The 72,089-nt window shown below is 36.2% G+C and overlaps 1 protein-coding gene across 1 annotated transcript; it reads left to right on the top strand.

Annotated features, from left to right (window-relative positions):
* Positions 1–19,050: 19,050 nt before the first annotated feature.
* Positions 19,051–65,890, top strand: Galnt1 (polypeptide N-acetylgalactosaminyltransferase 1). Its single transcript, XM_013014890.1, has 11 exons — positions 19,051–19,301; positions 26,125–26,299; positions 37,834–38,000; positions 43,755–43,962; positions 46,976–47,146; positions 49,247–49,364; positions 51,898–52,078; positions 53,039–53,178; positions 61,077–61,175; positions 61,653–61,787; positions 63,382–65,890. The coding sequence occupies exons 1-11, from the start codon at positions 19,163–19,165 to the stop codon at positions 63,526–63,528; spliced, it is 1,680 nt and encodes a 559-aa protein (XP_012870344.1). The 5' UTR covers positions 19,051–19,162; the 3' UTR covers positions 63,529–65,890.
* The last annotated feature ends 6,199 nt before the right edge of the window (positions 65,891–72,089 follow it).

The following is a 72,089-nucleotide window of genomic DNA, read 5'->3' as shown; positions in this document are numbered from 1 at the left end:
TTAGAAATCCTTTAGATTTTCTCTCTGCATTATAACAATGACACCTCAAATAGTGTTTTTTTATATTTAAAAATAGAATTGTTCCCTGGCATTTGATTTATTACTATTATTATTATATGCTGATAATCCTAGCTACTCAGGAGGCTGAAATCTGAGGCTAGTAGTTCAAAGCCATCTTGGGCAGGAAATGTCCATGAACTCTTGTTTCCAGTTAACCACAAAATACTGGAAGTGGAGCAGTGGCTCAAGTTCTAGTCTTGAGAAGTCAGGAATAGTGTCCAGGCCCCAAGTTCAAGCCCCAGTACTAGCTTACATCTTTCTAAACTAAGGAATATAGAAATTATTTGCTGTTTTACCTGCTGTATGCAGTTGTCAACTGAAATGGCAAATAAAGCTTTTGGACTGTCTTTAGTATATTTAGTATCTTTCAAGGAGCCTTACCATCCTTAAATACTGGCCTGGGGAAATGAGACTTGTGGATACCAAACACCTCTTGATAGTAAGGTAGAATCTGAACCTGGTTACATTGATTGCCCTATACAAAATGGCTTTGAATGTTAAAAGTTTTTTGAAGACTAAATACAGCTAAATAAACAACCATTTTTGGAGTATATGTGATGTATGAAGCCCAGTGTTAGATTCACCAGGTGCTAGAAAGATGAATAAAACATAAATACTACCTATAAATGATTGCATATAATAGCTACAATTAGAATAAAAATATGTTTCAGATGGTTTAGTCATTTGTTAAGTACTACTTTAAAACTGATGCTATGATTACCACTGAAAACTCAAATATACCTTCCTAAATATAAATAAATACATATACATACCTTCCTAGATACACACACACACACACACACACACACACACACACACACACACACACACACACACACACACACACACACACACACACACACACACACGTCAAATGGATACATTTGTCTTTAATGAAGGTAAAGAGAAGGAAGTATTGAGGTGATCCCCACAGATTTTCCCAATCATTAGTATTCATCCTGCAAATGTAATTAGACTTCACAAGCCCAAAGTTTAGCTTCCTTACCTCCTTGTTTTTATATACTCTCAGTAGTTCAACAAGAGCACTTTGGCTTTTAAAATTCTAAGTTAAATTTTAAATGATAAAATATTTCTATAAGGTTGTTGCAAATAACAGTACTGTTTTTGTACTGACTTACATAAAACTAGGAAAGTTAATCTCAGAAACAATGTATTTAGTTACAGTATTTTTTTCTATGAAAGCAAATCAATGATAACTTACTTAAAAAAGAATAGCTTTGATGAAATTCTACTATTTCAATGCTTAAAAAGTTAATGGTAACCTATGATATAAAAAGTCCATCAGGGCTGGGAAGGTGGCTCAGTGGTAGAGTGCTTGCCTTGCATGCCTGAGGCCCTGGGTTCGATTCCTCAGCAACACATAAGCAAAAAGAAAAGGCCGGAAGTGGCGCTGTGGCTCAAGTGGTAGAGTGCTAGCCTTGAGCTGAAGAGTTGAGGGACAGCGCCCAGGCCCAGAGTTCAGGCCCCACGACTGGACCCCCCCCCAAAAAAAAAAAAGCCATCACATAAAATACTGTTAAGTTGAATACAGTAGCTCTCCAGAAGTATCCGTCAATCCCTTGGGCCAATTTAGTAGCTTTGGCAAGGAATGAGAAAAAGAAAGGCATGTTTGCAGGGATCTCCCCCTTTCCTTTACTACTCAGCATATCCACAATAGAACACACAACGTTCTAGTCTCATAAAACTGCTGCAGCTAAACTCTGGGAAATAGTTAAAAGTGGCAGTCAGTAAGAAGCGCTTCATAAATAAATTTTAAAAGGTACCATGTTAGCAAGTGACTAGGTACTTATTTACACTGGGTTCTCAAGAAAAGCTTTTCTGAGGTAGTGTACTGAGAAAATGGGGGAAATTAAGGGGCCTAACATACAAAAACCCTGCATATAAGCCTTCTAGGCAAAGACCTCTGGGATTCTGCATATCATATTTTCTACCACATTCAAGCATCTACTCTCTGTCAAGTGCCCTGCTCTTCAGGCATATCCTACCACTCCTAGATGTCAAAGATGCCATGGTTCCTCTAGCTTCCACGTCTCCATATTTGTTTTTCCACTGTCTGACTGACAGCTTAGTTTCATCACTATTATTGATTTCTTTGTACCACTAAAAATAAAAGATAATTCATTGTGTATCATAAGTGTGTATATAAAATATGTAAAATATGAATTCTAGTTTTATTATGTACCTTTTAAAAGAAACAAAATTTAAGAGAGAGAGAACAGCAGCAAAGAACTTCTGGTTTTGGAGTTGTTCTTTAAAGTAACTTTATATATGATGTCTATACAGAAAGAAATCCTTATTTTAAATAGTTAATGAGGCATATTTGTGTAAAAGATAGAATGGGATGATTGAACAAGTTGCCTTCTAAAATTAGGCCTAACCTTCAAAAGGTATTTCTGTACATTTAACTATTTTGTATCAATCATTAAGTATCGACTTTGATTATGTTACGTTTATTTTTTCTATCATTTACTTTTAAACTTCATTTATTTTAACCTTTTGAATGGTGAGCATTGTAATTTTTGAGCAGCATCTCCAAATATTAACATTAGAGTGAGCCCTGATTTGACAGAATTATGTAGTATTATCATATGTGTAGGCTGACCTCCTACCTTAAACTAAAAGAGCTGAAAATAATCATACTTCCTCGTAATTTTGTGCTTAATAAAAAATGGTGATACATTATAGGAAAGATAATGTGTTTTAATAATAGCTACTTTGTTTAGAATTGTGATGTGCTTCAACTCAGGTGCATAATGTACAGAAATTAAAATTTTTGTTCTTAAGACTTGTTTTGATTAAAAAATCTTTTTACTGTGCTTAGTCAAAACTGAGTATAATAACCTTTGAAAAAGGCAGCTTTACTTGATATTTCTATACACATGTGAATATAAAAAAAAGATCAAAGAAAAGAACCATTTTATAGAAGAAAAATGAAGACAAAATTCTAAACCCTGGGTAACATTAGGTATACCACCATCTGTGTATAGCAAGTGTCTAAACTTTTAGTAAAGGGCAAATAGTAAATATTTTGTGCTTTTGAGAACCCTTTCTGTTTTATTGTGCAAAAGCAGTCATAAATGTACATGAGTGAATAGGTATATCTGTGCTCTCTCAAAAACTTAGTTACAAAATAAAACTTTGATATTAATGCCAATTAAATTTTAAAATGAAATTAAAAATTAAAATTTAGAATCAGACAGACACACAACTCTTGCTCTATGACACCAAGGCTGCATTGAAAAAACAATAGCAGATGGGGCTGGGAAGGTGGCTCAGTGGTAGAGTGCTTGCCTTGCATGCAGGAGGCCCTGGGTTCGATTCCTCAGCACCACATAAGCAGAAAAAGCCAGAAGTGGCACTAGCCTTGAGCTGAAGAGCTGAGGGACAACATCCAGGCCCAGAGTTCAGGACCAACCAAAACAAAACAAAACAAAAGATAGCAGAAGAATGAGCTGTGGTATGATTTCACATATGTAAACTCCACAGGTGGACAATTTAAAAAGATACAATTCTGAGTTTTACCATGGTTACTGACACTTGACTAATTTTGAATTCTAGCTTGGCGTTTATAGTCTGACTTTGACCAAATTACGCAACTTTAAAGTTTTTTTTTCTTTAACACAAATTCTCTTTGAAATAGTTGCTATAAAATATTTTTTGATAAATATAATTGAATGTAAATAAACTAATATGGAGATTTGCTCATTGAGCTGAACTTGTTCATTCTTGAACAGCTAATACCTATCCCAAGTGATAATGGAATTTTTATTCTATTTTCTCAAAGAACTGAGTGCTGGTGACATTGTTCATGAAGTGATTGGTTAACCAGCAATTTTGGGTTTCTTTCCCTTTTTTCTTTCTTTTTTAAACTGGTACACAGGTTTGAAGTCAGGGCCTTGCATTCTCACTTGGCTATTTTACTCAAGGCTGGTACTCTACCACTTGATCTATACCTCCACTTCCATCTTTTTGCTGTTCCATTGGAGATAAGAATCTCATAGACTTTCTACCAGGGCTGGCTTCACACTGCAATCTCAGCTCTCAGCCTCCTGAGTAGCTAGGATTACAGGTGTGAGCCACCAGTGCCTGGTTCAGTTCTCTTGTTATTGTCCTTTACCTCCCATTCCAGTCCAGATATTGAACCCAATACACCATCTATAATATTTTACACACTGAGTTTTTCTGCTGTCAGCTGTAGTTTCCTCAAGCTTCTCTTCTAGCGGTTAAGAATATTGTTTTCCAAGTGTTCTTAGTTTTTATGGTGAAGTTTTGCTATTACAAGTGATGATTCAGTCTATTTTAGCCATCCTACCTGTTTTCACTGTGTTAGTCTCTCTCCTACTTGATGTATTTCTCAGAGTTTTGGCTAATTACCAGATACCATCTTCCTTCCAGCTGCTGAACGGTAGTGGGTATGAATGGGAGTACACAGTCAGCAGTACCCAAAAGTGTCAGGTTAAGGTAGTGAGCATACTAGTGCCTACCTCATTGGGTTATTGGAAGAATTTTATGATACAGTGCTAGTAAAAGTACCTAAGAATTACTCAGTAAGTTTTGGTTTCATTCTGTTTAACTTATATCCCTCGTTTTAAAGATCGCTTTTATTACTTTAGGAGTTGCAAATACTTTTTATTCAGTGTTATGTTAACATAAGGCTAAAATGAGTCTAATATTAAGGTCTCAAATAGCTTCACCCTGAAGACTTGAGTTATGCTTCATTTCTTTTTTATGTTTTTTATTGCAAAAATACTGTACAGAGGGGTTAGAGTTACATGAGTAAAGTAATGAGTACATTTCATATCAAGCATTGTTCCCTCTTCCTTTGTTTTTCCCCTACCATCCTGCTTAATTTCTTTTCCCTATTTATTTATTTATTTTTTTGGCCAGTTGTGGGGCTTGAACTCTGGGCCTGGGCACTGCCCCTCAGCTCTTCAGCTCAAGGCTAGTGGTCTACCACTTGAGCCACAGCACTACTTCCGGTTTTCTGAGTGGTTTATTGGAGATAAGAGTCTCATGGACTTTTCCTGCCCTGGCTGGCTTTGAACCGTGATCTCAGATCTCAGCCTCCTGGGTAGCTAGGATTACAGGCATGAGCCACCAGCATCCAGCTTTACCTAAAATGTTTTAATCCCAAACTACATGTTGCTTACTGAATTTAACCTTTCTCTGTATACTTTGTCCTCACATCACTCTAGAACCTGAACAGTTAGTTGCCCTTCTACAGAACAGGAGGAAATCTTTGTCAGATATTCAATGGATAAAGGATTAACTATTTAGAATATATGAAGAGCTAAAAAAATTAAACAGCAAAGTAAATTAATTAGTAATAAATTGGTAAATGAAGTATAGGTGGCTAGTAAGTATGTGAAGAATATATAACTTCCTTAGCCAAAAAGGAAATGAAGATCAAAACTATATTGAAATTCCATCTCAACCCAGTCAGAACGACTACCAACAAGAAAACAACAAATGTTGGGGATGTGAAGTGAGGGTGAGGAAGGAAGAAATCTTCAACTCCTGGTGAAAATGTAAACTAGTAACCACTATGGAAATCTGTATGGAGGTTCATCTAAAGTAGACCTCCATATGACCCTTCTATACCATTCTTGGGCATATACCCTATGGAATTAAATCATTATACATATTTTTCACAATTTTAATTTGTTTGACAAGAATTTTCCAGTGATTTCTTGAACACACCTATGACACTTTATAGTTCTTGCCAACTAGTTCAACATCTAGGTCCCTTTGTGTTCATTAACTGCTTTGGGGGTGTGGGGGCTTGTTTGTTTTTTGGTGCTGGTCTTGGGGATTGAATTCAGCCTGGGCACTGCCCCTGAACTTTTTTGCTCCAGGCTAATGCTCTACCATTTGAACCACAACTTCACTTCCAGCTTTTCTTGCTGATTAATTGGAGATAATAGTTTTGAACCACAACTCCACTTCCAGCTTTTCTTGCTGATTAATTGGAGATAATAGTTTTACAGACTTTCCAGCCTGGAATGGCTTCAAACTGCAATCCTTAGTAGCTAGGATTACAGGCATGAGCCAGCAGTGTCTAATAACTTTTTTGACTGTGTGTGTGTGTGTGTGTGTGTGTGTGTGTGAACTGCAATCCTTAGTAGCTAGGAATTGGGAATTGAACCCAGGGCCCATTCATGTGACTAGTATTGCTACCATTGAGCTATATCCCCAGACTTTTTATTAACTTACTGCACACTGGAGATTGTGAATAGCACATTTTGGGGACCTTCCATTCTGTTTTCTCATAAAGAATGTTGGCTCTTTTATTGTTCTAGCAAGCAGTTAGTTCATTGGCTACTTAACCTCGAAAACTGTGCACCCTGTGTTGAGCAGGCAGCTATATCCTGCCATCCAGCTGTAATTTTTCTTTAGGGTGGTATTATATGATTCTAAATTCAGCTAAGGATAGTGGTAGAGTTTAATATATACTATGTATTTTGGGGTTTCTACTGTGGTAGAGTTTTCCTTTTACTTTATATTTACTCTGATAGCTGGAAAACCCACCCCTTCATGCCATAAGCTAATATGATAATGACTTCTTGAATTGCAGCATCTCTTCTGTGTGGTACCTGCTCTCACATGTACATTGTGTAAAAACACCTATCACCTAATAAAATTCCCCTCTTTAAAGAATTGACTTCTCTTCAGTTTCTACATTCTGGTTGCTCTCCAGTGCTTACAAATAGGGTGTTTTGGTTTTGTTTTGTACTTTTTCTAGAGAACATGATTGTTTTATGTGAGTTTGACACGTTTATCCCATTCCATTTTCTATGTATAAGTTTATCATACTTTTTACTTTTACCTTTTGGAATTGCTATACTTTTGTATATTGTCATTAGTGGCATACAGCTGTGAGTCTTTTATTTTTTAATCCAGTCTGCTAATTTATCTTTTTTTAATGCTAGGATTAAATCCTTAACTTTGAGTGCTAAAACGTGTATTGTACCAATGAATTTCACTAGCAGCCTGTCATTTTTATCTGATTTTCTTTCCTTTTTTTTCTTTGATTTTGTGTGTATGTGCACACATGTAGTATACATTTTGTTAGGGATTGACCATAGGGCCTATTGATCCCAGTGCCTTGTACATGGTAGGTAAATACTTTGCCATTGAACTAAATCCTCATCCTAATTTTATCTTTTAATGGACACATTTGTTGTTATTTTAAATTTAGTAACTGCTGTATTTGGATCTATTTCAGTCATTTCATTTAATGCTTTCTATATTTGCAGATGTTTCAGTTCAAAATTCCTTATGTTATTTTGAATTAATTGATTTTTTATTATTTTTCAACTTTGATGTTTAAATCTAGCATTGTTTTGAATTGTCACTTTAAAAAATTAGCTTTATATTTGAATAAAAAGCCTAATATTTAACCAGATATCTCTGTCCTATACTTAAACTCAGTAGCTGTGTTTCAATTTCAGTTATCTTCTCATATGATAATGCTAATAAATTATGTAGTAATTACTGGACTTCTGTCATTTGCTAAGTTCTATTCTAAGTGATATAGAACAGTAGTGTTAAAATATAGTACTTGTATTTATGGATACAGGATAATTATCTATTTAGCTATGTAAACTAGTGTTGGGTACTATGATAGAAAGGAGCTAAGAAGGGAAAATATAACAGTGGGGAAGAAATAGTGTCCGATGTCTGCAGACATTACACATTTTTAGGGCTCAAGAATGTAAGGCACAATTCTCATGCTGGAGAAGATTTAAATCTGAACAGAATTCCAGGAAGGTGATAAAGATAGAGGAGCCATCAGCACATGATAAATAAAGTTGAACAACTGATAGACTATCCCAAGGATGGTGTGGTGTATAATGTAAAGAGGCCTGAATGAGTCTAAAACAGAAGAGAGCAAGAGAGTAAAGAAGATTGAAAAGCCAGGTGCCAGTGGCTCATGCCTAGAATCCTAGCTACTCAGGAGGCTGAGATCTGAGTATCAAGGTTTGAAGCCAGCCAGGGCAGGAAAAGCCCATGAGACTTACCTCCAATTAATCACCAAGCCAGAAATAGAGCTGTGGCTCAAGAGTTAGAGTGGAAAAAGCCCAGAGACAGTGTCCAGGCCCTGAGTTCAAGCCCCAGGAAGGGTGTATGCATGTTATGTGTGCACATGCTTGCTAGCAAACACACACGCAAAGTAGGAAGAGGAACGAGGAGGAGGAAGAGGTGGAAGAAAAAGGAGGAAGAAAAGGAAGGAGAGGAAGGGAGTGAGAAGAAGAAGAAGGGAGGAGGAGGAGGAAAAGGAGGGATTGAAAAATAGAAAAGTAGTCAAACAGGTAATGACCCTGAAAGCAAGGAAAAGAGGCTTAATGACCACTTGGACATGAAATAGAAAAGAAGGAGAGTAAGGTAGTTTGAAGGAAATAAGGCAGAATTATGGAACCTATGGTCAAGATTGGTGTTATGGCAGTAATAACAGAGTAAAAATAGCATGATCATGTAACCTAGAGTAGTTTCTGCTGGATCTTTTATTTCCCAGAAATTGCTGTCTGCCATTGGGGTCTGCCATTGTTAGTGATGGTTGATAATATATTCCTGGTGTTTTAAGTCCATTGTTAGGGGTTTTTTTTTGTTTTGTAAATCCTGTTTTCTTATTTGTCATTGGTGTTCAAGTGTTAAAAATATAGTAAGGCATTAGTGATTTACCTTGGCTCTTGTCCTACAAATTCCTTAGTATTATAGCCAAGAATTATTCTGTTTTCTGCACACCTTTTCTTTCAGCTACTCTAATTTGCTGTTCCTCAGACATTATCTGCATTTTCCTCCTTCCTTATTTAAGCTCATAATTTTCTTCTGAAATAACCCTTTTGAATTTTCCCTTCTCACACCAATTATTTAATATTTCTCAATACTATTTTCTCTCCTCTTTTTACACCATACTTCCCCACACATATTTTTGGGATTTTTTTGTAAAGATAAAAGAGCACAAACTTAGCTGTCTCATTATCAAACTCATTGACAGTAGAAGCTGTCTGTTTTGTGTTGCTACATCAGAATCCCTGCCAATGGGTAATTTTTACAAGTATATTTCTCACAGTTCTGGAGGCTGGAAGTCTATTACCCAGGCGTCAGTATCTTACTGTGTCATCATGGTGGAGGGAGCATCACTTGATCAGAGCAAGGGAGCATTTGGGTCAGGGCTTCTTTAAAGCTCTAATTCTGTCACAAGGCTCCCACCCTCATGACCTTATCTAACCTAACTTACCTCCCCCAAACCCATCTCCATATGTCATAAGGATAGGTTTTCTTTCTTTCTTTCTTTTCTTTTTTGGTTGGTCACAGGGCCTGAACTCTGGGCCTAGGCTCTGTCCCTCTGCTCTTCAGTTCAAGGCTAGCTCTCTACCACTTGAGCCATGGTGCCACTTCCACCTTTTTCTGGAATCAAACCAGGGTCTCGTGCATGCAAGGCAAGCACTCTACCACTGAGCCACCTTCCCAGCCCCAAGAATAGGTTTCTAACACATGAACTTTTGGGGATCTTATTTAAACCCTACCTACCTGAACTGCACTTTTTTTTAAACGTTTATATATACCAGACAACATAGTGTAGTATCTTGTATATAATTGAAAACGTTTGAGCAAATTACGGAACCTAGGTAACCTAGGTGTGTAGTGGGCTATATTTATGGGTTTGTGTAATCATATTTTATGATGCTTTCTCAGTAATGAACTCACCTGACACATTTCTGAGAACACATTCCTCCTGTCTTTAAGTAGAGCATAACTGCAATGTTATGTCTAAGATAGGTATGTCATTCTAATTTGTAGTTAAGTTACTGAAATTCTATGTACCTGTAAAAGTAGACTTAGTAATTTAGATCCTCTACTGTTTTCACCTTTTTTTTTTCCTTCACAAGATGTATATCTATCTGAACCAATAATTATAGGTTGCCAGAATGGTATTTCAGGAAGTTTTCAACTATAGGGATAGAATACCCAGTTAATCATAGAAAGGCTTTATCATCTCACATAACAAGTTTCTACATAAGAGGTTTTTCAGGCTCCATGATACCATCAAGGCTCATGTGCTTTCCACAGTTTCACTTTTGTCATTCTCAATATGTTGCTAGCTTCCTTGTTGGCCTCAGTATAGCTAAAACTTTGGAATGTGCCATACAGACTTTATGTGGAAAAGTATAGCTTCTTCATTATACCTTTTCCTAGAGAGATGTAACTTTTTCTAAATGTTTCCCAACATTATTCTTAGACCTAGGTGGTCAGGAATTGATAGGATTTTTATTATTGCTGTTGATGTTTTGGCAGTACTTGGGTTTGAATCCAGGACTTTGCCTTTGTTTTGGATATTCTGAACCATTTGAGCCACATCCCAAGTCCAGAATTTGGTTATGTGCATTGGCCAAAGGAATATAACAGCCTGTGGTTTATATGCACCAATTAGGAATAGGTGGCCTAACAGAGCCTTTTTTTTTTTTAACTATAAAGGCGATGTACAAAGGGGTTACAGTTACATGTCAGGTATTAAGTACATTTCTTTTGAACAGTATCATCCCTCCCCCTCATTTTCTCCCAGTTTTTTCCTGTCTCCCTCCATCCCCAAGTTGTATAATTCATTTCCAACATAGTGTCTAGTATCACTGCTGAATTACTTCACTCTTTGACCCACCATTTCTGTAGTTCCCCTTCCCCTCTCCAAATCAGATAAACAAATGTAGAAGACAAAAGGTACACAAAGGAAATACAGCGACAAAAGGGGGGAAAATAGAAAAAAAAAGAAAGAAAAAGAAAAAGAACTTAAAACAGTAACATAAAGAGACTCTTGTTTCCGCTCTTGAGTTCATTTTGGTAAGCATCATTTTATATGATATGCACATAGCTATTGAACCCTTGTGATCCTTTCCTAAGTATATCCTCCTTTGGCCTCACTGTGTGAGACCTGTTTATCATGTCCAAGTGTAAGTTTTTGTCTTTTACTATGCCTTGGATTTACCTATAGGCACATCCTAATTATTACAAATGAAGGAAGCCATACAACCTATGTCTGACTAACTTCGCTCAGTATCATTCTTTCCAGGTCTTTCCATTTCTTTATGAATGGGGCAATGCCATTCATTTTGATGGAAGCATAGAATTCCTCTGTGTGTGTGTGTGTGTTTCTTGATCCTTTGTTCACTAAGGGACATCTGGGTTGATCCCATGTCTTAATTATGGTAAACAATACTGCAGTGAACATGGTTGTGCTGGTGGCTTTAGTGTGGCGTGATTTGTGGTCAGTTGCATACATGTCCAGGAGTGGGGTCATAAGGAAGTCTATGTTTAGTCTTTTGAGGAACCTCCATATTAGTTTCCAGAGTGGTTGAAGTAGTTTACATTCCTACCAACAATGTAGTAGCATTCCCTTTTGGACATATCCCTAGAGTCATCTGTTAATTGTTTTCTTGATAATGGCCGTTCTAAGTGGGGTGAGGTGAAATCTCAATGCTATTTTGATTTGTATTTTTGGTGGGTCATGCAGCTTGAACTCTGGGCCTGGACCCTGTCCCTGAGCTTCTTTTGCTAAAGATGAGTGCTCTACCACTTGAGCCACAGCACCACTTTTGGCTTTTTTGAGTATTTTATTGGAAGTAAGAGTCTCACCGATTGTCCTGCCAGGCTGGCTTTGAACCACAATCCACAGATCTCAGGCTCTTGAGTAGTTAGGATTAGTAGGCATGTGTTGCAAGCACCTGGTAAGCATGCATTCTTTTTCCCCAAGCAAGGCAAAATTTACTTTTGCAGAAGGGTGTGCCATCAGCCAAAACTATATCATTTTTAAAAATCATTTTTACAATGTTTTTAGTTTAACTCTTTCCATAAACCATTTTTATGATCTCTATAATTTTTTGAATTTATTTTCTCTTTCCATCAACCATTTTTATGATCTTTATAATTTTTGAATTTGTTTTCTCAGAACAGTAGAATTGTTTATTGTTTAATCATGCCCACTTAAACACTCTTTTTTTTAAATGGTACTAGAGTTTGAATTCAAGGTCTTAACTCTTGATAGGCAGGCAGGTACCCTACTACTTGAACCATGATCCCAACCCTTAAAGTAATTACAAACTACTAGGTTGCTTTTGAAGTAAATGGAATATCATTTTAAGTGAGTAAAACGATCGTAAGGACATCTCTTACATAAGGTTTATTGAAAGTATTAACAGGCATAAATAAATTGATGGAACTTTTTTAAATTTGAATACTTGGTATTGTAATGATAGTAATTCCTCCAGTTACTTATAAATTTATTTCAACGTATTTAGAATTACAGTAGCATTCTCTTTGAGTGGAGCTTAGAAAGTTAAAACTTTTAAGAAAGACCAATGAAATAAGAGTAATCAATAACTGAAGAATATAAGGTGAAAAGACTTTTTATGAGGAATTAGTAAAACCTGTAACAACAGCAGTATGATTTAGAGAGAGGCAAGCAAATTAGAGTACAGAAACAAACATGAGTTCTTACAGAATTGGCTTTGTACAACCTTTAGGGATAGGATTAATTTTTTATAAGAAACAATGATACCAACCTTCCTTAAACAGGAACGATCTAAAAAATTCCATTGAAACATTTTTATTATTATTTTGTGTCGGTCCTGGGGTTTGACCTCAGGATCTGGGTGCTGTACCTGAGCTGCTTTTGCTCAAGGCTGGCACTCTGACACTTAGGCAACAGCTCCACTTCTGGCTTTTTGGTAGTTTATTGGATTGGAGATAAGAGTCTCATGGACTTTACTAATGGGGCTGGCTTTGAACTGTGATCCTCAGATCTCAGCTTCCTGAGTCACTAAAAATATAGACCACACTAAACATTTTTAATAATTTCTAGGCATATTAAGTTTTGTTTTGTTTTTTTTAATTTTCAGAGCCAAGGACCAAACTCATGGCCTTGCACTTGCCGGACAAGTGCTCTTCCACTGGGCTACATTCCCAGCCCCATATAAACAGTTTTTTAAACATGGGAAATTTGATACACCTTATTTAAAAAGATTAGCTATAAATTGAGAAAAGATAACTTGTAGGACATGTAACTGAAACAACACTGTATAAAGGTTTTCACAAACTAATAGGAAAAAGACAAACCAAACTCTGGGGTAGGCTTTGATAGGTATAGTAGAGAATAGGAATAGAATGACCAAGAATGGCAGAGATGGTGGAGAAAACGAAGTATAACTAGATTAGGCTATCAAAGACAAAGCTGGACATTGTGGTACACATCTGTAATCCCAGCACTCAGGAGATTGGGGTAGAAGTAGTATGGGGAGTTCCAGGATAACCTGGTCTATATAGTAAATTTTAGGCCAGCCCAGGCTCTTTAGTGACCCCCTGTCTGAAAAACAATAACAATAAAGAAGTTTTTAAAAAAATATGCCAATTATGTACTCATCAGTATTGCTGAAAACAGGAAAGCTTGACTAGTTTATGTTGCAAACACTGTAATGCATTCACCAGAGTTTTTGGATGGTTTGCTTCAACCACTTGAGACAACAGTGAAAACAGTAGGTGCTATCTAATTACAGTGAAAATATGCAGAACTTTGACTTAGAATTCCCAAGCATCTATTTTAGATTAGGGTAGGTGTGATGACTCATGAGAGAATTTTTTAAAATATTTTTATATGTGGTTGAAAAAATGTTTTAAAATTTCTTATGTAAAATTTGCATTTCAATGCTCATAAATTATTAGAAAGTTGTCATATATGGCTCCTTTTATTGTAAAAGACCACAGTTGAACAGTTGCAACAGAGTTTGGCTCACAAAGCCTAGAAATCTTCACCATCTGGCCTTTGCCAAGAATGTCAGCCTCTGCTCTAAATACTGTTATGCATGTATACTAGGAAATATGTTCATGTGTTGTTATCCTATACTACTTGTATACATACTTAGAAAGGATCTCAATGTGCCTTTAAAAAGTGGAAGAAGTGTGGGTAACTAATCTCATAAATATTCAGTACTGAAAAGGAATTGACTATAGCTATATGCAACAGATGGATGAATCTCAGGAACACAGTTTCAGAAAAGAGCAAGTCTCAATTTTCCATTAGTAAACAATTCAGAAACTAGAGAAACAATACATTGTTAAGAATATCAGTAAGGTTAAATAATCAGAACAAGGACATGTTAATAAGTTTAGTTGTTGCCTTTGAGGATCCAGGGAAGAGATGGAATTAGGGAACTTTAAAGGTCATGTTTTCTTCTTAAATGAGTGGTTGTTACATGTATGTAAACATTTGACATTTCATGTTTTATACTCTTGGTATTTTATATGTATTTGTGATTTGATACATTAAAAAGTATATTTTAATAATGTTGCTTCAAAATGTATATATAAATTGACCAATACAGGGGAAGCTCATTGAGCAGTCCTGATTTTACTTTCAGAATACTCTCCACCATCTCTGCTTCCCTCTCCATCCTAAGCATTCTTGTTATATCAGAAACTCAGTTCAAACTCTTTAGCGGCAAAGAGAATTAATAAGATTCCTGGTGGTCACAAAAGGTTAGTGCTTGATTACCAGTAGAACCCCTCATTCCTCTGCCTTTGCTTGGTTTTCTCCAGATGAGAAGTATAACCATAACCTTCCAGGTCTGTGGCAAAAGAGACCAAGAAGTCAGATTCTGTGGTTGGCCTAGGCCAATTGTTTATCCTATGGCCAAAGGCCCTACTGTGTTACCAAAAGAAAAAAGAGATGGGGAAGAGACAAGGAGCAGACTCAGGAAGGCTCTTTGGTTTTATCTGTGATACAGTCTTTTAACTATAACAATGTGAATGGCATTTTGACATGGTTTTGTAGATATTAGTGCTGTATTAAACTTAGTATGAAGACACTCTGGTACTGCCTAAGACACAATGCTCAGTGCTTGTGGTGGGGAGGTAGGGAGAGGGATTAGAAATGTCTACTGAGCAAATGTATGTTTTTTAATTGTGAAAATACTGTACAGAGGGGTTACAATTACACGGACAAGATAATGAGTACATTTCTTACCAAGCATTATTGCCGCTTCCTTTGTTTCGCCTTCCCATCCTATCACCACCCCCCCACCCCCTACCCCCGCCTCCACCAAAGTTGTAAAGTTCGTTTTTCGACATAATGATTTGTACATCTCATTGTTGGTATAATTTGTGGAGGGGAAGGGAAAAAACAAATCGTTTAAATAAGGATACAGGTGGACCCATTGCAAATGTATTTTTTATTGTTTTATTTTTAAAAACTTAATGTATTACCATGAAGATCTTTCATGGTACCACTTTATATAACACTTATCTTCTCTCTATAATAAGCACATTTGAGGTAGTATTTGAGGTTAAAAATGGGTGTTACAAACTTTCTTTAATAACTAAATTTCTTTAGTTTTCCTAAAGAAATTGCTTTTTTAAATAACTGAATGGACTGGACACTTAACACACTGATAATAGAGTATCTGAGATGTGATTTTAAAGGCAGTTTTGTATTTTACTTTTCTGTGTTAGCCAGGTTCTTTGTATTCTCTTTATAAGGAAAATAAACTTAAAAGATAGTGCTAGAAGTTAAATCACTGCTAAATCATCAAATATTGCAAACCCTAAATGGGAATAATTGTGCCAGTAAACTTTGTAGAAATCCACTGTGAGCACCTCAGATGATAATTTTGTTCTCTTTGTTCAGCTTAGGGTAGTAATTAGTAATAATAAATAATAGTTTGTTGGATTGTCAAGTTTCATTGTCTAGACTTACAATTGCACATTTTAATCTGAAACTTAAAATACTTAAAATATAAAACGTTTGAGTACAAGTTGTTTAAGGATACAGGTGGACCTGTTGCAACAATGAGAAGTACAAGTTGTCATGTCGAAAACGAGCTTTACAATGTTGGTGTGGGGGGGGGGAGATTGGGTTGGTGGGGGGGGGGGGAGGCTGGGAAGGGATGTGAAGGATAAACAAAGGAGGAGGCTGAATGCTTGGTAAGAAATGTACGCATTATCCTGCCCATGTAATTGTAACCCCTCTGTACAGTATGTTCACAAATAAAATAAATTTTAAAAAAAACGTTTGAGTACAGGTCCAATGCTTAAAAAGTTGTAAACTTTGGGGCATTTCTGATTTCAGGTTAAGGATGCTCAGCTGGTAAAGTTTTTGCAAATATTATAGAATCTGAAACACTCTGAAATGTGAAACAGTTCTGATCCTAAACATTTCAAATAATGGATGCTCAGTACCACAGTTTATTTATCTGTTTATCAGGTGGTAGATAATTATTCATGCATTTTGGTAATTATGATTCAACTGCTGTAACAATTTTCTTGCTAAGTCTTTGTGTAGACAAACGTTTACCTTTCTCTGGAAGGGTCTGATAAGAGAAGGTAAATTTTTAGGTATATATAAACTAACTAGATACTAGCAAAACTGACATTTTAGTAATCAGATACACTTTTTTCTTTTTTTTCTTTTTGGTCAGTCATACGGCTTGAACTTGAACTCCAGGTCTGGACACTGCCCTTGAACTCTTTTTGCTCAAGGCTAGCTAGCGTTCTACCACTGAGTCACAGTTGCACTTCTAGTTTTCTGGTGATTAATTGGAGATAACAATCTCATGGACCTTCTGCCTAGACTGCCTAGACTGAGATCCTCTGATCTCAGCCTCCTGAGTAGCTAGTATTACAGGTGTGAGCCACCAACACCCAGTTTTAAGTCCATTATATTAGCAGTAAGTAGGTTGGCCAGTGATCAAAAGAGGTAGGTGAAGGGTCCCACACATCCATCCCAGGGGACCATGCAGAGGCAGGCAGGCACAGGAGAAAGCTTATTATGAGGTTTATTAGAGAAACTATATTTCCCCCAAGAGGGAGCACATAGCACCTGTCCCTAACCAGGTAGCAAGAGACTCTGAGGGTTGCAAAGTGAGGTAGATTGAAGCCCAGGTGGATCGGGAGGAGAGAGGGAGGAGCTAGCTGTATGGAGGGAACTCCAGGGATGGGAGGGGCTCAGGTCTGGATGGAGCTGATGACCAAAGGTGAGCATAATACTAACAGTAGGTAGCTTTTCATGTCAAATATATTTCAAAATGGGGCTGGGAATGTGGTTTAGTGGTAGAATGTTTGCCTAGTATGCATGAAGCCCTGGGTTTGATTCCTCAGCACCACATAAAGAGAGAAGACCAGAAGAGGCACTGTGGCTCAAATGGTAGAGTGATAGCCTTGAGCAAAAGAAGGGCAGGGAGTGCTCAGGCCCTGTGTTCAAGCTCCAGGACTGGAGATATATACATATCTATATAGATAGATATAGATATAAATATATAATCTATATCTATAACTATCTATCTATATAAAACTGTTGTTCCATGATGTAATTCTCTTAGTTGCCATAGTTGTTAGTAGCTGCTACTACATGTGATACAGTATCAAGTTTCACATTGAATAGCATGCTTTTAAGGCAGGAATATGACAGGAGCATCCTTGTTCTTACCTTGAAGTCAGAGAACGTTGGTCTGATAGAAGGAAAAATATAGCAAGACACTGAAGTTCCCAAAGAGATGAGCAGACGTAATAATTCTTTATATTTAAAAGTATAGCCCAGGGGCTGGGAAGGTGGCTCAGTGGTAGAGTGCTTGCCTTGCATGCATGAGGCCCTGGGTTCGATTCCTCAGCACCACATAAGCAAAAAGAAAAAAAAAGCCAGAAGTGGCGCTGTGGCTCAAGAGGAAGAGCGCTAGCCCAGGCCCAGAGTTCAGGCCCCACGACTGGACCCCCCCCAAAAAAGTGTAGCCCAAGTGGTCGCCAGTAACTCACAATATAATCTATACTCAGGAGGCTGAGATCTGAGGATAGTTGTTCAAAGCCAGCCAGGGCAGCAAAATCAGTGGCACTCTTACCTCCAGTAAATCACCAGAAAACCGGAAGTAGTGCTGTCGCTCAAGAGGTAGCCTTAAGCTGGAGAGCTCAGGGACAGTACCCAGGCCCAGAGTTCAAGTCCCACGGCTGACAACAACAAAAAATACCACCTAATTTCTTTCCATGTGATTTTCAGGTTGCTGTCTAGTAACCTTGTAAAAAGTCGTAAGTTCATAATGAACTCAGCTCTCTCAAATTGTCCACGTATATCCATTTTTGCTGGCCATTCTTGTAAAGAAGCTCTTCGGTTGCCTATCAACCCATTCTTTCAGAGTATCTGCTTACATGGCTTTCAGTGTGGGGCACATATATAAAGTGTGTTTCCTCTGTTACCATATTAGAATACATTTGGTTTGTTTCTTTTAGCTTTAGTGTCAGCAATTCCCTGACATAATTTCTTTGTTCTCTGAGGCTCCAGAGCTCCTCAAGATAATATCTTATGTGCCAGAAACATTTCTAGACAGAGTATCCCAAATTGCTTTACAAATTTTCTTATGGTATTTTAGCAGTGGTTACAAGAGCAATTGGGAGAAGGACAAATACAAAATAAAAATTAGGGACGTCAGAGCCAAGACTAGGTCTCAGATCTTACAATATTTTTTTTCATGATGCTTTTTGTGAGTGTTTCCTGAGTTACTGGTAATTGGAGGTTTTTTTGGATGGTACTGAGTAGGGAAGAGGGACAGGACTTAGCATATAAGCTAATGACTAGGGTCATTGATTGCTTAGACTCCTGTAGCAGTTAGTAGATTGGCTTTTGTCTTAGTATTTAATATAGCAGTTGAATTGAAAGGGTGTTAAAATCCATGTGTTTAATGGGTGGGAAATAGCTCACTTGTTTTAATTTACATGTCTAATTTAGGGAAGTGAGCATATTTCTACACATTTATTGTAAAGTGCATGCTTATAACATTTAACCTAATTTCCTATTGCATATTATATTGCTTTGTTCAAGTTTCTTATATAATCATAAAATTTCATTGTTAATGTAATTGTATTAATAGTCAAATTAATTATGAAATTGATTTTCTAAGTCTTGAGTTTTTAAATTAGTCTTTTTTACTTTTTCCTCTCTAGGATATGAACGTGATTTCTGATGAAACTGGATTGGAATAATTTCCATGATATTTGTATATTTATATACATATATATATATTTTAAAATTTTGCATTTGACTTAAAGTGCCATGAGAAAATTTGCATATTGTAAGGTGGTTCTAGCCACCTCCTTGATTTGGGTACTCTTGGATATGTTCCTGCTGCTTTACTTCAGTGAGTGCAACAAATGTGATGAGAAAAAGGAACGAGGACTTCCTGCTGGAGATGGTGAGTGATGTTTTGCAAAAAACTGTATTTATGAATATATCACTAGTTTTTATTTATTTGAACAATATAATTAACTTTTTAAAATTAATAATAATATCTAGCTTTCTACATATGTGATGATTATACTTCCAACAAATCTATAGTTGGTTTTTCTGTTAAAATTGTTGAATTAGATGGGTACCAGTGGCTCATGTCTAACCCTAACTACTCAGGAGACTGAGATCTGAGGATCATGGTTCGAAGCCAGCCTGGACAGAAAAGTCCATGAGATTCTTATCTGCAATAAGCTACTCAAAAAGAGCCAGAAGTGATGTTGTGGCCCAAGTGGTAGAGATCTAGCCTTGAGCACAAATAGGTCCAGGGACAGTGCCCAATACTTGGGTTCAAGCCCCAGGACCAGCAAAAACTGTTGAATTGCCCATTTCAGTTTTTGTGTTAGTATTAAATATAGTTAATTTTCTATAAGTTATTTTTTATTATCAAATAATGTAGTTGGAATTATTAAAATTATATAGATTAGTCTACCATAATAATGAGTGGATGATTAAAATTATATTATCAGATCTCAAAAGAGTTTTTTTTCTGCTTTTCTATCATATTCCTAAGGGGAGAAGTCTTTATTAATAATGTGTAATCCAGAAAATCCTTTTTTATTAATAGTATATAAATAGCTCCAGTTAGCACTCTTACAGTAAAAGGGCTGAAGATCAGGATATAGAATATGGGTGATAGTGAAATCATTGCATTGTTACTGAAAACATAAAAAGATAGTACTGATAATTTTGGAAGATTGAGTTCTAAGCTTCGGATATTCAAGCCAACAAACAATGCTACCTTTTTTCCTATTTTTTTTAGCCATAATGAATGACTACACTATAAGAGGCAGTAATTCAGCATATTCTGAATTATAAAGGTCTCTATCATTAAAGAACACATGACTAGCCATGTGCTGGTGACTCACACCTATAATCTTAGCTACTCAGGAGGCTGAGATCTGAGGATCACAGTTCAAAGCCAACCCAGGCAGGAAAGTCTGTAAGACTCTTATCTCCAACTAACCACTAGAAAAATGGAAGTGAATCTGTGGCTAAAAGTGGTAGAATGCTAGTCTTGAATGAAAAAGCTCAGGGACAGCACCCAGACCTTACTAAACACACACACGCACGCACGCACGCACACTCACACACACCGGGACAGCACCCAAACGTTGATTTCCAGCTCCACAACTAAACACACACACACACACACACACACACACACACACACCCATCCATAGCTCTATAGCACTTTGCCTATTTCCCCTTTTTTTAAGAATTATATACAAATACTTTTTCAATGTAAATTTTCTTTGCATATGTAGTCATGTTTAAATTTTTTACATTTTTATAATGAAAAGGGTACTTGGTTCCCAATATTTACAATCTAAAAATTATGTGTATTGTCCATTATCATAATTTTAGGAGGATAGGTTTATATAACAAGTTCAGTTTATTTACTCTTGAGAAATTTGCCTTAAATTATATTTACTGGCTAGCATTAGATGCTTGTAGTTTCCAGACTGGCCCCTAACTTCTTTTAATTTTCACTTTCTCCATTGTTCTTATTCAGATCATCCATTTACATAGTATTTACTCTATAGATCTGCTGTTTAGTAATTTTATTAAGTGACAAACCATGGTCACCTTAACTTGTTAACGATATACCTCCTTATCTACAAGTATTCCTATTCACCAACAAGAAATTTGGATACTAGATACAAACTTTCCCCTCACCCTACTTTGATTCATTGCCACTTCTCATGGTAGTTTATGGTGTTCTATCACAAGTGCAAACACTCAAAGGGATTTGTAGCATGTGAAGATTCACTTTAATAAATGTTTTCAAAGCTCAGACAAGAGCTGAGCAATATATGAAATGCTACTAGTTCTGTGATTAACAACAAGACAGAATTCCTTTTCAAGAAACTCGGTCTAGAGGCCACAGGAGGATATGCATAGGAGTGGTAGACAAAGGCACAATAGCAATATGCAATATGATCATAATAAAATAACACTTTATGAAATGAATGCCAAGAAAAGGAAACAATAGAATTAAAAAAAAAACAACATACGCAGTTTAGTGAAGTAGAGATATGCCTGTGGAGAAGGTAATACAAAAGATAAAGGAACAAAGCCAAACTTGTGTGCATATATTGTTTATGTTGAGGGAGAAGTTTAAAATATAGGAAAAATAAAAGAAACACTGGAAAGAGCAAGTTATCAACATGTGAGACAGCGTCATATCAAGGCTATAAGAATAGGATAATTCTTAGTGAGGTTCCAATATCTCATGCCTGTAATCCTAGTTACTCAAGAGGCTGAGAATTGAGGATCACATTCAAAGCCAGCCTGGGGAAGAAAGTCTTTAAGTCTCTTATCTCCAATTTAGCACTTAACAAGCCAGAAATGGAATTGTGGTCAAGTGGTAAAGTACTAACCTTGAGCAAGAAACAGCTCAAAGACAATGCCCAGGCCCCAGGACGGGCATAAAAAAAAAAAAAGAAAAAAATGAAAAGAATACTTGAAGAGGATTCTAAGGTTAAGAATTTTGGAAACAACTAATGGCATATATGTCAAAGAAAAGTTGTAAATTTTGTACAAAGTTCAAGAATGCCAAGTAAAAGAAAAATAGGTTGGAAATAACAATGTAGAGCTAGGAGATACAGTATTATTGCCTCTGGAGAAAAGGCTCCTAGAAGAGGTATGAGACTAGTATATTCTGAAAGAGATTTAGTTTTAAGTTACAGTATATACAAGGCAGGATGGTTTAGAGGCATTGTAATAGACAGGGAACTGAAGTGAGTCAGCAGTGGAAGAGGAGGAATGCTGAAGGTGAATACATAGCTAAGGGGACATGGCCTTGAGAGGCAAGCTTCCTCATAGGGCTTCATCTTCAATATAAGGAGTTGAAGAGAAAGGAAGGTAACTGATACAGAAGAGGGATAGTTTGAAAATCTACCTTGATGTATGAAGTTTCAGTGCAGTGGTTGCTGAGGGGGCCAACGTTGTATCAGAGCTCATATGCTTGTTGTTCTGTTCCCACACGTGACAAACTGCTGTGGAGCCTCTGAAGAGGTCTTTTTACTAAAGTGCTTGGGGGAAGCAAGTATGATTTATAATAGCACCAAGCGTATTAGCTTTTGTGTTAGGATTAGCATTTACATTCTGTAACTAAAAATCTCTCTTGATAGAACTCAGCCCCTCCAGGATTTTTATTTTTTATGGCATTTGAAAACTAAAGAGCAAAAACAAAATAAATAAAAAAGAAATAATCAGTAGCTAATGACTGTAGAGTAGGCTAATGACTGTAGAGTAGTGTTACAAGGATCTTATTTTTGAACATTCAGCTCTGTTGACAGGTAAAATTTACCAAAATCTCTTCTTTTGTTATGAATAATGATGGTATAGCTATAAGTACAATTACTTACAGTTGTTAATGCTTAATGCCCCTTAAAGATTCTTTGATGTACTTAACAGTTTTCTTATTCTCACCTTTACTTGTTTTGCCTTCTTTTAAGTACAAAATTGGTAATTATAGTAGGGTAGGTATTAAATAATTATAAATTGTGTTTGTTTTTTTTTTTGGGCGGGGGGTCCGGTCATAGGGCCCGAACTCTGGGCCTGGGTGCTGTCCCTCAGCTCTTCAGCTCAAGGCTAGCACTCTACCACTTGAGCCACAGCGCCACTTCCGGCTTTTTTCTTTTTGCTTATGTGGTGCTGAGGAATCGAACCCAGGGCCTCAGGCATGCAAGGCAAGCGCTCTCCCACTGAGCCACCTTCCCAGCCCTATGAATTGTATTTTTATACTGGAGATGATCTGAAACAATCAAAATAACAAGACTAGCATAGGTTATGGACTGGGAAAAATTTTCACTAGTCTTGTAGGGTTTTCTAGATTTAGCAAAAATTTATCCAATTTATGATTTAGATGTTGCATAGGATATACAGTATTCTTACAGATATTATTTTAAATAAGAACTGATTATCATGCTACCAGTGTACTTGATTTTCAGCTCTGAAATGTTTTTATATTAGAAATTATTTCAACTGTCAAACATTAGGAAACATTGAGGTCACAATTTGTAGAAAAAATTTCAGTGATTAAAAATTGAAGATATTAATATGTAGGAATGGGAACTATTTTTTCTGCCAAAAACTATTTATAATATGTAACATAATTTGGGGTGCATACAAAATTATCAGTACAGGCAGATGGCCACTGGCAGCAGACAGGAAGCATATGAGAAGTACATGTGTCTGTCCCCAGTGATTTCACAAGCTTTGATGAGTGTTCCCCACCCCACTATAAAGGTTTTCCAAAATGCTTAGAAATTGTGTCTTAAGTATTTTAACATTTTATAAAGTGAACAGAAGGTTGGAACAGGGGTTGAAATTGGCAAAGATATTGAAGTAGCAGTGTTACCAATAAGTTTAGTTACAGATCATATTTTGGTACTTAAAATACTATGAAGCATTTCATAATATCATACTTGTGTTTATACAATACTTATGTGGCACTGTGAAAGCAAAAACATTCCAATTACTGTAAGCAACATTCCAATTTCAGAAATATCAAAATGTTTGGAATAGGGGAATATATAAAGGCAGTAAAGGGTAACAGTTGTGTAATAAAATAGAAAACAGTGCGGAAGAAACAATCTTTGCCTCTATTTTAGTAATTTTTTTTCAAAATGAAGTGGTAATTTTGTTCTACTTCTGTGAGAAAAATACAAATTAGAAATTTAAGACTTATTAAAGTACATACATTAGTAAGTATATTTTGTAGTTTGTGTATGTTGGGTTTACTTTCAGGCATTCAGCATAGATCTATAATTTTCTTTGTTATTAAGTTTACTAAACCATGATAATTCTCTGTTTTCATGTAAGTGAAGCTTAAGTATTTAATAAAATAATTTTGTTTTCACATAATACTTTGGAGCAACATTGTTAGTTTTCCATCACTGTGACAGAAATACGTAAGAGAAATCATCCATTGCTTCTGTGTCTATAGTGAGACAGTGCATCATGGGAATGCATATATAGGAAGCTACTTGCCTCATGTTGGCCAAGAAGCAAAGAGAGGAGTGGAGTCTCAGGATTCTAGTATCTCCTTAAGGTCAGAAAACTATAGGCCCCAGAGATTCTACACCTGCCAATAATGTTATAGACTAAGGACAAAGTCTTTAACATATGGGTGTTTAGAAAGACACTTACCTAAATCATAGCAGATACCTTTGTGTGTCTCTTATCAAATCGATTTGATTCTTAGAATTATTGTGTAAAATTTTATGCCAAGATTTTTTTCAGTACATGAAAAGCCATCTGAACTTAATACTTACAGTTTTTGTTTTTTTTTAAATATTTATTAATGGTTAAAATATATTTGGTGGCCACTTGAATTTTACCAGTCTTATTTGCCTAGGAAATTATTTACAACCATTCTTTATTAGAGAGTTATAATAGTTTAAGTAGTAATGTGCTTCTATTGTTTAATTTTGGTTTGGGTTTTGGGGGTTGTTGTTGTTAATGTTTTCTTTCTGTGCCAGTACTGGGCTTTGAACTCAGGCCTTGCACTGTTGCTTGATTTTTTTCACTCAAGGCTGGGGCTCTACCACTTGAGCTATACCTCCATTGGTTCTTTGCTGGATAATTGGAAAATAAGAGGCTCATGGATTTTTCTGCCTGGGCTGGCTTCGAACCTCAGATCTCTGAGCCTTTGATCCTCAGATTTCAGCCTTCTGAGTAGCTGGGGTTACAGGAATGAGCCACCAGTGCCTGGCTAGGTTTTAAGACAGGGTTTCTGACTAATATAGGCCAATAATAATAGGGCAGATCTAGAGTTTTTGATCATGTAATTTAACTCCCATCATTTAGCTTCAAGAGTTAAATCAACTCATGAGTTGGAGACTTGGCTCAAAGGGGCTACTATCTGCTAGGCAACTCCTGGGTTTAATCCCCAGTTCTAAAAATTAGCAGCTGTCTATTCATGGTTAATCATGTGGTATAGATACTTCTTTTTTTTTCTTTTCTTTCCTTTTTTCTTTCTTTCTTTCCTTTTTTTTTTAACTCTGATTCTCTTTTCATTGTTGCTGTTGAAGAAGAAATTGGATTTTTTTTTCTAGTTTCTCTGTCAGGATTTACATCCCCTTTAATGTCTCTCTCTCTCTTTTTCTCTCTTTCTCCCCCCCCCCCCGTGTGTGCTCATATGCACAATCCTAGAACTCAGGGCTTGGGCACTGTCCCTGAGTTTCTGTGCTAAAGCCTAGGGCACTACCATTTGAGTCACCCTCTGTTTCTAGTTATTTTGGTAGTTAGTTGGAGATAAAATTCTAATGGACTTTCTTGCCTTGGCTGGCTTTGAACTGTGATCCTATGATCTCAGCTTCCCTAAGTAGCTAGAATTACAAGCATAAGCCACTGGCACTTGGCTCCCTTTACCCCTGTCTTTTCTATTTCACGTGAACTAGTAGTTGGGTCCAGGAGCCTGGCCATTGTCAGGATCTTTTGTTTATCTCCAGCACAAGCACATTGTAGGTGGCATTTTTATGAACTTAGTACTCTTAATTTGAAAGTTCATCAATATAAAATGTTTATATTTTAATTTTAAAGTATCAACTTCTAAACCTAAAACAGGCCACAGATGATAACAGGAGGATATTTATGACATCAGGGCTGGAATTCGGCTCTGGTTGTCGAGGGCACAGCTTTAACTCAAATGTTATTGAATAGACATATGATCAATTGCTGTGGAATTAATATTAGTTAAGTTTACTCCTTATTCTTAGTTCTAGAGCCAGTGCAAAAGCCACATGAAGGTCCTGGAGAAATGGGGAAACCAGTCGTCATTCCTAAAGAGGATCAAGAAAAGATGAAAGAGATGTTTAAAATCAATCAGTTCAATTTAATGGCAAGTGAGATGATTGCACTCAACAGATCCTTACCAGATGTTAGGTTAGAAGGGTAAGTACTTGGTGTTACCTTGACCATATGTGAATGGAAAGTATATCCAACATTCCCAATAAATTTCACTTAAAAACAGTAATATTTAAGCCAGAATTGGAGCTGTGGCTCAAGTGGTAGAGTGTTAGCCTTGAGCATAAAAGCTCAGAACAGTGCCCAGGCCCTGAGTTCATACCCTAGAACCAGCACTGATCCACCCTCACCTCCACACCCACATCTGTATCTGTTTTTAAAGTAATGTTATTTTACAAAGTTACTATTTATTGTACTTAAAGCATATTTAAATATTGATAAATAATACCTCAAGATATTACTGATATAATAACCATGTATTTCAGGAATTTGGAACCTAATTGTTTATCTTAATATATTGGTAGGGGGCTTAAAATATTGTTGCCAGAATATTTTTGCTGAATGATTCCATTTAAATGTTTACAAAAAAGATCCATTTTTGTATAACTTTTAGCAGTGAAATATATGTCCAGCTTACTAAAGTTTTATATGTGTGTATATGTGTATAATGATGATCCACACTAAGCAAAACATTTCTTTTTTTTTTTTTTTTTTTTTGGGGTCCGGTCGTGGGGCCTGAACTCTGGGCCTGGGCACTGTCCCTCAGCTCTTTAGCTCAAGGCTAGCGCTCTACCACTTGAGCCACAGTGCCACTTCCAGCTTTTTTCTTTTTGCTTATGTGGTGCTGAGGTATCGAACCCAGGGCCTCAGGCATGCAAGGCAAGCACTCTACCACTGAGCCATCTTCCCAGCCCCTAAGCAAAACATTTCTGTCACCCCTGAAAGTTTATTATTCTTTCTAGTTATTGCTCTTAGAGGTTGTTGTGTTGACTTCTCTGAATGCAGACTGTCTTTTCCTTAACTTTCTATCACTGGGTCCATGTATTCTTTCATGTCTTTGAGATTCATATTATATATATCAGCTATTCTTTCAGGTTGTAAATCATTGGTTATATAAATATACCCTAGTTTATTCTACTGGTAAACCTTTAGTTTGTTTCAGTTTTTTTGCCTATGATAAATAAAGCATGACTTTTAGAAGACTTAAATTCTCACTTCTACTTGGTGTATATTGGGGAAAGAAGAATAGCTTATCCATTTATATAGTTTAAGCGTGTGCTTGAAACATGTTTTCTGGAGTGTTGTATCAATACACACTCCTACCAGCAATTGACGAGGTCTAGTTGCTCAATGTGAAGAAGGCAACACAAGATATCTGAGCCAGAGGATAACAAGGGTACTTGTGGAAATAGATGGGGATTAATCAAGTGGTCACTTAATTAAGTACATTCTGTGTTCTGAGAACCTTTGCTGTGTGATTCCTACTAATACTGGTAGCCAGACTTTTCTCTTCCCTGCAAGAAATTGGAGAGTATTTATCAGCTAAATTGAACTAGTTGTAGAGAAAAGGCCCTATAGACGTTGATATTTTAGATTAATCACCTTTGTGAAAACATATAGCTGATGATCTTTGTGCGTGATTCGGATTTGGGGCTTCCATTTTTAAGGCATAAAGCAATATGAGCAATCTTCTCAGCAAAATAGAAGAAATACTGAAAGAACGAGAAAGAATGATTGGAAAGAGAGAAACAGGAGAGAGAAGTGAATTGGTATGTGTATTAATATAGTTCTGGATGTCTAGTTTAGCAAAAGACTAATGAACCTACTATGTTATCTAATAAATAGCTTCAAACTACCAAACTCTTCTATTAATCAAAATTTTTATCTGTCAGCATAACTGTAAGGAATTATAAAGTGATTTGAACACTTCATGCATATAGGCCTCTTGGGGAGTGATCTCAGTGTCGTAGGATGATTCTCAGGGGAAAATAACTCCAAATGGGCTTTTCCAGCCCCTCTTTTTTTTTTTTTCTCCCTTGCTCATAGTTGTGGATTCACAAGATGCTGAGCAAGAAATATAGGTTAGCCTTACACTGTCCCCACACTAAGCTGGGCAAAGCTGGTCAGCATCTACTTTTTAGACAAGTATCCCAAAGTGGAAGGACAAATAGTATCCAGTTGTCCCTAGTGTGTGACTTATTAAACTTCTAGAATCCAGAAAAGCCTTGCATTTCTGTACTAGGACATAAGTTTATGTCCAGATCATCTTATCTGCCAGGAACCTTTACTGCCTTGTAGGTCTCAAGCTAGAGGAAAGAAGACATTGTCCTACCATTAAGAGTTGAAGAGAAGTTGCAGTCATTGAATAGCTTTTGTGATTTTGAGAAAAGAGGTTTAAAACAGATTCCAAGTTATTCAAATGCCAAATCCATCTTATATAATTGTTCATAGACATTTAAAAAAGTAGTAATAATATCATTAGTATTCAATTATGTATACAGCATCATACACATTATCATATTTAAACAGTTGAGTAAAGCCAGAGTAGTTTGTCTAGTTTACTGAATGGAAAACTTGGATCTAGATAAATGATTTGTTCAAAGTCTATATGGTAAATGACCCAAATGAATTTTGTTCCTGGTCTTGATGACAAAACATTGCTCTTAATCATTGTGCTTTGTTATCACTCTTATTATAATCTTAGTTGACGTTAATCTAAATGAAAGTACATAGGAGAAATTTTGTAACATTGCCAATCACTACTTGACTAGGGGCCAAATTTCTTATGAAATACTGAATTGTCATTGGTAAAGCTATTGACAGATTAAACTTAATAGATGACAATGTATGGAAAATTACCAAGCTAGTGGCTCACACCTGTTATCCTAGCTACTCAGGAGGTTGAGATCTGAGGATTGAAGCCAGTCCAGGCAAGAAAGTCCATAAGATTCTTATCTTCAGTTAACCACCAAAAAGCTAGAAGTGGAGCTGTAGCTCAAGAGGTAGAAGAGCTAGCCTTGATCTTTCATAAAAGCTCAGAGACAGTGTCCAGGCCTTGAGTTCCAGCCCCTGGATTGGTACAAACACACAAAAAAATACAGGAAAATCCTCCCTCTGAGTTACGATTATTCATTGGATATGTGTAGATTCTGAAACTTCCTGAAAATTCTATTCTGAATTCTTTCTTACTATAATATTTGATATATATGGATTGTTGAATGGCACAATTTTTTATATTATAGTTTTGCTACTTACAGGCTATCCTATTGTGTGAGTTACTCCATTACACTAAGTCTTAGTTTCCCTATTTGTAAAATTGGGAAAGTGATACCTTTGTCTTAGGGTTATTGATAGTATAAATGGAATAATATATCTGAAACCCTTAATACAGTTTCAGGAACCTAATTAAAAACTGGTCAGCAGGACTTTTTCAGACCCTGAGGGTTTCAGACCTTTTCAGAGTCATGAGTGTTAGGAACTCTAATTTGTTTAACAATTAAAAAATAATAGCAGTAGAAAATACCAAACAACTTGTGTTATTCTGCATTCCTGAATTCTTAGGTATTCGTGTGGCTAGCTATATCTGTGGTAAATGGGCACTATCTTATACAAGCATTAATAATCTCTTTATTTCCAGAACACAATTGTGTTACTGAGGTAGTCACTCAATTCTCAGACCACATAGTTAATTTCCTGCATCAGTAATCCTTTCAATCTCTTACAGTGTTTTTTATGTAGGCTGTCTTTTACTTAGTATTGTACCTAGGAACAGAAATTAAACAATATGCATTTTTACTTGTTCAAGAACCAACAAATGTTCTCGCACTCTACTACAATGTGTAGCTCATTCCCATTAACAGATCTGCTCCTAATGGAAGTGATAGTATCATTTGGAAACATGATAATCTCCACTTATCCTTTATGAGCATGTCATCTGAGTTTGAAATTAGAGGAAAATATATAGAAAACTAACCAAAAGGAAGAAATATCTCAGAATAAAATGGAAGGGGACTGTTGTGCAGAAAAGTTAAATTCATAAAATGTATAACATAACTCCAATATAAACATTCAGCAGGGATGTCACCAAAGTTATGTGTAACTAAACTGAGAGGGACTAGGAAGTATATGTGTTAGGATGTAGAAGGAGGGAAATAAATTCTCACAGCCTGTAAAAGGAAGCCAAGAACTAAGAATTTAAAAATCAGGAAGCAAAATACTTAGAATTCTGGAGGTATTTACCTCCTGAAGACAGTGATAGAATTGAAGGGTGTGATTTTATGGAATGAGAAAAGTGAACTTTTGAAAAATGCGTTTGAAAGTTTTGAGTTTTCAAGCATATCTATATATGACATGGATCAAACGAAAAAATAAAAAAATAAGGTAAAATATATAAAGTCCTGGCCAGATAGGACTGTGCATTCCTCCACTATAGGCCGATTAATCCAGTCTGGTGCTTTTTAAGCTTACTGGACTAGAAAAGAAAGGAAAAATGGAGGGAAAGATACATTTTGTCTACTCTCTCCAACTTTTTTTGGGGGGGGGGAGGAGTCAGTCGAGGGACTTGAACTCTGGGCCTGGGCACTGTCCCTCAGCTCTTCAGCTCAAGGCTAGCAATCTACCACTTCAGCCACAGCATCACTTCCAGTTTTCTGAGTGGTTTATTGGAGATAAGAGTCTCATGGACTTTCCTGCCTGGGCTGGCTTTGAACCGGGGCCCTCAGATCTCAGCCTTCTGAGTAGCTAGGATTACAGGCGTGAGCCACCAGCACCCAGCCTCTCTCCAGCTTTAAGACACCCATTTTTCATTCCTGAGGCAAAAAGGGCTTCTCTTAGAGCTCTTGGTGCATTTTAGACTGGAAGTTGCCTGTGGGTTGGCTAATGCTAGAGGGGTGGTAAAGAATGGGAAGCTCTTCACTGATTCATTGAAACTAGGAGTTCTGGTTTCCTTCACCAGTGAACTGGCTATATTTACATTTTAGAATCTATAGATATCTATAGTGTGAATCTTATCCAGATACATAGTTCCACTTGGTGAGATAGCATGAAATACACTTATTGTATCTTCCCAAAGAAACATCATTTTAAATATATAATTCAGTGATTTAAAATCAGAGTTTGCAATGTTCTGTTACAGTTGCTAGTTTTAGAAAAATTGCATCACCCCTAAAAGATCTCTCCTGTACATTTGCTAGCACTCTTCATTCCTATGTCCAGTTTCAAGGAATAGTTATTGATAATAAGTGTAGTCATGTATTCTTTGGTAACTGGACTGTTTCCCTGAGGATAATGTTTAAGGTTCACCTATGTTTTGTTCATTTATATTATTCAGACTTATTCTATTATGAATATGTTATACTAGGTTGCTCTTTTTCCTGGCTTTTATAAATAATGTTGCCGAGAATGTTTATGGGGAAATAAGTGTTCATTCTTGAGTAGAATCCTAGGAATAGAATTGGTAACTTGAACATTTTAGAAAGTGGCAAACTGCTATCTAAGTGGGTGTATCATTTACATTCTCACCAATGTGAGGAGTGTTCTAGTTTTACCATCTCCTCATCAACTCCTGTCTTTTTACTTATACCCATTTTAGAGTGTGAAATATCCCTTGCTGATCCAATTTTAATTTTCCCAATAATTATATTGAGGATTTTTTTCATTCACTTACTGATCGTTCCTATATTTATCTAAAAGAAAAAATCAATAAATTGAACTTTACCAAAATTTAAAACTTTCATACTAAGGAATAAAATAACATGGGACTACATCAAACTAAAAGATTTCTGCAGAACAGCGGACATAGTTACTAAACTAGAAAGACAACCAACAGACTGAGAGAAGATCTTTACCAGCTATATATCTACTAAGTGCTTAATACCCAACATATATATGGAGCTCAAGAAACTAACTCCATCATTAATTAAACCAATCAATAAATGGGCAAAGGAGCTAAATAGAGACTTCTCAGATAAAGTAAGAATGACTAGTGAACACATGAGGAGATGCTCAACATAAAGGAAATGCAAATCAAAACAACATTGAGATTCTATCACACCCCAGTAAAATTGTCCAGCACCAAGAATTCAAACAATAACAAATGCTGACAAGATATGGTGAAAAAGGAACCCTATTGCACTTTGGTGGGAATGTAAACTAGGACAACCAGAGGATGGTGATTTGGAGATTCCTCAAAAAAACTAAAACATAGAACTTCCATATGATCCAGCTATAATACTCCTGGACATCTACCTAGACTGTTACAAGTCAGGATTTGATAAAGACACTTGCACATTCATGTCCATTGCTGCACTGTTCACAATAGCCAAATTATGGAAGCAACCCAGATGCCCTTTAATAGATGAGAGGATCAAGAAAATGTAATACATATGCCCAATGGAATTTTACCCATCTGTGAATAATATTACATTATTTGCAGGGAAGTGGATGTACCTAGAACAAATCATGTTAAGTGAGATAAGCCAAGCACAGAGAGACAACCAGCACATTTTTTTCTAAAATGGAAACTATTTCTAAAATAAAACAGACATGATAATATATAGAACTCTGTGCATTTACACACAGATTGACTAAAAGAGGGTATATGTAGGGGAGGATTCCAAAGGTGTAAATCCTCTGAACATCTTAAATACTATTTATCAAAGTGAATTCCAGGAAATGGAAACTTTTTAAAGGGGAGGACAAAGGGGAGGTACAGTAATGGAGGAAGGAAGGGTGAAAAAATGCAGTCATTGTATTCAATACACAATATCTAAAAAATGAACTATGTACTTGTAGGTGGAAGGGAGTACATTGGGGAAAGTTAAGGAAGGAGTGACACTGACCAAGAAGCATTGTACTCATAACCTGACTGATGGAATTGTAACCCCTTTGTACAACTCCTTAAAAATAACAAAAAAACTTATTAAAAAAGAAATAACAAAGCTACAGAAGAAAATACTTGCAACTGTCCAGCAAAGAACTTATTTTGAGAACATTTATAAAGAGCTACTAAACATACAACCCAATAAGAAAAATTTAACAAAAATAAAAATTAGGCAAAAGACTTGATACTTCACCCAGAATATCACTTGACTGGCAAATGAACACATAGGAAGACATTAGCCACTGAAGAGATGCCATGTAAAACAGTAATGAGATACAATTCTAAACCTATTTAAATGGATGGCTAAAGTAATAAATACCGCTAGTGTGAAGTGCTGAAAAAGATGCAGAATAATTGGAACTCTGGTGGGCATGCAAAGTGCTATTATACTCTCTGGCAAAGGGTTTGGCAATCATTTATAAGATTATGTTAACCATGTAGCCCAGTGAGCCAATTTACTGAATATAAATAAATGAAAGCATGTTTATATAGAACTCTGTGCTTATAGCCATTCTACTCTAATGGCCAAACAACTTGATAGAGGAATGGATAAGTAAACTTGACATAGCCATGTAATTAAGTGCTATTCAGTAATAAAGAAAGAGCAAACTACTGATACAATACCTTAAATGTTTTTCAAGGACATTATGCTCAGTGAAAGAAATCAGTGTCAAAGATTATAGGCTGTATGCTTCCATTTATGTGAGATTATTAAAAAAGAAAAAACAATAATGGAGAACAGGTGTTGTTTGCCAAGAATCAGGTGGTAGATAGTACAAGGGAGTTCTTGCTGATGTGGAACGATTCTGTTTCCTGATCATGGTAGTGGTTAGATGAATGTGTACATGTGTTCAAAACTCATAGAATTTTAAACCCTCAAAAAACTCATCTAATGAAAAATAAAACAAAATCAGTATCAATGCTCCTGTGAAGCAACTAGATCTCTTACCACATTTCAGCTAGGAATCTGAATTGTTATAGCTTGTTAGAAAACAATTGCATAATATCTCCTGAGGCTGAGCTTCTATATACTTTATTCCCAGAAATACAGTCACCAAAAGACATACATGAATAATGATTATAGCACTGTGTAATAGCCCAGACTTGGAACTACTAAGGTCCATGAATATTACAATGGAAAAATAAAGCACTATAAATGTTTGCATAATGACATACTGTTGCAGTGATAAACTGTTGCCTGTGACAATATGAATGTTGTACAAAAAGCTGATGAGTGAAAAAATCCAGACAAAAGAATGTGCTCTGTGTCAGTAATTCTCAGGGTCCTTTGAGGAAGTCTACAAGGTTGGGCAGACATTATGACATTACATATTAAGATGTTCTTTGTCCTTTTGCTCTCAATTCTTCATCTAGTACATAGTGGAGTTTGAAGAAGAGAATTTATATAATAATTTGAATAGAGAAAAGTTTAATATATCAATATTAACTATGATGGGGCAACTATAAGGGAGTTAAGACATTGTAATGGATAACCTAGAAATGAGAGTACAAGGATGGAAAAACTGGAAAAGTCCTGGCCTACAGCTGGGTTTCAGACCTCATCAGAAAAAGTCTGAAGTTCAGTGTATGACAGAAAAGTTTGTTGGTTTTCACTGAAAATACTCTGCAGAGTGGGTACCAATAGGTAGGCTTACAAGTAAGAAATCCACTTGAGTATGCATTTGCACAAAATCAGAGCCAGTACTTGCAAATAGGAACCTCCTTTCCAGAGTTCAAACAGCCAACCGTAGGATGCTGGAGTGCCTAGGAGACTTACTGAGAATCTACCTGTTGGTGTGCTACTGGAACTAAATGGAACCTTTTTGAAGGAAGTCTGATTACAGCTCATTGGATGATAGAAAAGTTTGCTGAGTACCTGTGGGTATTCACCATACTCCTGCAGCTGCACCTGTAGGAGGGAAAAAAACAAATAGATGCACACACAAACCAGAAAGGCAAGTGCCTTCCTCCTGTGATAATCCTTCACTACCCTCTACTGACAGAGCTTATGTATGCATGCATCATGCCAGCTACAAAGGAAAATCACTTATAGGGGCCTTTTCCATTATTGCAGAAGAAGTAATGAAAAGTTTCAAGCTGAGAGGTAGTAAGTAGATAATGGACACCCAACATAATAGTGAGGAGTTACTGCTAATAAGCTATTGTATTATTAGTTTATAAATTGTTAGGTTTTTAAGTCTCCTCTTAACGTCCATAGTAAATGTCAGTAGTTCAAAGCTGAGGAAAGAAAAGCTTTTGAAGTCCTCAATTTCTGAACATGTAAAGGAATCATAAATCAGACAATTTGAGAACTACTGCTTTATAAATAGTTGGAACTCAGAAAGCTGAGAGTCTTTATGAATTTAACCATTTATTAGGATTTTCCTTTTGTTACCTATTCTAGATCATATTTTTGCTTCTCTTTAATTATTCCATCTGATGCTTTTATAATCTTCCTTTCCATACAGTTTTAGAGTTTACTTTTTAGAGTTTAATTTTTTAATATATCCATGAAATAAGTCTAACTTGTTATTTCTGTAAAACCTACTGTCTCAGATTTTTCTTCTCCTTCTCTGCTTCCTAGCCATGGCCATGGTTAACAGTTACCGGCTGTATACTGCATATGTTCCTGAGTCATATACTGTACCTCATTTTTTTCTTTTTGTTACTTTTGTAAGCCAACAGCTACATAATCACCTTGGCTATTTTAATAATAAGTACAGTTGGGCTGGGAAGGTGGCTCAGTGGTAGAGTGCTTGCCTCGCATGCATGAGGCCCTGGGTTCAATTCCTCAGCACCACATAAACAGAAAAAGCCGGAAGTGGTGCTGTGGCTCAAATGGTAGGGCGCTAACCTTGAGCTGAAGAGCTGAGGGACAGCGCCCAGGCCCAGAATTCAGGCCTCACGACCAGCAAAATAATAATAATAATAAGTACAGTTGCTTGGGAAAAGAGATAATGTATGACACAAGATGAGTCAGCTGAATAATATAGGAAATGGTTTGAACTTATATACTGGCTGTTCCTGACTTTAAAGTCTTTTTCTGGTAGGCATACAGGATGAATTCTCCCATAGAAACACTGAATTGTCTTGGCTTGATCATCTCTGATCACCCAAAACATAGCTTTCTACACATGAATAAGCATCCACTGTCACAGTTTTAATGGAAAACTTTTCAGAAGTAGTATTAGGAATTTTAAAGAACGTTGTCTTTTTTGCAGCCTAGACAACTGATCTTCTAAGCCCTATCTTTTAGCTCATAACTTTGAAGAGAAGGCTATAGAGGACATCAGACTGTGTGGGTCTTCTAGTAGATTTGAGATAAACAATGGGTGAGAGTCATGGTTATTCCACTGTGAAGCTGTAGGTTTTCTGGATCAGAGATGACTAGATAGTGAGATAATTGCTGAGAAGTAGTAAAGAAGAGGGAGGCTAGGTATGGTGGCATATTCCTAGTAATCCCAGTACCTGGGAGTCTAAGGCAGGAGGATTACTAGTTTGAGACAAGCTCAGACTAGCTACATAGAGGGGTAGAGGAATAATGAAAACTATTTGCTGCTTCTTTTTCCCCTAGGCGAGAGGAGAGTCAAGGGTTGCTGGGAGTCTCTGCTCGTCCTTTTAGACCCTTTGTCATCTTTTTTTTAATTGATTTTTTTATTGTGAAAATACCGTACAGAGGGGTTACAATTACATGGGCAAGATAATGAGTACATTTCTTATCAAGCATTGTTGTCTCCTCCTTTGTTTCCCCTTCCCATCCTTTTAACCTGCCCTTTTTCTTTTGTTCAGTTTCCAGGATGCAACCCTAACATAGCATGCTCAGTAAGTGGGATTCTTACAGGAGTTTCAGAGTTTTTCATCTCCTTTTACTCCACTCCCATTGATAAGTGATAGCTGAACAAAAGGTTTGAGACGCTTGGGAGAGCAAGGGGGAAAAGGAAAAGAGGGAAAGCTAGAGCAACTATTCTAATTATGGATACAGTTGTGGCTAAGAAAGGATTATACACACATTCCATTACATCTCTCCTGATACCAATATCTGATTGCTCATTGCTGTTACTATTTTCTGGTGCTGTATTATATTCTAGCAGAAATCACCCAGCTAATGAAGTTGAAAGAAGAGACCATGTTACATAAAAAAATGCTAGGAATATAACGTTTACAGTGTTCATTTTGTGTAAATGTATTTCAGGTATATTTGTTCTGACATCTTCATATTTAGACCTAATCTATGAAAATAAGATGTATATTGGTATTTCATTTACAGAGGTGGCAACAGCAGTTGGGTCATTGGAGGCTGAGCTGTAGAGCCTTCAGTCAGGCTTCCTTGTTGTCTCTGTCTTGCTTCCCATCTGTAACATGTGGTTCTGAGTTTCTGCTTTATAAAATAACTAAGAAGATTAAGACTTGGTTTATAATAGGTATCATTAAATGCAACTTATCTTCATGGAAGTTACAGTTTTGTTTGGATTTAAACTTTGTGTTCCTGACCTTTTTTTATACAGTTGTATTCTTTAAATGCATGGAGTTTGGAATTGATAATATAGGTTTAATTGATTCTCCATTAAAATTAATCAGCCCAAAAACCCTCATAAGGAGGAGCTGCCTAATTTTAAGACTGCAACTTTTAAAATAATTTTAATATCAGTGTATTACTTTAGGTACTGTTTATTAAACATAAAACTTAAAGTGCAAAGGAATGAAAACAAGAGTCTCACCTTTAGAACACTCCATTTCTATTATTCTGTCACCCCTTTTACTGGATATCCAGTAATATAAAAGGCATTTGCTTTGTCTCCAGGTGTAAAACAAAGGTCTATTCAGATAATCTTCCTACAACAAGTGTGGTGATTGTTTTCCACAATGAGGCATGGAGCACACTTCTGCGAACTGTCCATAGTGTCATTAACCGTTCACCAAGACACATGATAGAAGAAATTGTTCTTGTAGATGATGCCAGTGAAAGAGGTAAATAGTCATTTTAATGCCAATATTATGCTATCTTTTGACTAATTGCTAATTGCTACCTAATAGTTTTATATAAATTTCTAGTTTATCCTAAAAATATTTATAGTATTTGAACTCATTCACACATAAAGTATACCATTGTGAAACTTATAAAGTGTTTTAGGTGTATAATTTATGTTGTATCTGAATCTTATTTTCAAAAGAAATGATGCTTTAGAATAAAAATGCTGGGGCTGGGAAGGTGGCTCAGTGGTAGAGCACTTGCCTTGCATGCCTGAGGCCCTGGGTTCAATTCCTCAGCACCACATAAGCAAAAAGAAAAAAGCTGGAAGTGGCGCTGTGGCTCACGTGGTAGAGCACTAGCCTTGAGCTGAAGAGCTGAGGGACAGCGCCCAGGCCCAGAGTTCAGGCCCTACGACCGGACCCAAAAAATAAATAAATAAATAAAAATGCTTAGGCAGAATAATTTTTAAAAATTGAAGCATGTAATTTTGTTAGATTTCTCTGTGTAAAGCTTAAGTTGTAGGTTAGTGGAGTCAGCTAGATTCTTCTTATAGCCATACATGAAGAGATTTAGTTCAGTGTATAATAAATGGTACATTTGACAACTAAATGGAATCTGGACTGAAGGAGGTCTCTCTGATTTCTTATTTCTAAATTTTTGGAATGTCTATAACTAGCTGCATAAAATGATTAAGCAGAGTGAAAAAGAAGTATGTAATATGACTAATCTCAAAATAAGTGTCTGTGACTCTTGCCTAAATGTCTTCTAAGAATCTCAGTTTTTTAACATTCTGTGAACTCTTTTTTTTGAAAAGATATTAATAAGGTGCATTGGGCCAGCATAATTTATTTCAAATCGTTCTTTGAAATTCACACTGCAGAGTACTATAGAAAAGATTTACTTAGTCTTTCAGTAAAGAAACTTGTTAAAGTTTCTCAGTCATTTCTCAGTCACCTCTCCTCCCCACAGCAGCACATATGTCCAGTAATCATTAATATAATGTATATAGCTTTTACTGCTTATTATTCCTTCCTTAACATGCTTTAAAATTGTTGATGGCCTATCAAATTGATGTCTTACCCTCTTTTGTTAGGTTCTTCAAATTAATTTTTTGTCTGTTTTCATTGTATTTGCTGAGTTAGTCAGGTATTAACACTCTTTCCTTCTTGTGCCCATGCTAAATATATGCACTTAAAAGTAAGTCTATAGCCTGTAGTTCATGCTTTATAATCCTGCTTACTCAAGAGACTGAGATCAGAGGATCATGGTTTGAAGCCATTCCAGGCAGTAAAGTCCAAATCTCCAGTTAACCAGTTAAAAAAAAAAAAAAAAGGACAAAATCTACAAACAACTAGAATGGAGACATGGCTAAAGTGATATAGTGCCTGCTGTGAGAGAAAAAGCTAAGTAAGAGCAAGCCCTGAGTTCAAGCTCCATCCAGGAATACATACACAGTAAGTTTAGTCACATGACATTGATTATTGGGAGTAATTTATGTATTAATAACAATATAAACCTTATTTTGCCAGACTGCAAATGCAAAGGAAGAATATGATATAGTTCTTCTCTAGGCTTTATATTTTGCCTTCTTAATCTAATGAAAGAAATAATGTATAATCACATAAGACAACATAATTCGCTGTCAATATGAATGAAAGCTGTTATGAAAAAAGAATACGTCACTTACAAAAAAAACTGCCAGGTGCTGGTTGCTCACACCAGTAATCCTAGCTACTCAGGAGGCTGACCCTGGGCCAGATGGTCCATGAGGCTCTTATCTCCAAATAAATACCAAAAAGCTAGAAGTGGAGCTGTGGTTTTAAGTTGTAGAGTGCGAGCCTTGAACACAAAAGCTCAGGGACAGAACCAGGCTCTGAGTTCAAGACCCGGAACACACACACACGCACACAAAGTCATTGATTTCTTTGCTCTCAGAGAGACTGCTTTAAAAATTATTTGCAGTGGACTTGCCACAAGTAAGGAATCTTTTGTCTGGTTGTATTACTGTGGGCAACAGAAATATAAGCCTTATGTGGATAATTTTTTGCTGGGAGTTAATCCTTTTAGAAAATTCATCTAATTTTGCATAACGATATACAATCAGATAACAACAGTTCTAAGCAATGTATCTTTAGGTGATTTTGTCTTTGTGCAAATATAGAATGCACTTATCAAAAGATGTCTATGATATTATTAAATAATATAATCGTATGTACCTCCATCACTTAGGCTGTCTGTCATTGACCAAAATGTCATGCAGCACATAACTATGCAAACATCCAGCAAGTGAGTTGTGCCCAGTTCACTTGTGTTCACTTTGCTAAATTAAATGTTCTTCAAAGGAAGATTTTTTTTTCTGAAATAAAATGAATTATTTTTACATTCTCTCCTTTGATTTTCTTTTAATTTGTAAGTGCCTAAGAAGGCTATATGAAGAGTAGTAAATTTTGGCAGAGTGTAGCCTCATCAAAGACATTCATGTACTCATAATTCGAAACCACATGTAAAAAGAAACAGCTCAGAGAGATAAACAGTGCATGTTTTCTCTCATATGCAGAAGCTAGATCTAAAACAATGGGAAATGATAAGTTATACAAGACTCTAGGCACTCACATACAGTGAGACCAGAGGAAGGTACTCTTAGGAGAGGATCACAAAGGCACAAGGCCTATGTACATCTGATCATATAAAATAATACTTATCAAAGTGAATGCCAGAAAATGGAAATTAGGATTTTTCTTCGTATTGTTTTTCTTTTCATTTTGCTTTTTGTTCATTTATCTGTCTTTGGGAGGGCAAGAGGGAGGAACAGAAATGGATGGTCAAAAAATAAACAAAGGCAGCAGTGGTACTCACTAGACACTATGTTGAAAATGAACTATACAACTTGTGGGCAAGACTGGGGGAATACTGGGAGAGAGCAAGAGAAGGGGTGACACTGTCCAAAAAGAAATGTACTCTTTACCTGACTTACATAACTGTAACACCTCTATATGTAACCTTATAGTAACAAAAAAATGAAACTTACATATCTCAGTTCTTGAATTCCCTTTTCTCCTGCAATCCTTACTTAATATCCAAAATTGACTGAATGTGTGAGTCAGAAGATGTGGACAGATGTCTACTTCCTTTTTCCATCAGAGGTTCAGTCTCTAGCACTCCCGAGAGATACTCTAATTCTCCTTTGTCTTCCTGCCTAGAAATTCTCAAGAATCTATACCCAGGTATGCAAGTACGTGCCTGTAATCCTAAGATACCACAAGTTCAAGGCCAGTCTTCGGGTACATAGTGAAACCCTATCTTAAGAGAGGAGAGAGGGGAAAGAGGGAAAGGAAAAGGAAAAGCCAGGTCATACAGGATTTAGTAAATGAAGTGGCATGATCATGTTTGTATGCCCCAAGCTCACTGTCGATACACTATATTGAACAGTTGGAAAGAGGTACAAGTACATGCAGAGAGACTAGACTGGTTGATTTAGCAATACATATGAGAAATGTGTAACTCAGGAATAAGATAAAGCAGACTTAAACAATCACATTAAAGCCAATAGTTTGAGTCTCTAAACAATGATGCCAAACAAAATTCCATTAGAAAATTTTCAGGATAGTAAGCCTGCAGTTATAATAAGCTACAAAAAAAAAAAGGACAGTCTCAAATACCAGAAATGAGGACCTAGATTCTTGAGACATCCTTACTCTGACCACCTCTTAGTCCATGATAGAATGATACTTAAAAATCCATGTATTGGATAGCAGTTGTAAAGGTAATTCTAGTAAATACAATTCAACCTTATTTTTTAGGTGAAATAGTAGCTTCTAATAATAATAATTTAACCTCTCATAGCTATTACCTAGAAAATGAGGCATGATCATTCATACTTTTCCACCTAGTCCCAAGTCCATGTTTCTGTATCATCCTAAAGGAAAACATGTATCCTAACTTTATTGTGTGAAAATCACAAAGATCCAAAATGAGATGTTAAAAAAATTATAAAATAACTTTTTATCATACCACAGAAGTTGGCATGTTTCATTTTGTTCATAGGCAGGACAGAATATCACAGCTTTCAGACTTAGGAATTAAATTGCTTTGCTTTTCAAGAAACATTTTAAGTATCTACTATTTTTGGAAAAACTTGTTAGGAGACACATTTTTTTATAAGGCATTTAACCTAGACTATGGTATTCAAGTATAGTATTACTCTGCCACACAGAATTCTGACAAATTCTAGATACAGAGTATAGATTAGTTCTCAAATTTTAGTTTTTGAGATAGGGCTTTGCTACATTGAAACTTTCCTGCATACCCTAGGCAGATGTCCAATTTACAATCCTCCTGCATCTGCCTCCTGAGTGCTGGAATGATAGGTATGCACCAATATACCTTTCAAAATATTCTTGGCCATGGATTAAAAAGTTGAGTTTTGAAATTGGAAAAACATGGGCCTCAATCTTGGATCCAGGTCTTACCAATTGTGACACCTTGATCAAATTCATGTAATGGTCCAAGCCTTAGATTTTCATTTCCTGTTCCTGAGATTCATAATCTCACAGAGTTCATGTGAATATTAAATGAGAAAACATATAATGGGTTTAACATATTAGTTACAAAATATTCTCTGAGATTGCCACTGCTCCCATTTTTTTTTACTCAGAATGTAGTTTGATCTTTATGATCTTGATTTGTACAATATGCTAACAAATTTTTTACATTCTCTTTTTAGCCTAAATATTAAGGAAATATGTTAGCAGAAATGGAAAATACTAGTAATCTGATGTGGTAGAACAGAGAAATCTTCTTCTTCATTGTCATATCCCTGATTATTATTGCCTCATTCTGATGTTGCCAGTTCAACAGATGATCATTTCACTCTTATCTGTCACTCCCAAGAAGTAGGAAGCATCTTGGTCTCACTGTTAACCTGTGAAGAGTCCCTTAATGAATAACCTTTATTTCTGTGAATTGCAGAACTTCATAGTCATAGAGGAAATTATCCTCATGTCTTTATATAGAAAATAGTTGGAAAGATACCAGGCCATATCATCATTAGTAGCCTCTGTGCTAATCCAAAAGATCTTTTATCTTTCCTTTGCGGAAGCCCCACTTTTTCTGCTGTTTAAGTAAGATATAAACTGGTAGGATGTTCTTACTGTATGGGCATAAACTTTATCTGACTTCTTAAGGTAGCTCTCCCTTTTGCCTTTTCTCTCTTCTCTCTTTAATTGCCTTTTATTAAAAAATAAATATTTTCCATAGACCCACCTATTAAGGATCTCTCTTTGACCTTGCAGTTACACTCCAGTATTTCCCTTCTGAACTTAATATCACTGCCTTCTGTTTTTTAAAAAAAATCACCATAATCAAAAGATTATGGTGACCAATATGACAGTTTGTTTCTGCTTCTAAAGAAATCTCACAACTTTGATATATATAACTTTCAATATAACAGTTGTGATATGTTGGTGTATTATTTCTTTTCTCTGTTGAGGTGTGGATTTAGTGCTTTTGAGGAGTTGTGTAATATGTCTGTCCTTCATGATGCTTTCTTACTACCATGTGAGACATAGTAAAGACAGCTCTAGTCTATACTTCTATGAAATAAAAAGGCACCCTTTGGAAATCTGTTGGCAAACCTTACTAGGAATGCTCAGTTAATATATGTTGAAGAAATGTAAATTGAAAATGTTTACATCTGAGTAGTACCAGTTCACTCTTTTCTTTTCATGTTACTGTTCTGTTAATTTTTTTAGACTTTCTGAAAAGACCTCTAGAAAGTTACGTGAAAAAACTCAAAGTGCCAGTTCATGTAATTCGAATGGAACAACGTTCTGGATTGATCAGAGCTAGATTAAAAGGAGCTGCTGTGTCCAAAGGCCAAGTAATCACCTTCTTAGATGCTCATTGTGAATGTACAGCAGGTTGGCTGGAGCCTCTTTTAGCCAGGATCAAACATGACAGGTAATTTTTTGGAGTCTGTAAATTTGTTCTCAGTACTTTTGTCCTAAACTGCATGATGAGTTGTGAAATTCTTTTTTGTTGTTGTTGGTGGTGGTCATGGGCATTGAAACGTGGGCTTTTGAATCAGGGCTGTGACCTTCAAATCTCAGCCTCTTGAGTAGTTAGGATTACTAGGCATGAACCACCAGCATCCTGTCCTTTATTTTTAATAAATACAAAAATAACTTCATCCCAAGTTGTCTTTAAAATATTCTGAAGCTTATGCTAAAGAAAATGTGAAGACAACCAGATGCTTAAAGTCTGGCAAATTACCTTGCTGTTGGAGATGGATTGGAAAGCATGTTGTTTGTTAGAATATCTACTAGATGCTATGTTTGCCAAACATAACTGATGGACAATGAACTTGAGGAAGGCAACATAAAACACTTTACTTTTTGTTCACCTTTTTAATAATAACTTTATTATTAAGGTGTTGAACAGAGGGTTTAAGATACATAATTCAGTTGCTTTTAGTACATGTTTCCTTGGGTTTTACAGATACCACCACTATCTAATTGTACAGCTTTCTTACTTTTACTTTTTTTTTCCTTTGGAGGAGTAGGGGGGAAGATCTTGGGTATGTAGCCCACACTGGATTCCAACTCATAATCCTCCTGCTTCAGCTTCCTGAGTGCTAGAATTAGAGGCATGTGCCTCTAATTACCTTTTTGGTGGCCTTGAAAACCTGGTACTTTGTTCCTGGGCTCTAAGGCTCTGGGGTCTGGGGAAAGCAGGTTAGTATACTCATATCTTCGTTGGAACTCAGCTTCAGGCACAGAAGTACAAGAGTTGAGAGAAGCACATTGTGTGCTCAAGTGATATGGTAGTATTACTGCAATGTCCCTTATGGTTGTAGTCTCCCTTGTTATATGTATTACCTATTGCCTGGCTGTCTTAATTATTGTGTTTCAGCGAATAACCTGGTTTCAATCTGCTAGACTTATATCAGTTGGATTTCTGCTTGTCATGCAGTTTGAGCTAAAGGCTATCTGAATTAACATTAGCATTTAGAGATTAGAAAGGTAAATATTTACTAGTGAAGTGACAGCTAGAAGGAGTTGTCTATTGCGTCTGTTCTGTTTGTTAGCAAGTGCTACCTGTATTTTTTCCCTTTCAAAGATAAATAAGAAAAACCAGCATTGGGCCAAGAAGAATATCTAGTAGCTTTAGGAAAGAATACATTGACCTGAAGAATGAAAAAGAATGTAATATCTCTATGAATAATAGATGACTGATTTAGAAAACATTTGCGTGGATGAATATGTAACCTTTAGAAACAGGAACTTAGACCCATAGAGAGGAAGCAGTGTAGGTGATAATAGTATAGAGGGAATTAACCAACATACAATACACAGTTTGGACCATGTGGTTGGTTAGGTATCCTGAATAACTTCAACTGAAAAAATGAAAATGCTGTATAAAAATACAAAAAATAAATGCATCTTTGAGTTGGCATAAAAATAGGAAATTTGAATATCTTAAAATGAGAGCAAATGAGTAACTCATAGTAAGTTACATGATTTATACTGAACTTTAGGATTCTAAGCCTTATTTTTTTTTTATTGTGAAAATACTGCACAGAGGGGTTAGAATTACATGGGCAAGATACTGAGTACATTTCTTATCAAGCATTGTAGCCTCCTCCTTTGTTTACCCTTCCCATCCCTTCCCAGCCCCCCCCCCCCCCCCCACCCAATCCTCCCCCCACTACCAAAGTTGTAAAGTTTGTTTTCGACATGACAACTTGTACTTCTCATTGTTGCAACAGGTCCATCTGTATCCTTATTTAAACGACTTGTTTTTCCCCTTCCCCTCCACAAGTTATACCAACATCAAATACAGTGAAAGCAGGGGTTATACTGTGGGGGAGGGACATACAAAACAACAAAGAAATAATCTTATAAATGCGTTAGAGACAAATGCATGAAAGAAAAAAAACATTTAAATACACATCTTAGGGTTCATTTTCCTAACATCACCTTATTTGACCTTTTCTGCTTGACTCATACATATACTAGGTATTGCAAATAAGGGAAACCATAGGACCTATGTTTCTTTGGGTTTGGCTCACTTCACTTAATATAATTTTTTCCAAGTCTAAGCCTTATTCTTGATAAATGAACAAGATAAAATAATAGGGGGGGGGAAATCCAGGTTATTCCCAAGGTGGGAAGATTATTAGCAGACACCTGTATAAAGTTGATCTTGAAATCTATACCTAAGTGTAAGAAAGAATGAAAAATAGATTTTACCACATCAAAGAAAATTTACCTGTCTCAGGCTTGGTATTAGATGGAAAAGGGGAAATGATTCTACCATACTAATTTGTAAGAAGATACAGAAAAGCGGAAAACAAGCTTCTTAAGAGCCAGCATAACTTTTAACACAAAAATAAGAAAAAAAAAAACCTATGAGGTAGATTATAGCTCAGTTCAACTCATGAAGGGACAAAAAAAAATCTCACAATACTCAGTCCATCTATTGACACATACACAAACACACACAAAAATATATCATGACCAATTGCTTTGGCTTAAAATTAACAACCCAATTTATGTAATGTACCCTATTTAACTATTTTAAAGACTATCATTGTATACTTACCAAAGATCTGTAATCACTTCCAACTTTTAGGAAATACTTAATAGACTATTATACATATAAAAATTTATGAGTCCAAGAAAAAAATACCTTAAAGGAAAAAAAAACTTAGCAATCTAACATAGTATAAATGGAAAGTTTTATTAAAAGATTTAGAGCAATATAAGAATGTCCTGAATTGGGCTGAGAGTATAGTTCACTGCTAGAGCACATCTGAGGCCCTAGGTTTGATCCCCATAAGTCAGCAGGAATTTTTTTTCACCATTGTTTTTAACATTGTAGAATATATTTTTATTTTAGAAACACTTCAGTTCTGTAGTTGTTAAAATAAGAACATTTTGAAAGGTCTTAAAATTTGTTTTTATGTTGTTAGGAGAACAGTGGTATGTCCTATTATTGATGTGATCAGTGATGATACTTTTGAGTACATGGCAGGCTCTGATATGACTTATGGTGGATTCAACTGGAAGCTCAATTTTCGCTGGTATCCTGTTCCCCAAAGGGAAATGGATAGAAGGAAAGGTGACCGGACTCTTCCTGTCAGGTAATTTGCCAAACACGTTCCTTAAAGTATTATCAGCAGAGCATGGTGAAGCTTTAGGAATCATATTAAAAGAATTATGTGCTTTGAGAAACACAAGGAATTGTATACTTTATATGTAGTTATCATATTTCAGTTATTTCAATATTTGAGAAAAGACATTTTTCCCGTGACAAATTAATAAAATTAGAAATTTTTATGTGTTAGGTAACTCTAGTGCATATGGGAAATGATAACATCTTAATGTATATTTTTTTATTCCTATGGGGACATTATCAAACTTCCTCTTAATTGTGTCAGTATGTTGTTAAATATTTACCTAAATCTGGGTCCTTGTACCATAATGTAAAGTTTTTACTCAAACTCATACCATATTGATGATTCTTATTTACTGACTAGGAAAACTTGTTTCAAACATTAAAATTACTAGAATTAACACAAAACATTAAAAAAAATCCATGATTATATTGTTCAGTTTTTCTTTGATCCACAGTTAATCAATACAGTTTTCCTTCAGAAAAGGGTAAAAATCTTCTTGCTGTTTAGGACATGGTATGGAGATCTTTGAGTTCTCTGCACCATCCTAGGATTTATCCCAAATATATCCACATGTCACAGAAACAAGCTTTCACTTTCTCCTCTTTGGGCTTCTCAGATCTTATTTCCTATGAATTTATGTCTGGTTCTGGCAAAGTTGATGAGATTTCTCACTATATTCTTTTCTCAAGTGTGCAAGGGACTTTTCCCCGTTAGCTGTTACTTCAGTTTTATGTCTAAATTAGTTCTTACACATTTTAAAATTGATGAATTTCTTTGAAATCTATCTGTTCTTCATTCATCTTTTCTAATGGGAAAAGTACACTTAGAAAAGATTTAACAGGCCAAGAAACCCCTATTCTAAAACGATAACTATAGACATTGGCCTTTTGCATCTTACAAGAGTTTACCTTTGGGGCTGGGAAGGTGGCTCAGTGGTAGAGTGCTTGCCTTGCATGCCTGAGGCCCTGAGTTCAATTCCTCAGCACCACATAAGAAAAAAGAAAAAAGCCGGAAGTGGCGCTGTGGCTCAAGTGGTAGAGTGCTAACCTTGAGCTGAAGAGCTGAGGGACAGCGCCCAGGCCCAGAGTTCAGAACCCACGACCGGACCCCCCCCCAAAAAAAAAGAGTTTACCTTTTTCTCATTCTTCCTCTTCTAAAATCAAAATAGAACAAACTATTTTTTTGAAAAAATGTTTTTACTAGAAAAGCAAATACTACTGCTACCATAAGCAGAGTGTGGGAAGAAGGTTTGCAGGGGTGATCACTTCATCTTAAAATACAAATCTTTATAGTGTCCTTGGATCCTAGAACTTAATGATTTTTCTCCTAGCCATAAGTCCATTTTTTCTGTTCTCATCCTTCATGGAAATCAAAGGATTAACTGATAGTCATTTATTTAAGTCCTTTATTATCATTTCTCTGTTTACTTCTGCCTATTCCCTCCTCCACCCTACCTGTTGAATACCTAAGCTTTTTCAAAAAACCTTCTATAGTATAGGAGTATACTGATTTTATTCTATGCTTTATCTCTTGCATTCCCTAAAAGTTTCTATTAGGCTTAGGAAAGAGCATCATTGTTTTCATCATTTTAATCTTATGTCTCTGCAGCATTTACTACCTTATAAACCTGGCATTTTGACCCTAACCTGAGTCTTGTTGGTTAAAATAATCAACTATCTTTATAGTTGGTAGGAACTATGGATCACAATCAAATGGAAAGTATTATAAGGCATAGCTTCAGTTAAAGGAGCTAAATCACTTAGGACCAAAACATAGAAAAGTGCTTAAGACAGAAATGTCAGGTGGAAGATGTCTGGTGACAGTAGTCCAGCATTCAGCATGAATATGATTGGATGAAACGTAAAACTGAAAACCCTTTGGAGCCTATAAACATTTCTGGAAAGTGTGACAATAAGCATTATTTTATAAATTATAAAACTTCAATACTTTTTTAAAGGAAAAGAACTATTTTGACTCACACAACTGCAATACTTAAAAACAAAAGCTGCTAATAAATTTAAACTCTTTAAAAATTAATGGTATAGTATTATGATTGAATTTCAGAACACCTACAATGGCAGGAGGCCTTTTTTCAATAGACAGAGATTACTTTCAGGAAATTGGAACATATGATGCTGGAATGGATATTTGGGGAGGAGAAAACCTAGAAATTTCCTTTAGGGTAAGTTCCCCTTGGAAACAGTTTTGTTTAACCTCATACTTAACCTCAAATATAGATATGCATTGATTATACATGTTATCTCTAAATAAAAAAATGAAAATGAGTTTAACCTGACTCCAGAGCCATAGGCCTATAAAAAGTTTAGTGACACTATTAAGGATTAATTTTAAACTGTTTAAACACATAATCCAATTTTAATAGTCCAGCTATTTTAAAAAACCAACAAAAGCGATAAGTTAATTTATGTATGTTACTTTAGTGTACCTGATTGCCAAAAGCATATGCTTTTTTAAAAATAAGTTTTTTATTGTGAAAATACTGTAGACAGGGGTTACAGTTACATAACCAAAGTAATGAGTACCATTGTTGCCTCCTTCTTTGAAAGCATATGCTTTTCATCTGGTATAAAAATTGTTCCCTTATTAAAAAAATCCAGTCAACTTTATATATGTACACACACACACACACACACACCCTGTACAAGGGTATAAAAATTGTTCCCTTATAAAAAAAATCCAGTCAACTTTATATATGTACACACACACACACACACACACACACACCCCTGTACAAGGGCTTTTGAGCTTTTTTGCTCAAAGTTAGTGCACTACCACATGAGCCATAGTTCCACTACCAGTTTTTTGGTGTTTAATTGGAAATAAGAGTCCTATAGACTTTCCTCCTTGGACTGGCTTCAAACTGGCTTGAAACTCAGACCGCAGCCTCTTGAGTACCTATGATTACAAGCATGAGTCATCAGCTTATTTTGGTAGTCATGGGGCTTGAACTTTGGGCCTGAGTGCTGTCCCTCAGCTTTAGCTCAAGGGTAGTGCTCTACCACTTGAGCCACAGTGCCACTTCTGATTTTCTGGTGGTTTATTGGAGATGAGTTTCATAGCTTTTCCTGCCTGGGCTGGCTTTGAACCGCGATCCTCAGATCTCCTGAGTAGCTAGGATTAGAGGCATGAGCAACCAGCACCCTGCTTACTGTATATTTTTTAAATCAACTTCTGACACATAACTATAATAGAAACCACATTGAAGTGCATTATAATTAAACCCAATCAATCATTCTTTTTGTTAAAGTTAAGGGATCCACCTTAGGTTCTGTCCAAGAACAAGATTTTTTGGTCCTGGAAAACTTTCGAAGTGAATATTTTGTGAAATCAAAATGTACTTTTTACTTATAAATTTTACATTCTTAAAAAGTAAATTTTATTGATACTATTAATGTATTGTACAGAGGGACTACCATTTCATAAGGCAAGTAATGAGTACATTTCTTTTCTGGACACTGTCACCCCTTCTTTTACTTTCCCCCAAAATGTAATTTTTTTTGTGGGAGCCACCAGTTGATGGGGTTTCAACTCAGGACCTAGGCATTGTCCCTGAGCTCTTCTTGCTCAAGGCTAGTGCTCCGTGGCTCACTTGCCACAGCTCTACTTCTGGCTTTTTTGTGATTAATTGGAAATAAAAGTCTCATAGACTCTGCTGTCTGGGCTCGCTTTGAACCTTGATTTTCAGTTCTCAGCCTTCTAAATAGCTGTGATTATAGACATGCGGCATTGGTGCCTGGCCATAACAATTTTTTTTTAATTATAAGTAGTTAAAAAAATTTTTAGTTACAGAAGAAAATATATTTTGAAAGGAGAAAGGCTACATTGACTTAAGGTCATAAGTCCTATCCTTATTTGATCTTTCACTTTTTTTCTTTTTTTGTCTTTTGGTTTTAATTTCATTAAGTAGCTGTACAAAGAGGTTACAATTCCATAAGTCATGTTATGAGTACAGTGCATCTTGATCAAAGTCACCCCTTGATTTCTGTCACTTCTTTTTTATTTTTATTCTAACACAAAGAACAAAATAATTCTACCACTATTTCACTTAGAATTCATGATGGACCTGGCTTAGATCCCTAGGGTTTATTTAATGTACAAGTAGTGACAAAGGTTTAAATAGCAGGGACCTGAAAAGAATCTGACTGGATTCTCAGTTAACTTGCACTTCTTTTAAAACCACAAACTACATTAGTAACTTATTATAAATACAGCATTTCTTAAACATTTTAATAGTGTATTCTTGTTAATAAGAGCTGTTTATAATTTACCAGTTTGAATGTATGATGCTCTTATGAGTCATAAAATTTAGAAAAAGTCTGTTCTACATCTCACTTCTTTGATATCTTTAGCTTTCAGCCTATCTTTTCTGTTTTTTAATCTTTTCATTTGGTTTGATCAAATCCAAATTTTAGAGCAACATTTGGTACTAAGGAAGTACTGACTTTTTAACCAAAAGTAAGAGCTCTACTTTATGCACTACTTTCTATGAAATTTCAACTATGAAATTCAGTAGATATGAACAATTTTTTTAAATGTCAATGTTCAGCATGGTCTTTGCTGTGTTTTTAGATTTGAGAATGAGGCGATTTGAAAGGTTTTTACCAGTAGCTACAGATTTTCCATAAAAGCCAAACCCCTATTCAAATGAAAAGACCAAGATGAATTTTTCTTGAGCAGTGTCTTGCTGTTTTCAGATTTGGCAGTGTGGAGGAACTTTGGAAATAGTTACATGCTCACATGTTGGGCATGTGTTTCGGAAAGCTACACCTTACACGTTTCCAGGTGGGACTGGGCAGATTATCAATAAAAATAATAGACGACTTGCAGAAGTGTGGATGGATGAATTCAAGAATTTCTTCTATATAATTTCTCCAGGTTAGTTTATTTTGCAGTGGAAGTATAAGACTGTACCTTTCTTGTCCTTGGTTCTAATGTATTCTGAGGAGAAGCAGTATGGACACAAAGCTTTGGAAGACCATTGTAAAGAATATTGAAACCATAATAGCAAAGTGCTTGGCAGAATTCACAATAATATATTAGTAGTATAATATGCAATTACCCAGCCCAGGTGTTTAACAACATGCTATTTTTTAGATTCAATTGTAGCATTTCATATTTATGTCTGTGGTTTCATCTTCCTAATTTTCAGTCATTTTCCTGGCTTGCATGGCCTTTTCTGGGTATTTAACTTTTTTATCCAACATAAGAAAACCACTGCTGTACAGCAGGTCGTGAACATTCTCGTAACTGGGGCCTTGATGCTATCATACAAGGCCTTTATCTAACTATCAAGCATTACAGGACCAGAGTCTTAGAACATGTTTTAAGGGACTTCTCTCCAAGAACCTTCCTCAACTATTTATTGTTTGAAGGGTACCATTGTTTCATCAGGAAGAAATCTGCCTAGCATTGTTACTTTTCTGTCCTCATCTTTCACAGTTCTTTTACTACAAGACTATACTGTGGCAGTGGGCATAATTCAATAATATAGAAGGGAGAACTGATTGGAAACAGTTGTACTGTTTAATAGCTCTTGATTCTTTGTTTTCACCTTAACGTGCATTAAAGCTTTCTGATCCCATATAGCAGACATTTGTATATAAGTTTATTAGTTGGTGCTTTAATCTTAAATTTTATTTTTTTAAATAAAACATGTTAATGTCTTCCTTGTAAGGTATTTTGTAAGATACATTTATGTCTGCAAGATGAATTTATATTAGTCACATATCACCCAAATGATAACAACATTACCATTCAGCTGCTAGAACCAACATAAGTAGATGTGAGTTGTCTAATAAACTCTAATAATTCAGAGTTGATTATTTCTTTCAACAGGTGTTACAAAAGTAGATTATGGAGATATATCATCAAGACTTGGTCTAAGACACAAACTACAATGCAAACCTTTCTCTTGGTACCTAGAGAATATTTACCCTGATTCGCAAATTCCACGTCACTATTTCTCACTGGGAGAGGTAAAAATATTTATGTATATACTTTTATTTTTAATTAAAAAGTGGAAATTAACCTTTCAAGTTCTTACAGCACTTGTTTCTTTGTTTTAAAATTACATAACCTCAATTGTGAGAAAGTTCTTAGCAGTGAGAGTCTGCTGCAGACTCCTTTTGAATTTTTCTTTTATTTTATTGAAGTAGGAATGCTCTGCATGTTATCTTTTAGACCTTGTCCAAGAGGTTAAATTCTTTTTACATCCTTAGATGTGTTACTTTAACAAAATGTCATTTACTTGTGATCATGTACTCCTAATTCTACTGTCCCTTCTTTTTTTAGTCTGTGTCAAAGCTTGGGAAATTTTAAAGTCAAGATAAATTGTAAAGAATTAGCGAATGCCAGGCACCAGTGGCTCACACCTGTAATCCTAGCTACTCAGGAGGCTGAGATCTGAGGATCATGGTTCAAAGCCAGCTGGGGTAGCAAAGGCTGTGAAACTCTATCTCCAATAAACCACCAGAAAACCAGAAGTGACACTGTGGCTCAAATGGTAGAGTACTAGTCTTGAGCTGAAGAGCTGAAGGACAGCATACAGGCCCAGAGTTAAAGCCCCACAACTGACTAAAAAAAAAAACAAAGAAAGACCATTCATAATAAATTGTATTTTTGGTACATGTTTTTTTTTCCTTTGAGAGTTTCAATTTTTTTTGGACAAGGAAATTGGAAAGAATATTATAAACATGTTTGTTTCTAGTGATGCCTTTTGTTACTTTTATTCATTCTTATTAATTCTTAGGATTGGTTAATAAAAATTAGCAATTTAGCCAGGCACTGGTGGTTCACGCCTGTAATCCAACGTACTTAGGAAGCTGAGATCTGAGGATCACGGTTCAAAGCCAGCTCTGGCAGGAAAGCCCGTGAAACTCTTGTCTCCATTAAACCACCAGAAAACCAGAAGTGGTGCTGTGGCTCAAGTGGTAAAGAGTGCTATCCTTGAGCTGAAAAGCTGAGGGATAGCACTCAGGCCCAGAGTTCAAGCCCCACAACTGACCAAAGAGAAAAAAATTTAGCAACTTATTACTAAGTATTTTAGAATGGATTTAAATGAAATAAGCATACACAAAGTATATATATACATATATATATATATATATATAATTCTACTTATGTCAGTTATATAAAGTTGTCAAATTTATAGAAACAGAAAGTAGAATAGTGGCTACCAGAGGCAGGAGGGATGTAGGAAAGATGATTTATTTAATAAGTATTTAAAACTTTGAACTTGCAAGATAGAAGAGTTCTATGGATGTATTTCACATCTGTGTGACTTTATATTAATACTGCTAAACTGTATAGTTGGAAACAGTTAATATAGTAAATTTTTCTTATCTGTGAAAGAAGGAGCCAATGTCATATGTAAATATCTGGGAGAAGAGATCCAAAGCACAGTGGGGAGGATATTGATTAGGGGATGGATGAAAGCAGTTCATTCTTTGGAATAGAATGAAGAGTAGAAGGGATAGGACAAGTGTGAGTAAATGTAGCTTTTCTTTTCCAAAGACTTGATTCTACTGGTGAATTTAAGACTGAGAGAGAAGGAAGTGTTGGCACTTGGAGTCTGGAGAAAAATATGAAACAGAACTTTATACACTACTTAAAGATAATAAAAATATAATGTAATAAAAGTATAGGATGTAAAAGAGCAAATAGATCAGAGGGGAGCCAAATGGTGGTAAATTAAAACTGTTCAACCTGGTTGTATTTTCTCTACTGACAGGCAGGCACAACCTCTCCAGTTTCCCATTACTGAGGCTATTCCAGGGTTGCCTTCAGCTCCCTAACCTCTGAACTTTGTTGTCACTTAAGAAATTCAGCCTCACACAAAGCGAGGGATATGTTGCGTTTCTCAAGCCTCCACGTGATCCTCACTGACTTCTCAGTAGTGAAAATGTTTCCATTGCTATAGCTCTTTCCAGTGAATAAAGGCCCAGAATGGAGGATGTGCTGTGGTAAGATTTAGAGTAATCACTCCTGTAACATGATGTAGAATAGGAAATGAGTTGGTTTTTATTTTTCCTTCTAACTGACCCAGTTTTGAACAATGCCTAGGCACTATTAGTTGGATCAGAATGTAGGCATATTACAAAGAGACACTTGTCTAACCCTTCATAGATAATTGTCGCGACAAGCTGGCCGCTTACCTATCTCCTGCCAGCTGGCTTTCTGGTGAGTCACAGATTTTACCATCTGTGGCCTTCTTGGTTAACTCAGCTTTGTGGACCCATAATTTAATACCAAATCACATTATCTTGTTGAAAAGTCTGGTTTCTAGGGCACAGTTTAGCAAGCATCCATGGCATTGCAGCTGGGGATTTTATTCTTATGATCAATTGATCATAGCTTCATTCATGTGAGCCTTCCTTTGCCAGTGTCTAGAAATTAGCCTTCCAGAGAAGGCAGTGCTTCAAGGACCCAGGAAAACCTGAATTCATAGAATTTAGAGCAGAAAGGGAAACTGGGAAATAGAAATATGACTAGACTAATAATCACAGTTTAGAGTATGTGTATTCAACCAAGCCTAATATCCCTAACTTTTGTAGGACTTGGACCAAATGCATGTATTTGGTTATAATATCTAATAGATAATTCAGGAATTAGATATTGCAAATAACCACAAAAAGCAAACAGTCCAGATCATTTGTTGCCAAATTAGCCATGCTCATGGATTGACTAATCGCTTCCCCAAGCAGATATTATAATTCTAACATTTTTATTTGGTACATACTTTATTTTAGGAACCAATCTGAATATGTCACCAATATCAACTCATTCTGACCTTAACACTGTAGGATAGACGTCATTATCTACATTTTATACATAAGTAAATTAAGACAGACCTAGATTTAAACAGCATAGCTAAGGTAACAGCCACAAAACAGAAGAAATAAATGTTGAACACGGGCATCTGGATGAAAGCTTGTGCTTTTTTTTTTTTTTTTTTTTTGTCAGTTGTGGGGCTTTAACTCTAGGTCTGGGTGCTGTTCTTCAGTTCTTCAGCTCAAGGCTAGCGCTTTATACTTGAGCACAGCGCCATTTCTGGTTTTCTGGTGGTTTATTGGAGATAAGAGTTTCATGGACTTTTTTGCCTGGCTGGCTTTGAACCATGATCCTCAGATCTCAGCCTCCTGAGTAGCTAGGATTACAGATGTGACCACCAGTGCCCAGCTAAGCTTGTGCTCTTTTTAATACAAATAATATGGTCTTTCTCAACTCTAATTAGTATTTTCTTTGTAGACAAGAATAAATAAGTGAATCTAGATTAACTAATACTAGATTCAGTACTATATTCACATAACTCTTACATTGTCAAACCTAATGCAGGTAACCGGGAATCTGGTACCCTGAGGACACTATTGGAAAAGCTAACAAACTAAAGCTCTAACTTCTACAGCAGAAACCAGTGCTTTCACAAGTATTTTCACAAGTGTAGTAGTCATAATATCTAAGTTCATCCTTCAAAAGTGGTATCTAATTTTGTCCTTCAGAGTGAAATTGAAGAGTTACTGGCTCTGCGGATAAGGAAAGAAAACAAGTATTGGGTGCCTTCTGTGTGTTAGCCACTGCCGAGGCCCCTGATTTCTGTTGTTGTTGTTATTGTTGGTTTGTTTTTTTGGTCGTGGGGGCACTGTCCTTCAAGGCTAGCACCCTACCACTTGAGCCACAGTGCCACTTCTGGGTTTTTTCTGCTTATATGGTGCTGAGGAATCAAACTGAGGGCCTCCTGGATGCAAGTCAAGCACACTACCACTGAGCCAGTATTATCTCACTTAGAACTCTGTTTGGGTTTTTTTTATTATTATTATTTTTTTACTGAAGAGAAATTGGAAGGTGATGATCCCCAAAGATACTTGATTAGGCAAGACACAGGAGGAAAAGAGTAAACTTTGTGACAAAATGTTTTTAAAATACTAGGTTTTTATGTCTTTATATATTCCTGTACCACTATTCCCCATCCCTCCCAAGAATGACAGTATTAGAAAACTGTCTAAAGTCCTTCAGTAAATAATCCCATGTAAAATTGGTTTAATACTGTGTTTTCAAAACACATTTGCTTACCAAGCCTCTCTTTTAGTATATATGTTACCATCTTGCATGATGGTGTTCTTTAGATTAGGATTGTTGTTTTGGGGGTTTTATTTTTTGGGGGGGTCCGGTCGTGGGGCCTGAACTCTGGGTCTGGGCACTGTCCCTCAGCTCTTCAGCTCAAGGCTAGCACTCTACCACTTGAGCCACAGCGCCACTTCCGGCTTTTTTCTCTTTGCTTATGTGGTGCTGAAAAATCGAACCCATGGCCTCAGACATGCAAGGCAAGCACTCTACCACTGAGCCACCTTCCCAGCCCCTAGATCAGGGTTTTGGGAGTCACTCTCTTGGAGTCAGTAACCACCTTAAAGTCTCCTAGTTAGTAATGGTAAAGTTAGGATGAGACTGAGGTCTCTATATCCTCACAGCCTGTACTCTTACCCTGTAGATACTGCCTTCTGACCAATATGTCATATATTACTGCCATTGAAGTAGAAAAGTGACTGTTTCTAATAGTTTCTTAACATTATGACATTTTTAGAATATAGACAAGTTGCCTAAGATTGTTTTGGCTTGACTCAACAACATAACTACATAAGAAAAAATGTTTCTTTATAGTGTTTCAGGACAGTCAGTGTAACCTACTTTCTCTTATGGTTATTCTTCTTGGTATACAACTTCTTCCTTTTCTTAGCACCGCTGTGAAGTCTCAGTGGATGGTTAAGAGTAGATTTCTTTTGAAGGTTGTAGTAAGACTAAGCACGTCCATCTTCTAGTTGCTTACCAGCAAGAGACCAGTTTTTGCTGATCAGGAGAAATTCCTTGCTTATCCTGGATGTTGGGCCTTCATATTTTCTCCAGTATCTCAGGGTTCAACCTCAAGGGTAATGGGTTTTTATGAAGATCTGAGTCTTGGCAGTGGTTCCACTGAAGACTGAAAATCAGAAAGGAATCTGTGGGGAATACTTGAGTTAAACAAGGAAGAGAACTGACTCAATGATTTAGTTATTGGTAGAAGTTGGGACTGCCTTTTATGATGCTATACTAAAGAAATATTTATTTGGTCTGTTTGTTAACTGTACACCTGTATTTCCTTTTGCTTCTCTTGTTATTTAATATATGTTAGTGTGCTTATTCTCAAGTATATTTTGCTTAAGAACAATTCAGTGTAGTCTCGAATTGTGTTCTATTCTTAGAAATATTAGCAACTCTATGGGAAAAAGCAGTTGAATTCATAAAAGCCTTGAAAAAAAGTTGTGTTTTTCAGGCATAATTGAATCATATTAAAAGGTCTATGGGGGCTAAAGTATAATTCAGTGGTAGAGAGCCTGCTTTCCATGCGCAAAGCCCTGGGTTTGAAAGAAAGAAAAAGAAAGGACTATTAGCTTCCTCTTGATAATAATTTATCCCCAGGACTTCTCAGAAGGTACAAACCAAACTTTACACTTGACTTTTCCAAGTTTCTAATGATGTGATTATTAACATGTTATGAATCATTTTTGATCTTTGACAGGAGCTCCTCACAAATGATGACTTTCTTTTTTCTATTGTCAGCATATAGATCTGTGCATCCAATGAGTAGTTAGCCACTAGCCACATTAAATTTAAATCTATTGAAATTACTCAGGTCCCTAAATCATAGTAGTCACATGCAAAATGTTCAGTGGATATGTGACTACTAGCTACTACATTGGACAGCATAAATATAGACATTTCCATTATTACAAAAAATGATATTTGGACCATCTGGAGACACTCAAATAGCACAGAGATTCTCTCTCTGTCTACCTTGTGTACAGTTACTTTGTTAACAGAAGGTAAAGCATCCATATTTGGCTTGTTTTTAAAAACCAGAGGTTATGCTTACCCTTTATAGTCCTCTCATTGGATGTACCATATTAAATTCCCAAGGGATCCTGTCAATAGTTATTTTCCTCATAGGTTAAGTAGAGAATCAAAGCCATGATACTCTGACATTCCTATTTCAACCAGGAAAACCTCCTATTTTTCATATCAAATCAGCCATTTAGTTTGAGTCCCTAGTGATTTAGAATTAAATAACTACTGAATATGTTACCAAACAGGGAGCCATCTTCTTTCCAAGAGAACCATCAAAATACATGGAAGATGAGCAAACTAAAAGGAATTGGTAGTGTTAGGAGACTGCTAAACATTTAGCTATACACTATGTACATCAAAAAGTGGGTTATAGCTCGTAAAGACTGGGAAAACTCCAGAAAGAAGCTACTCTTCTTTGTGTTGACCTTCAGAATACACTTTAGGTTATTGGAATATTCACGCTTTTTTAAGACGTTTCAACAAGAGACATTTATCTGGAGCCATCCTTAGTGTTACATTCTTGCATATGTCAGGCATGGTGGTACACATCTATAATTGCAGCACTTGGGAGATAGAAGCAGAAGTATCTGGAGTTCATGGCTAGCTTGGACTACATACTAAACCCTTTCTTAAAGAAAAAAAAATCCTTTCATATATTTTACCTTTTCCCTAATAACATGCCTGTGTTTTTGTCATTATATATTTACAAATGCTATTATTTCTTATTCTTTATAGAGTGTCACATATTGAATAACTAACCTATAATCCATTTATATACCAATAAGAATGCTGAACCAAGTATATGTTACCACTATTTCTACTTTCTACACTTTATACTAGAAAGCTGATACCTTATTTATATGAAGCATCAGATGCAGTATCCCATAGAAAGTGATCCTAATTTTTCCCTTCTCCAGAACCTTTTCAGATTTAACTCTCTCCCTCTTAGAATCCAAAAGGACTAGTCTCCTGGTTTTTAATGTCATGGGAAAAACACTCCATAGATGATGTAGTCCACATATATTCTCACAAGGAGAGAAAGAGATACTCCTTTTTTCAAAACCACATCTTCTAAGCCAGGCAATGAAGAGGAATCCACTGGAGAGTGTACCACTCACTCACCTACAGAGAAGCCCAAGTTCATTGAGGCAAATAAGCTTCTCTGCACCCCAGTGTTAAAGCCACTCAAGGATTGGAACATTTTATCTGTTTTCCAAAATCTTAATGCTTTACTACAATATTGGCATAATATACAAATTATGAAAGCAAATGGCTTATTTTTAGCTTTAACTTTACTCCACTTTATCACATAAAACTACATATTTTTCTGTCTATACAGCATGACAGAAGTAACCTGCTACACCTCTCCCCTATGACCCTGTGGTACTATTGTACACCTATGGGCTTAGTAGATTGCCAAATGCTTTTAAATTGCAGGTTTGAGGAAACAAAACAGCAAGGGATGTTGCTTAAAATATTCTCCTAATTCTGATGGTTGCTTCAGGATCCTTTATATGAATGACAAGTATCTAATGAGAAAGTAAAGTTTGCACCATACCATGTCTGTGATTTCAAGTGCCAAATCATTTGGCAAAAAAAATGCCTAGGAAGTCCACTGAGAAGTCACTAGAATAACTATAAAATATAATACCCTTATTTTGGTTGATACAGTTGTCTTGAATGAGTGATTTAGTTGCTTTAAATTATTAGAATAGAATTTACTGAAATAAACACAAATCCTAGAGGAACAGTGTAGAAGAAATAAAATAATAATTAGAACATGATAGATTTCCCCTTTAAACATAGATTTTATGAACAGTTTTGGAAAACATTTCTAAACCAGAGAATCTTGGGGAACCATGCAGTGATTTTCCCCCCACCTATAAACCACCTAGGAGACTTGCAATCATCTGAGCTCAGAGTGACCTTTACTTGTATGTGTGGCAATTCATCTAGTTAACCTTTCTTAACTCCTGATATTTTTATTGTTGTCTCATAGATACGAAATGTGGAAACAAATCAATGTCTAGATAACATGGCTAGAAAAGAGAATGAAAAAGTTGGAATTTTTAATTGTCATGGTATGGGAGGTAATCAGGTGAGTATCTTAGTAAACTTTTTTAAAAGTTTAACTTTTTAAAAGTTTTAACTTTTCCTTTTTGTTTTATCCCTTTTATTCCATGACATTATCCTGGAAATATTGTTAGATGTCCAGAGAAAATAATAAAGACCATTGGGTTAAAGGAGCCTTTAATCATTTCTTTTAAACAAAGCATTTGTAAAAATTTCTATGTATTGACACTGCTGAACACAAGTTTTCTTTTGTCCTTGTTAGGCAAACAAATAACAACCTTTGATACTAGTGAGCACAAAGAACTAAATGATTTTACTTTCCTCTGTGGAAACCTTGAGGAAACTTTTCTGCATCATTTTATTCTCCATTATTTTAATAAAATGCAAAAGTCATGTATCTTGAAAGACCTGTATTTTCCCTGCTAGATTATTGACATCTGAAATGCTATAATTAGTTTGTTTTTACTGTTAAAGCTTACATGTGTGCATTTTTGTTTTCTAGGTTTTCTCTTATACTGCCAATAAAGAAATTAGAACAGATGATCTTTGTTTGGATGTTTCCAAACTTAATGGCCCAGTTACCATGCTTAAATGCCACCACCTAAAAGGCAACCAACTCTGGGAATATGACCCAGTGGTAAGTTATCTAGTTTTGAGTAGGAATAAAAAAAATTACAATTGTCATTGGGCATATTTATATTTTTATTGCTAAAATGGTAAATATTAGCATATAGTTAAGATAGCCATTGGACATGGCCTGAATATTTTGTTCCAATTCATCCTTTGATGCAGGGCTACTGCTATTTTGTGTGTGACTGTCTCACACGTTGAAAAATGAAGAGTAACATAGTTGTGGTGACAACCCAAATTTTTCTTAATTTGAAAAGGTCCTGTTTTTAAGCTGATAAGAAAAAGCCAGCATATCAATTGGGCCCTAAAAGATCTACTTATAGTACCTTAAACAAACAGTTCTATTATTTTTACATAAGTCTGGAGTGGATTCAGTGGCACTGTGCTGTCTGGGATAAGATACTTTAACATTCTCAGCTTCACCATGTAGCTACTGCAACTCACATTTTCACATTCCAACTCAAGGCAGAAAGAAAAGGAAAGGAGGAATATTTCATTGCCACATATGATGCTCTTTTCCTGAAAAGCAAAAAAAAACTTTTCCAGGAATCCCCTTTAGTTAGTAAACTGTTTATCATGGGACAGAAGTATAGTCCAAAATGACAACCAACAACAAGGAAGGCTAGGGAAGCAAGCATTTGGTTTTTCTAATATTTATAGTGAGAATAACAAAGACAAAGATTAGGAATGGATTTTGGTTAACCAATCAGCGCAATATACAACAGTTTCTCTAAAAGTAAATGTTTGGTTAGAATGTAAGAAGCTGGAGATAGTTTGGAGTATTTAAAAAGAATTGGTTATGTATATAAAGTATTGAAACTTAAGGATCATTTTACAGCGTTTCTCCTGAAATAAAATCTTACACAGTGGTTTCTCCCAGAGGCAAACTCTTAAAAGAAAAGTTTATTGCTTAGGTATCTACCGGGGAACACCTTTATTAATCAGTAGCTGTGAAAAAAAATGGAAAGGCAAAATTGGACAAAAGGAAAATTCAAATTGCAATACTTGACCCAGTAGCCTGAGCTTGACAGCATAGGGAGCTCTGAAGGGAAACAGCCCATCATAACTGCCCTATGTTCATCCATTGGAAACATAACACTTTGGATAAAGAACCAAGACGTCAACATTCTGTAATATAAGCCTCAAATTGTGAAATCTTGGATCAAAAGAACTCCATAAATAAGATCCAGCACACTGTTTATATGAGTAGAAGTTGAAGGCCTTATGGAAATTGTAAAGCTGAAATAGCTATTCAGAAATAGGTTGGAAGATCTTAAATGATCTTTATCCATTATACCCCATTGTACTTACTCAATTGCTTTTTCCATTATAGCTCTTGATGTTTTCTTTAAATATAATTTCTCTGTCATGTGAGCTACAATTCCACTTCTGGATTTGGGAGACTTAACTGGAAATAAGAATCTCCCAGATTTTACTACTTGGTCTAGCTTCAATGATTCTCAGATCTTAGTCCTTTGAGTAGCTAGGGTTACAGGTGTCAGCCCCCAGCACCTGGATTTCCTTAGGTTCTCATTTCTATAGGGGAATTTAGCAATTATCAAAAATAATCGCTGAGATGTTTTTCTCTCCATCACTTTCAGAAATTAACCCTGCAGCATGTGAACAGTAATCAGTGCCTGGATAAAGCCACAGAAGAGGATAGCCAGGTGCCCAGCATTAGAGACTGCAATGGAAGCCGGTCCCAACAGTGGCTTCTTCGAAACGTCACCCTTCCAGAAATATTTTGAGACCAAATTTACAAAAACGAAAAAAAGGATTGACTGGGCTACCTCAGCATACATTTCTGCCACATTCTTAAGTAGCGCAAAAGGAAAAATACTTTCCTCTTCTGCAGGATGTAAGGTTTATCAGCCATTAAACTCAGACTTATAGCTTTTCACTAGCTGTGAACCAGCCTTCCTGTCCAAGGACGTGAAAATGCATAGTAGTGAGACTGTGCACAATGATGTTTACAAGAGTGAAAGAGTCTTTCATCAAGAGTCATGGGAAAGAATATTCAGACACACAATCAACAAAATATGCTTTCTGGAAAGCTGCACCTTCTGTGGTTCACTTGCACATCAGTAATTTCTGCTGAATGTGCTCTCATGAAGAAGAGATTTCCAAGATTTTTTTCCTAATTAGGACTGGTAGCCAGTATATTAAATATTGATATAAAAATAAATGAGAAAGAACTGAAAGAACCAGATTCAGAATCATGAAAACAACATTTTTACAACAATAAAAAACTATATTAAACAGGGTTTAAAAGAAATTAAAACAGAACTATGAGAAGTACAATTTGTTATAGTATAGTATCAAATTTCTATATAGATTTTATACCTCAGTGGGGAAAAATAACTGATTCCAGTGATACTCATTTTGTTTTCATCTGTGATAGTCATGGATGCTTTTATTTTCCTTGGGGTGCTGGGCAAAAAGCTCTCTGAACATAGTTTTAATTTCTTTCTATAATATTTTTATTTGGTTGTGGACTGTTGGAATTGTAATTTTTAATTGCCTTCTTAAAAATGGACACTTAACATGTCTGGTCTCAACTGAACAAGTTAGATATCTCCGTTGTTCTTGGGTCAACTGGCTTATACACTGAGACACACACACACACACTATTATCACAACTTTATTAACTTCATCCAACTGATTATGCTTAATACCCAGGATTCATACTACTGTAGTACAGATTTGTTTCACAGCAATAAATCTTCAGTTCTTTATGACTCCACTTAACAAAAGGCTTACAAGGAGTGATTTATCCTTTGGGTATTTGCAGATAATATATTTGCCAGTTTTGAAATCTTTCTCACTCCATACACAGATGTGCTTTATTGTCAAGTACATATTTAGATTAGTTTCTTGAATTGTAACATTGATTTGGTTTTTTAAAAAATAAAATTTGACTGAAAATATATAATTGGCATTTTTAATGAGTTAGTTGAAGAAGTGCAGCTATTCCATATTGCAGGTTCTGCATTTCTCCCTAAATTCCATGTAGGTTACCTTGATCTTATTTTTCTCTGATTTTTAATACCAAAAAATCAATTGATTACCAAAAGTTTATGTCAATTAAAAGTTAAATTTTTAACTTTCCAGAAACTTGCATTGTGACATTTTCTCCAATATCTAATGCAATCCATTGGCAAAAATGCATATATTTTGCTTGTTTTTGTTAGATTATATTTGTTGGTATTCTTTCCTTTGGTTATCAAAGACTCACTGCAGGCAGTGTTATTTCTTGTGCCTAAGAATGTTTCTGAAAGTCACATCACCAATGATAATTGCCAAGTTGATTATATACAGTTTGTTTAATCAACATCAAGCCTGTAGATGCTTTAGGTGAAGCTATAATACAGAAGGCAAAACTGTCCCAAGGAAATTCAAAATGAAACAGGTACTGGATGGAATTTTATTTCCTACTCCATGAGTTGTGTTAATTCTATTCAGTAGACCTAATGCTTGAAAAAAATTGAATGTCTAATCAATAAATTACTTTCATGCTCAGCATTTCAGGTTTTTGTATTCCAGAATAGCTTGGTATCATTTGTTATTGTAGGAAAGATTAACAGCATTGTGACTTAAGGTTTGGTTTTATTTTTTAAGAGGGATATTTGAGTACTTTTAATTCATGGGTACTTTTAGAACTTGATAGATAATCCCATTGCTTTTATTTTTCTAATTAAAATATTCCTAAATACCTGTAAAATATAAAATATTCCTCACTAGTTGTGCCTAAAATTGGTGTTATTTGAAGTTAAAATTAATCCCTTTACATCATAGCAATTTGTAGATTAGGCAGAGTATATTAGTATTTATCTAATCTAGTTGTGAATTGAGATAAAAAAAAGACTGAGTGAAAAAGAAAAATAGATACATAGGATTATTTGACCATAAGAAATGAAGTGTGACAAAGATAAATTTGAATCTCACAAATCTTTCACTATACTTCATTCACAGTCTACTTTAATATATTTCTCTGTCCTAATTCTTGACAGATCCTGCTTTTCACTATCTGTAAATGGAGAATACCATGTAGGCCATGTCTTCATTTGTCCTGTCAACCAGTTAGCTGAAAAAAACACAGTCCCTATTTTATAAGGACTTGGTGCTCTCCTCATCTTCTAAGAAGTATATACCAAAGGAAATTTAATGCTCCTCAAATAAGAAAATTTGGAAGGGAATGTTTCTGAAGTAATCATTGTAAGAGATATACACAAAGAGCTAAGCTACTTTTTATACTGTTTGGAAAATTAGATCTGTTTCTAATTACAGGACCCTTTTTTATCTCTTATTTCTTAAAAGTTTACCTCCCATTTGCTTGATAAATCTATCAGAACTATTTTTTCAGACTAGGAGGCATGTATACAAAACTCAACTGTATAGACAGTAATAAACACTTGAAACTTTAGCTTTAATATCATTAAGGAAGTCATATCTAGGAAGAAAGTTAAGCAAGATGAAGATGTATAAAAATTCGAAAATGGTGTTGAAAAGTACAATAGATGGTTTGAAATATTATATAATGTTATGATACCAGCCTCCTACAAATTGATTTATGGATGCAATGAAGTCAAAATCCCACAATGTTTTATTGTAGAAATTGATATGTGTGTGTGTGTAAGTGAAACAGATACAGGAAAACCGGGATAATGTTAAAGAAGAAAAATAAAATCAGAGCTCTCTTTAGATAGTGGTGAGCTTGGATCATGGCCACTGTCAATAGGAAGACCTCAAGACCAAATTAGAAACCATAACAATGGAAATTACAATGGTAATGCTCCTCAAAATGACATATAAATTCAATTTAATCCCTTAAAAATATTCCAGATGCTTTTTTGAGGCAGAAATTGACAAGCTGATCCTAAACTTCATATCAAAGTTTATGCATGGTATCCAGAATGGCTAAAACAATCTGTTTTTTAAATTTTTTTTATTGTGAGAATACTGTACAGAGGAGTTAGAATTACATGGGCAAGATAATGAGTACATTTCTTATCAAGCATTGTTGCCTCCTCATTGCTTCCCCTTCCCATCCCTTCCCATACTCCTCCCCTTCCCTCACCTTATCCTCCCCCCACCCCCTACCAAACTTGTTAAGTTCATTTTTCGACATAACGACTTGTACATCTCATTGTTGCAATGGGTCCACCTGTATCCCTAGTTAAATGATTTGTTTTTTTCCCTTCCCCTCCACAAATTATACCAACATCAAAAACAGTGATGAAAGTATGGGTTATACTGTGGGGGAAATCATTTTATAAATATGATAGAAACAATTGCATGAAAGGAAAAAAACCCAAAAAATTTGAAGACTTATCTTGGGGTTCATTCCTTTTTTTTTTTTTTAAGTTAAGAGTACTCAAAACTGCTGGGCCTATAATCTTAGCTACTCAAGAAGCTGTAATCTGAGGATTGTGGTTTGAAGCCAGCCAGGACAGGGAAGTCCATGTGTCTTATCTCCAACTAACTACCAAAAAGCTAGAAATTAAGCTGTGACTCAAGTGGAAGAGCATTGGCCTTGATCAAAAAAGCTCAATGACTATACCCAGACTGGCACCAAAGAAAATAATGATAATAACACTCCTTGATTTTTTATTGTCGTGTCTCCAATTACTACTGTAAAGCAAGACTGTGTTGTACCGATGCAAAGGAAGATGTAAACTGAATACAGTTAAGAATGCAAAAATAACTCCTAACAACATGGTTGATTGATTTTCAACAAGTGCCAAGAAAATTCAGTGGAGCCGTTTTATTCAGACTATAGCAAGGAACAAATGTAAAAGAAGGAAGTTGAACCCTTATATATCACCAAATACAAAAATGTAAATGGATCAAATAAGAGCTAAAGCTATACAATCTCTTCAAAGGAAACATTGATATAATCTTCAAGACTTTGAATTACAAAAAAAAAAGCATCAGCAAGAGTTTAAAGATAAGTAAGTTGGAGTCTTCAAAACTTAAAATTTATGGTTCAGAGGATACCAATAGGGATATAGCTCAATAGTAGGATGTTTGCCTAGCATGTGTGAGGCCCTGGGGTTGCTATTCAGTATCACAAAAGGGCAAACAGGAGAGGGGGTCAGGGGAGGGTAGGAGTCGCCGGGGAGCAAAGGACACCATCCCATAAAATGGGACAAAATATTTGCTAGTCATATAAGGAATTTGTATCTGAGACATATGACAAGGTTAAACCAACTTTTAATGAATAGTCATTCTCCAAAGAACATACAAAACTGACCAAACATGAAAAGATGATCTACATCATTAGCCACCAATATTAAAAATACAGTATCATTTATAGTTGCTTAAAAATTTAATGGAAAAAAGTACATATACGGTACATCTATAATGAAACTATCCAGTGGTGATGGAATAAAGATCTAAACAAGTGGAGAAAATTCATATACATAGATTGGAAAGTGCCATGTAGTTAAGATGTCAGTTTCCTGAAATAGATGTACAGGTGTGACAGTGCACACCAAAGGTTCAGCCTGATTTTTTTTGTAAGTATAAGCAAGATAACTTTACAATTTTATGGAGGAGAATAACTGCAAGTTTTGAAAAGAGTGTGAAGTGGAAAGAAGCAGACTATTCCATTTCAAGATTTATCACCAAATATCCTAGTAATGAACTCTCACATAGGTGGCCATGGATCTTCAACAAGAGTGCCAAGAACACTTGAGAAAGAACAGTCTCAACAAGTAGCATTGGGAAGGCTGTATCCATGTGAGGAAGAATGAGAACCCTTAGCTTACAGCCATAAACAGTAACGAACTTAGTGTAAACACTTTAAATCCTATGGCAACATGAAGGGGACATGTTTCATGACTTTGGAGTTGGGAATGACTTCTTAAATATGGTACCAAAAGCCTCACAAAATTAAAACTAGACAAATGGGACTGCATCAAACACAAAAACTGTGAACAAGAGAAAGCAAATCACAAATGATAAGGTAAATATCCAGAATGTTCAAACAACTATGACTCAGCAACAAAAAGTCAAATAGCCTGATTAAAAAGTAGGCAAAAGGGACTGGGAAGGTGGCTCAGTGGTAGAGTGCTTGCCTTGTATGCATGAGACCCTGGGTTCAGTTCCTCAGCACCACATACACAGAAAAAGCCAGAAGTGGTGCTCTGACTCAAATGGTAGAGTGCTAACCTTGAGCTGAAGAGTTGATGGACAGTGCCCAGGTCCAGAGTTCAAGCCCCACAACCTAGCAAAAAAAAAAAAAAAAAAAGCCAGGGGCCAGTGGCTCATGCCTGTAATCCTAGCTTCTCAGGAGGCTGAGATCTGAGTATTAAAGTTCTTGGCATTAAAGTTCTTGAGACTCTTCAATTAATCACTAGAAAACCAGAAGTAGCACTGTAGCTCAAAGAGGTAGAGCACTAGCCTTGAGTAAAAAAGTTCAGGGACAGTGACCAGACCCTGAGTTCAAGCTCCAAGACCAACAAAGAAAGGGTTGGGTAGGGAGTTATAGGCACAATGTCTCAACCTTACAATTCTAGCTACTAAAGGGGTAGAAGTCGGGAGTTTGTGATCTTGACCAGCCCAAGCAAAAAGAAATTTGAGAGACTCTTAACCAATAATTGAGCACAGTGAATACCGTTGTTATCCCAGCTATGGGTGAATCACAATGACTAGAAGAAAGCAAAAACAGCAAGATCACAGCCCAGACCTAATGACATAAACCTAGACCCTACCAAAAATAGCCAACTTAAAAAGGAGCTAGAGATGTGGCTCAAGTGGTAGAGCATCTGTCTTGCAACTACAAGTCTCTGAGTGTTAATCTCTAATACTGAAGAGAAACAGAAGAAAAAGACTAGATATTTCTTTAAAAATTCTATCGATCATCAAATACCAAGCAAAATTGGGCAGATAGCACCTTACATTCAATAGGATGACTAGTATTTTTTAAAACACGGGAAGTGTCAATGAACTGGAACCATGTATACTGCTAGTGGGGACATAGGAAGGTAAAATTGCTATGGAAAATATGGGGGTTCACACATACAAAATTTGATGAGCCATCAAATTTGGATAGCTCTGTATCCGAAACAATTGAAAGCAAAGTCTCAGATTTTGCCCAGTATTGTCTACTCACTTAACTACTCACAATAACAAGTCAAAGCAGCACCAATGTCCACACATGAATGGATGAACTAAAATACTGTGTACATATACAATTAATATGCATTCCTTAAAAAGGAAAGAAGTCCTGCCATGCTATATGACCGTTCCTTCAGCTGGAGCTCCCTTGCTCAGGAAGTGGCACTAACCTGGCTATGAAGGTGTTGCAGGCAGCATCAGATGACCTGAACCATTTCTGCAAGGTCTGCTTGTTACAGCTATGTGTTTGAGCTTAAGAGGTCACAGCAGTGGATCAAACCAAAGGTAAGCCATTGGGCATCAATCCCTCAAACACCTCCTGTGCCCAGGACTCCCCAGGGGGACTTGCACTGGCAGAGCTGGTGCAGTTTCTGGAACCCATTTAGCCAACTATGAATGGAATGGATTTATGGGGAGACAGCACCTGAGATGGTTTTATTTGTTCCTGTAACTGTGCCACCCATAGCAATACTTTGGAGCCCTCTTCACTTAGGAGCAACTCCCCTAACACTTCTGGCCTGTCCCACAAACTTTTTTGAAATGTTCTTTCCTTCGGACATTGAGTCTTGAACTCGACTCAAAGCTATTCCTCTCTTCTCCCCTCCTTTGCCTGTGTTTTGGTAGGGGTGGAATAGAGCAGGGAAGATCTCTGGTCAGTCTCACCCTTGGTCTTTCCTGCTGGAGTAGGACAGAGGAAGAGCTCTGAGGCCAAATCCCCAGGAAAGGCTCCTACACCACCTTTTGTTTCAGTATTGGAATCTGAATTCAGGGCTGTGCTCACTCTTGCTCAGTTCGCTTATTTAACTGGAACACTACAACTTGAGCCATGTCTCCAGCCAAGCCTTTTTTGCTGGTTACTTTGGAGAGAGTCTTTTAGACTTTTCTGCCTGGGCTGGTTTCAAACCACTATCCTGATCTCAGCCTCCTGAATAGCTAAAATTATAGGAATGAGCTACCAATGCCTAGCTACCACCTATTTTTTTTTTTAAACTCAGGGCCTCAAACATGAGAGGCAAGCTCTCAGCCACTAAACTAATCTCCATCCTGTCACCTTCCCTGTTAACTCTTCAAAACAAGGCACATCTGTAACGCAGTCTATCACTCCTGCCCAGGTGGCAGAGGCAACTCAGCCTTTCCTCCAGGAGGCTCCCTGAGAGACCTGATGGGGGCCATGGGGAGGGGCTGGCGCTCTCTCCCCTCCCCCTGCTCTCCTGCTCCAGGGGTGGACACAGTACAGGTCTGCCCTGCACACCCGCTTCCCCTACTGCCTGAGCTGCATCATAGAACTTTTCTTTTTCTGCCCTCAGCTTTGCACCTTTTCCAGGCTACAAGATAGCAAGCAACACCATGCTGTACTTTTTGGGGTGGGGGCTGGAGGGGTTGTAGACAAAGGCACACTATCTTTATTAGTAATTGTATTGTTTCACTGGCCAAATTGGGAAGTCAGCTGTGAGAGGAGAAGAAAGGCTCGGGATGTGAAGTTAGGCAGCCACAGATGCAGTGGATGTTTGATAAAACAGAACTAAGAACTTGAATCAAATACATGTGTTTAAAAAAGCATCTTCAAAAGCACTCTTCCTTGTTAACCCAACAGGCAGAATTATATTTGATGATAAACCTCTAGAGACCTTGCTATTTAAATCAAGAACAAAACAAGGATGCCTGCTCTTTCCATTATTGCCTAACTGTTCAGGAAGTTCTGGGCAATGTATGAGGACATGAGACAGGAAAAAAAGAGGCAAAAACAATCTCAGGAGCAATATTTGTTTACATTCTTTAATGGTGTGTATTCACCGGCTACACACTGTTCGCCATTAAAAGGTTTAGAATGTCCTCATGGAACTTCTATGACACAGGGAGGGAAACCGATGAAAACAAATCACCAGTGTAGAATGTGCCATGAAGAAAACTAAAGCAGTTGGCAGAATGACTAAAGGGAAGTTCTAGAGCAGTGAACAGTCTACCTGAGGAAGGTGTAGTTGAGCCAAGCCCAAAAAGCACTACAGACCAAGCCATGTGTCTACTGGGCAATGTTTGACATCGAGGAACAGTGGAGGCAAAGCTCTGGAACAGAAGCAAGACCAGAAAGTTGCAAGACTAGGCAAGGTAGGATGGCCAGGTATAATGAGAGGGACAGGGTCCAAGACAGGGATGAGAAGCAGACAGAAGTCAGACCATGTAGCCAGGA

The sequence above is a fragment of the Dipodomys ordii genome, unplaced genomic scaffold, assembly GCF_000151885.1.
Source record: "Dipodomys ordii isolate 6190 unplaced genomic scaffold, Dord_2.0 Scaffold25, whole genome shotgun sequence".
Taxonomy (NCBI): domain Eukaryota; kingdom Metazoa; phylum Chordata; class Mammalia; order Rodentia; family Heteromyidae; genus Dipodomys; species Dipodomys ordii.
Note: the sequence above shows the minus strand (reverse complement) of the source record. Positions and strands in the feature narration are given on the sequence as shown.

Coding starts and splice junctions, on each gene's coding strand:
- Galnt1 (XM_013014890.1), top strand. CDS start 19,163: ATGAGAAAATTTGCATATTGTAAGGTGGTTCTAGCCACCTCCTTGATT. Junction 38,001..43,754: donor AGATGATGCCAGTGAAAGAG/GTAAATAGTCAT, acceptor TAATTTTTTTAG/ACTTTCTGAAAAGACCTCTA. Junction 52,079..53,038: donor CTTCTATATAATTTCTCCAG/GTTAGTTTATTT, acceptor TTCTTTCAACAG/GTGTTACAAAAGTAGATTAT.